This window comes from Rhipicephalus sanguineus, chromosome 2, assembly GCF_013339695.2.
Source record: "Rhipicephalus sanguineus isolate Rsan-2018 chromosome 2, BIME_Rsan_1.4, whole genome shotgun sequence".
In the NCBI taxonomy this organism is placed as follows: domain Eukaryota; kingdom Metazoa; phylum Arthropoda; class Arachnida; order Ixodida; family Ixodidae; genus Rhipicephalus; species Rhipicephalus sanguineus.
In genome coordinates, this window is record NC_051177.1 from 68,093,357 (window position 1) to 68,163,471 (window position 70,115).

The window sequence follows — 70,115 nt, forward strand, 5'->3', positions numbered from 1 at the left end:
GTTAAGGAATGGATCATAAATTACCCCAAGGTACTTAATAGACTCCACCTGTGGTATGTCCTCATAATAACTCAGTGAATGTGCACAGGGAATTGCAGTGAAAACAAGAAGGGCACATTTACTCGGATTAAGCAGAAAGTGATTGTAATCGAGCCAGTTCTCCAGGGATTAAGGTTCTTATTTTCTTTTCTTTATTCTTTATTTTTTTTTATTCTTATCTTTATTCTTATTTTTTTTTATGGAATACGAAATTGCCTTGCTACGTGAAGCTCGGGGCAGCGTTCGTGAATGTTTTTACGTTGTCAACTAATCTTTCTTGTCTGCACCTAGGTAAAGAGCACTGCTGCAGTTTACATGTTTTACAGCGAAAGCTGTTATGAATCATTTCACCGGCCGTTTTTTGGTGCCGTAGTTGTCCGCCGCCGCGCCGGTGTTCGTAACCAGTATCGCTCGAAATAAGACAAAAAAAACGAAATAAGAAAAAAAAATTTCGCAGGATGGAACGAGGTTCGTAACCTGGGCCCTCTGCGTGGGAGCCCCCGTATTCAACCTCTGAGCCATGCCGGTTTTTTTTTTTTCTTTATTATCTGAGCCATGCCGGTGCTTGCAACATTCCGGTGCTTGAAACCGCTTTGCAAAAATGTCCCTATACAGGCTTCATGTCAAAAAGGAACCATCATAAGCAAATGCATATAGCGTAGTAGAAGAGTAAAATAAGCACCAAGCGTCGCACAACGCGAATTCCTGTAACCAGGCGTCACCAAAATGCGAATTACGCAACGAGTAGGTTGCTGAATGCTTCCAACCCATTACAAAGGCTCTGCCATAATTCTTCCATCGTCATCAGCACAGCATCAATAAGTGCGCATAGATGCCTTACATACGTTTAGCAGGTACCAAGCGCTCTCCGTAGAATGACGAAAAATGGCATAGTGCCTGCTGGCCCTACTTCTCAAAAATACATGATTTATAGCGTAGTGGGTTCCTCGCAAGTGCACTTGTATTGGTTGCCAAGGAAGCCCATAAGGTGCATGATCCATTACTCGTGGTGTCAGTAAAGTTCTTCACCCCCCCCCCCCCGCCCCCGCTCTCTCCCACGTCAACGTATGTTATACAGCATCACGGAGAGGGAAACTAGTGACGGGGCGTCACCCAATGCAAATTACATAACTGGTGGGCCGTTTAAAGCTTTCAACCCATTACAAAGAGCTGAGCCATAATTCTTCATCTTCATTAGTCGTCGCGTCAACAAAGTTCACATAATGCCTTAAAGACGTGTAGCTGGTGCCTCGGCTTCTCCGCAGAATGAAATAATGGCTTAGAAGGGGCTTCCCAACGTCACAAAAATTGTGATTTATGGTGTAGTGGGTACCTTTCTAGTGTACTTGTATTGTAGCCCCAAGAGAGCTTACAACGGGCTCTAGAAACGCCGCTCTTCCAGCTTTTCGCTGTGACTGTGCTGCGGTAGGCCTGGCGTTTTTTTTTTTTTTTTTGGCGGTGGTGTGAACAACACAGCCTTAGTTTTTTTGGTAATAATTTGTATGAATTTAAGTCACTCCACTTTTGTAGTATGCTTAAGGATGTGTTTGCTACGTTTACGAGATGTACGATGTCAGGAGATTGAAAAAAGACCGGTGTCATCCGCGTAGACTACAAACTGAGCAAGTTTCGTTATATTTGTTATGTCATTAATGTAAAGATTGAATAAAACAGGTCCAAGTGCGCTACCTTGGGGAACACCTTGTCTCAAGGATCTTGCTGATGGGAGTTTTGATCCAATAGCTACGCACTGTTTTCTGTGTTGAAGATATGATTTTATAAGTTTGAGTGTAATGCCGCGAAAGCCGTAATGCTCCAACTTTGAGAATAGGGTTTCATAGTTAATAGAATCGAAAGCTTTCGAAAAGTCAATGAATATACCTAGAGTTAATATTTTGTTCTCAAAGTTGTTTAAGATTAATTCTTTTTGCGATAACAGCGCAAGCTCCGTTGACATTCCACTGCGGAATCCATACTGCGTATCTGATAAGATATTATGTTCATCACAAAATGACGTTATTCTTTTACATATGACCTTTTCGAGGCCTTTAGAAATTATCGGAAGTACAGAAACTGGCCTATAATTTGTTAGTTCGTTTGTGTTGCCGGACTTAAATAAAACGATCACTTTGGCATACTGCATTTTCTCGGGAAAGACGCCATTATATAAACAAATGTTAAAAATGTGAGTAAGCACATCTACCACAAGGTCAAGCACATATTTAATCGGTCGAATTTGAAGTCAATTTATATCACGCGCTGTACTATTCTTTAACGACATAAACGTCTTGTATACTTCATTTGCTGTTACAGGTTCAAAAAACGCAGTGTGTCTGTTAGGGTTACCCAGAAAAGAAGTAGCGTTTATATCATGCGTACTAGAATTTAGAGACGTAAAGTGCTTGTTAAATGTGTTAGCTAATTCTTCACCACCTACGACGTTATTACCAATTGTCAGCTCTAGCTCCTGCTGCCTGTGACAATCGGGCAGAAGAACCTTATTTACTTCGCGCCATACGACATCACTCCTGGTACCGGCTCTAATGAAGACCTTTTCAAAATGTCTATTTCTAGCATTTCTCAAAAACTTATTTAAAAAGTTTCGGTATTTTTTGAAAGACGAGAGGTCCGCGGGTTCCCGAGTCTTTACAAACTTCGCGTACAATAAGTTCTTTTCACGGATCATTTTGAGGCATTCCTCTGTTAGCCACGGTTTCCGAATTTTTTTCGATCTTTTAATTTTTTATATGGAAAACAATTTTCATAAACACTTACAAATAAGGCCAACAACGAATCTGTCGCGGATCATCCGCTCTCAGAATCCAACAAATTCACAGCGGTCGGCAAGCTCGTGCAGGGCGGTCACACAGTTGTCCGCACTTTCTCCGGGTTCTTGCTTCCGGCGATGGAAATTTGCGCTTTCGTAGACTATATTCTTCCTGGCCACAAAGTGGGCGCCAAACTTTTTTTTCACTGTCTCGTAGCATCGAGACTGCTCTTCGGTAAGGCCAAAAGTCTGAAAAATTTTCCTGGCCTGCCTGCCCATGGTGTACAAAAGCGTTCGCAGCTGGGCTTCCTCCGTTCACTCGTTGAGTCCCGACGCATAACGGTAATCATCGAATGAGATGATCGATTCTGGCCATTCGGAAGTCCGGTCGAAGTTGAACGGCGTCGGTGGTGGGATGCCAGCCGCTGGCGGGGCTGCCATCGTGCAGGCCGAACGCAGGGTGAGTGCCGCAATAGCAACTAGGAATGGAACGCCCATCCCACTTCTGACACCATGTCGTATCCGCTCTAAGCCGAGCAATACGATGCGCTTGAAAGACAGACGCCACTCCGATGTCACTACCTAAAAGAAGCCCCGTGTTTATTCAACAGCCGCTTTTTATCACTTTACACCAGTGACGTCATAAGGCTGCACACTAGTGCTTGGCCAGCGCCTTCTAGAGTGGCATTGGCTTGGCCCGAACAGAGATAACGATAGCACTACAACTCCCATCATGTACATTAACTATAAAGTGTTTGTCTAAAGACTTTAGGCAATCAACTAGAACAGAACCTTTAGGCGAGTTTCGAATTCTTGCATCCTGAGATTAAACATGGCTGATCCCTCCGCTACAGGAATCGGTATAACACGAAAGTGAAACCTGTCTTCGCATAGTAGTGCTTACTGCGTAGTGGCATATGAGAGCTTGTACATTGTCTATTGGTGTTTGGCAGCAATAGCCCCACCTGACGTGGATGCATCCACGTTGACGCCTAGTGGCCCATCTCGATCGCGACGGCTAACGCCCACGATCATCATTTAACAGTTGTGGAAGCTGAAGTTGTTAACATATGCCAGGAGACTGCGTATCGTGAATCCCGCGGAAAGATGACATCAACAAGCACACAATAAACACTGGTACTAAATATGCACTTCCTCAAAGCGTCGTGAACTAAGAGGAGAGACGGCACGGTGTGCGCTCCTCAGTAATAGGGTAACCTACGCCTCTTCTCATGCATACACTACCACACTGCGCTTCAGCAACATGGGAGGCAGAGGTTCGTAGCATCAGCCGCGAACGCACGCAGGCGTTCCACGACCCGCTGGCCTGTGTCTCGCTCCACCAAGGCAGAACAATCGCCCGTCGACATGGTTTCCCTTCTGCAGCGCTTATTGCAACAGTTTTATCAGTCGTTCCTGTCGCACTGGAGGCAGTCGGAGACGGAGAAACACCGTTGGTGCATGTGGAAGCTGCACTACTCCGACAACGAGCCGTCACACGCTAACACGAAGCGAAAGGCAGAGAACGTAACTGTGTATAGGGCTCCTCCCCGATGCTAGCGCGGCCAGTGTTTTTCGCTGGTATCGAGACGCTTTAATCATGGCCTCCGAGAGTGCGCACCGGCAGATTTATCGGAGGTCACGCTTTAAGTGCGTTATCGCCAAATCGTTCGTTCTTTATCGGCGCTAGTAAGTGTCATGCCGCAATACTTCTCTCCACCGCTCACAGACGACAGCACCGCCCCGCCCCGCCAAGAGAGAGCACCGAGAGAAAACGTGCGAGAGAAATAAGGCGCGTTTGTGGCGTGTCGCGCATTGGCCTAGGTGGCTTAGTCGGGAACGCGCTGGCAGCTTATCGTCGCAGATCGAGAGGTCATAGGCTCAACTCCTGACGGCGGAAACATTTCTTATAGTTTTCTTCTTTCTGATCCTTTAACGTCGATTATCAACATCATATCCTTGACGGAAATACGTCACTGAAGTCTTGGTTAACCCAGCCATAAAACACTTTAGTGTTAAAATAAATATTACCACAAAACGCTATCTCCAGAGCCCGTTGCTACTGTTTATTATTACTTCAATTATATGCTGTTATTACAATAATTCTCTTCACTGAATCAGTCCCCACCGCTGCTTTTACAACATTAAAAAAATGTGGATGATTCATAAAGTCGTCATTTTGATCGGAGGATCGCTGCATTCATTGACAATTAAGATGCAGAGATAACGATGACGGAAGAAGTCTCATCCCCTCACCCACCTGGCGCCTGTACTTACACGGTGTTGTATGGAAAAGCGGTCATGTGTGCGTACAGAATATGCGCACATCAAGATACCTTGCTTTTCCAAATATCTATATTCTCGGATCCGCGACAAGGCACGCTTCTCGATGACGCTCATGTATTGACGTGTACAATCAGATAATATTTTTAAAACTTGTTAACATTTGAGGCGATCGTGTATAGTTAAGAACGCACGCACCAACACAAGCGGAAAATAACATGGCAAATTTAGTTTGACAAGTGAAATTTTTTGTTAACGCGTGTATGCTCATTGTCATGACGTCGGAAATTTCTGCGGTTGGCGTTTCTTCAGTATCTAGGTCTCGAAGTCATGTAGATTTCCAGATGAAGTGTGTGCGCTACATATAGAATTTTCCCACTGAGTGCATTTCGCGTATTTGAAGGTGTGGTCGGCCCCACTGCCCACGTCTTGATACTATAATTCTCGTTGTGCACCCTTGCTCAAAGCTTTTGCTCCCATATATAGAAGTGATTTCTACTCACAGGTGCGAAATCAGCGTTGGACTAGTTTCTTACTGCAACCCTGATTACTTTTTGTGTGAAAAGCAATATACTATGCCCTGAACTAGTCAAGAAAACTTTGTTCGGAATGTTGCTACAGAAGTGACAATTAGTCCGCAGATATTCTGAAAACTGTAGGTTTGTGCAGACCAGTTTGCTAACTGTCTGTAGAATTGCGATTACGTTGTTGTGTTTGTGTAAGGGTTGAAGAGCACCAGACACTGTGCGAAGAAAAAATCATTAAGCGCCTAGAACAATTTGCGATATGTGTGAATAAAACGTGACGACGCGCTTATGGAAAGTTGGCAGACTAATAACAAAAAAGTCATATTGTAGCCAGTCTTGATCTGAAACATGTTATATGATCAGTAGTAAGTGCGTGACTAACCCAAGAAATACTGCATGTTACTTATATAGGGTGTTTCAAGAAATGTGTCCAACCTTCTCAAAAAATCAGGAGAATGCGATATTTGATTGCTGCCTTCAGAATTGGTTTTTCTGTAGTGGCAGAGATTTTAAGATGGTTAAAGAAATTATTACGGAATGTAATTAAAAAAGTTAAAATAAATAACTTTTTAATTAGTGGAGTTAGGTGGTCGTGTCAAATGGGAGAATTGAAGTTCTTCATGCCAGAAACCCAACCCAACTATGAGATTTCGAAAAAGTGGCATCTATTATTAATTACGAAGTAATGAAATTCAACCAAATTCAATGACGAAACCTAAACAGAAACATGGAAGAACGCAACTGCCATATTGCCACGCCCACTTGTATTCGGTTTTGACCAGCAAGGACGGTTATCAACGCTCGACGCTGGCCGCAAAACAGTGTTCGAGAAGCTTCGCGATTTTAGTTGATCGTTTTGTTAAGATTGCGCGCCGCACGCGAATGTTCCAGCTTTGTCGAGAGATAACGCCGCCACCAGCGATATTGCTGGAAAGTTCGATAGCGCCTGTATAAAAGCCGACGCGCTTGACCGCTTGTCAGTTGATCGACGGTCGACGCTCTGTTCGCCGCTATCAGTGTATTGCTGTAGTTTGACTTTCAGTTTCCCGGCCACAAGTTCGGCCAAAGAAAGAGTTTCATCTCTGACGTGCTGACTGCTGTCTTCGTCGACGTCACGACCACGTGACAATATTCTTCTGAGACGTCCAAAATGAGTGAATGACTTTTTCTGTAGCGCTAGGCATCTTAAGATGGTTAGAGACATGACTTGAGACAGTAATTAAGAAAGTTAAATAATTAACTTTTTCAATATTGGAGTTAGGTGACTGTCAAACTGGGGAATTGAAGTTCTTCGTGCCAGAAACCCATCCCAACAGTGAGATTTCAAAAAAGCGGCCTCTAGTAATAATTACGAAGTAATGAAATTCAACCGAATTCGATGGCTTTCGCTGTTGAAAGCCGTTGCATTTGTTGAATTTCATTACGCCACCACAATTACTAGAGGACGCTTTTTCGAAATCTCAAAGCTCGGGATGGGTTCCTCGCGTGAAGAACTTCAATTCTCCCATTTTACACAATCACCTAACTCCACTAATTAAAAAGTTAATTAATGTAACTTTCTTAATTACTGTCCTAAATGATGTCCTTAACTACCTTAAGATTCCTGCCGCTACAGAAAAAGCAATTCTGAAAGACAAACTTCTTGAAACACCCTGTATATTATTCTATTATATTACGTATTATGTGTGCGCCAGTCTAGTGGACATGTCTGACAAACTCGCGATATGAGCACAACCACTTAATGTACCCAAACACGTCAATCTACCCCGTAACGCTTGGCTCAAAGCAAAAGATCAGACTGATAGGCTGCTACTCGGCGACTGTTTCGCAGGAAAGCCATTCCCGCAATGAATGGGATCTGTCGGATTTTTGAATTGTTTTATTCTGTGCTGAACGACAACTCTTTCTATTCTTGATAAGGGCTTTGATCTGGGCATGTTGGTGCGACTGCATTTCTTAGCACATTGCCTGTGTGCGCGTGCTGATTCTGTATTCACATTTTGTGCTGATTAACCTTCCAAGACCTCATTAGTGTGTGTTGCTTGTGCACGTTTCTATTGACCCAAAGAAGATGTGAAAAGGCTCTGTGTTGTGCGTTTTTTCTTGAAATGAAGTAATAAAGTACGTATACAAACAAATAAAAGATGACATTTCTCTCGAGCTTGCTGTTCTTTTGCCAGATCGTAAGAATGTCTGACGCCGAATAAGTTGACACATACAGTAAAGGATAAAACAAGAACTTAACAGAAAATCGCGACAAGTGCACTGTTTCAGTTTCTTTGCTTTTTCTTGCTCTTGCACTGCTTTTTTCATCTTTAATGCTGAGCACATCCAAGAAGCAATTGATTGCACTTCTGAGTCAATTGTATTGTGATGTGAATTCATGATGTGTCTACAACTGGTAGGCGCCGTCATTACTGCTTGCAGTGGGCTAAGAAGTGAGCAATCCACTACGATTTAAGCCAGGCTCGGACGTCTTTATTGTGTCCACGCTGCGCCAGACAATGGTGCAGCACGTTAGACGTATTACAAGGCTAAACATCAACAGCTGGCCACACTTGGTCAACGTATAAGAAGCGAAAACTTAACGGAAAAGCAAGGATGTAATTCGCGGCTGAGCCCCGCACACGACACCTGAAACGCTAAAAGCGAATCCGCTCATACGCAAGCCAGGGCTCGATATTTTCCAATACGCAGGTTTCGGAACACCAAGACGGCCGTTATCCCCTCTTTGTGGAGGGATCACATCCAGTTATGCCTAAATGAACCGCGCGAAGCTTGTTTGCTAACCCTACAAGATCACCACTCAGGTATGCATAACGTGTCATGCAACCTCAAAGCAAAAGAATCACGATGGCCAGCATGCACCGAACTACCCGGAAAGACACATCAGCGAAGCCACCTCAGTTCCTACGTTGGTTAGGTTCCATCGAATGAGAATCCGCACTAGGCCCTTCCTAGAGCTGTCGCTGACTCTCCCAAAAACCAGATGAAGATCCAGATCTCGGACATGAAGGAACTAAGATCCCCATAGCCCACAATATTCCAACCGACACAAGTCTCCTAAATCGAGGGATTTCTTCTATGCGACCAAGGAAGTACACCAAAATACGAGGCTTGTTTGTTTCTTTTTTTCTTTATCAAGGTCCGATTGGCCACCGAATAAACAAACGCTATGAAAATCTGACGACGCAATCCGCGCATATTTTGAGCAACCTCTATAGTATTCCCGCCTAACACATCAGGTTGCAGCTCTCAGTTCAGAGCGCGCAACGGGCATGTAAGCATGCCTCGGGTAATAGAGTTTGTCACTGAATGTGAAGTGCGTGTTGTAATTCGATTATTGCATGCAAAGGAGCCCAGTGCAGCTGAAATGCATACACATGAGTAATGTGTATGCGACAATTTTCATGAGTGACAGCAGGGTGAGGCAGTGGAGTAGGAAATTTAAAGCAGGGCACACAGATGTTCACGATGCAGACGAACAGGGAAGGCAGCAAATGTGAACCGATCGTCTTGTTCAGCGATTGGATCAGGTGATTCGAGAAAATCGTCGGGTCGAAGTTTCTCTGCTAACTGATTAACTTGCTGAAATTTTGCGGTCAGTTGTCTGTGCATCTTGAGTAGTACAGAAAGCTGACCCCCGTACCGCCACCCCAATACCGCAAACTTAGTGCGGAATGGGTTCCCAAGATACTGACCGGGCATCAGAAAACATAATAGACGCCGCCTTAACGTTTCCTCCGCGCAACTATGATGAAGCAGATAATTCTTTGAACGGAATAGCCACAGGCAACGAGACATAGATCCGTTTCGAAACTAGAGAAGCGAAACCACAATCAGAAGAGTGAAATCATTCCGTTCCCCAATAGTATAGAAATTTGCGCGTGCCTTCTCCAGCAAGAAGTGTACGGCTACTGTGTTCTGAGACATAAATGGTGTTCTCTTATTGGAATTCACGGACGCTGGCACGAACGTCACGCAAGCTCGTGCAGCGTGTTTTCTGAACCTCTACTAAGGGTCATTAAGAACGAGCGAAGACGACTGCTGGCATCAGGTATTGTTCTTCTTCATGCGAATGCGCAGCCGCACTGTGCAGCTGCAACAACAAAGCTCCTGCAGTGTTTTGGGTGGGAAGTCTTTGATCACCCACCATACAGCGCTGGGTTAGCTTCCATCTGATTACCATCCCTTTGCTTGCATGAAAAGCTGGCTAGGAGGACATTAGCTTGACTCAGACAGCGGGCTGCAGACCGGAGTACATAACTGTTTGTACTCCGGTTGGTAACATAGGTAGGCGGCTGCCTTCAACCTGGAGGGTATAGGAAAGTTAATGACATGATACGGCAAAGGTCTCAGTCGAAACGACGACTATGTAGAGACGGAGATGGTATGTGTACCTAAATGCTTGTAATAAAGAATTTTAAACTTCCACTTTGGTTTTTATTTGGTGACCGATGGAACCTTGAAAAAAAATTGCCCTCGTAACAAGATATGCTGGACCCGATTTGGTTTCTAGCATTGTTCCTGTGACAGAAAATCCCGAATATTGTCACGTGGTTGCGACGGAAAATACGGCAGTCAGGCTGTTAAAGACGAAACTCTACAGGGCGAACTTGTGCCCAGCAAATGAAAAGTTAAAGTGTGATCAATATACGATGTATACACTGACAGACGCGAACAATGTCGTCAGCCGTCGGTAATCTGATCGGCGGCGAAATGCGTCAGCTTTTGTGCATGCGTGACAGTATACTCTAGGGTGATCACTGATGCTCGCGCACAATTTGAAAGCTACGCAAACATAAGCATCGGCCATGCAATGTAGAATAGCTGACGTCATTCGCGCAGCCTCATGGAAGTTGAAGTGTGGTCTGCGCGGGCCATAAAGCGCGTCACAACAAAGTGAAAAAGGCGGTCCTTCAGAAAAGAAATAAAGCAAGTACGCGTATCAATATAAAAAAATCGGTATTGAAAACAAACTCCTCTTTGAGAGCTTCATGGAATTAGAACTAGAGTTGGCCTCCCTCAGAGGTAACCACGGTGCAGAACCGAACAACAAAGCACTTCCCGACGCTGTGGGCACGCCTGCGCAGGTCATTACAACCCCACGTTCAATGGAGGGCATACTGCAACAAAGCAGTTAAGCAACTACAGAGCATGCGAAATTTTCCACCGCAGGTGTATGCTGAGTTTCAAAGTATAAAAATTTCTGTCGATGAATCCGTGGGGGGATCCCGGAGCCTGTGCAAAACAACGTGAGGTGGCGAAAGCCTATGAGCGGAGAACGTGGCTTTGACCTTCGAGTCACCTTCGGAACTTATACCTGTTGTTATTGGAATTTTTTTCTGAACATTGTCACTTAAGTAGGATGTTGACAAAGATTTTACGATCGTAATTTTGATAAGAATAGCGCACTTTGAATGAAACAGTGTGTCGCCGGTTCAGGCTTGGCCGCGCTCATCCAATATGCAAGGAAATGCCGCTGGTGGTGTGCCCCCTCGCACAATGTCCATCGGTGCCAGCCAGAGGATGTGTAGCGCTTATCAGAAAAATAGAAACCGCACTCTGAATCTCTCTGCCCGTATAAGGCCTCCTTAAGAAAGTTTCTCGAATTTATTGCATCGAGAATACTTTCATATCGATTTTCAGGCATCGGAAAGGGCGCTTCAGGTCCACATCAAAGGAAACTGTTCGCAACTTGGATCAAGGAGAAAAAGGAAAAACCCGACGCGCTAAATTGAGGTGTGTTATCATGGTCATGTTGACGCCGTATGTAAATCGTGTTTTCCAGCGAAAGCGTAGATGGGTGACCCACATCCTGTTGTTGTAAATAAGCCTAGTAATCTATAAATAATGTATGAGGCAACGCGAGCGAAAAAGCGATCGAATATAATTTACATATGCTGTTAATTTAATGCGGCAACCTTTTGTGGCGTTTTTCGTTTTCTGGTAATATGAATGTGAAATTCTACGTGCACTCCAAAACTATTTACTTGGTCGTGCTAAGTTTTGAGCATAAATGTATTAAACGCGAACCTACCGCGAAAAACTCGATAAAGATGTGTTGCGCCTGAGTCAGAAAACGCCAAGCAAGACATTGCAAATAACTGGGTTCAGCGGTGGCGCTTCATAAAGAAAAAATATCGCGAAATTAACTTAACAGGGCGCTAAAACATCAAACTGGATACAGCATAACTGCTCACAGTGGCTGAATCTAGTCAAAAAATCTGAGAAATTTTTTTGAGCACAAGAAGGCACAGAATTTTAATTGCCTTCAATTAAATGACGAAACTGACCCGCTGGTACTGAAATTTGGTTTGAGGAAATTCGCCTTCGGTTCTGCTGCAGAAGTGCTGCAGCGAGGAATATAAAGTGCACAAGAGGTTTTGATGGATTGAAAGCCGTTTTCTACATTAAGATGAATGCAAGGTGTATCTTCTGCAATCTGCTGTTGATGCAGGTTTCTTCTGTTTCACCAAGCGTTGGTCAAGTCCACTACAACGTGATAAGCACAATGGCTGCGCCGAGGGATAGGCGAATCCGACCAGTGCTGATGCTGTCCCAGTCGGACGTAGAACTTATCTATCCCAGAGCGAGCGAGTTTCCGACGGCTGTAAAATTTTTGGTGCTCACATGGCGTACAATTAAATGTGAGCTTGAAGCCTCCTACGAAGTACAAAATTGCGGTGTATCGGGAGAGCAGATGAAGTACTTCAGGGCAGTGCGCATATTGCTGTATCTACCGCTCTTATCAAGTCTACAGGCAGATCACTCATCGTGTATTATGAAGATATCAAAGCATTCAGACTCTCAGTTCATCATTTCTTCAGAGGCACGCAATAAAACGCTGCGAGATTTGTCGGAAGCTCTGTGCAACCTTGTCATAATAAGCTTCCGAAGCATCAACGTCCCTCAAGATTGCTATAGGAGCTGTCGAGAGCGCGAAGATGTAACAACCTGTACTTTTGCTGATCCCAAAGTAGCACCTGCCAAAAAATTTACAAACCACCACAAATACATTGCTGGGTACCTTCGACGTGGCTGCAGAGAAAATTTTAACAAGCCAGAACTCCTTGCATTGTTGGATGTGTATCGATCTCTGAACAACACCGTTCACGTGAGTCCAGTTGAACACCATGACACCATTGCCGAAAAATTTGTTGACATCCTTTTGTTTCCTTTAAACACAGCATTCTTAGAGCGCCGGAACTTCTTTCAGTACTCCCACTATTCACCCCTGCGTCCCTGCTTTTTCAGCAGAATACGCCACGAAAATCGCATGCTTTTCATACATTCTTGAAATTCACTTCTGCAATCTCTTCTCGCCCTTTTCCTCGCTGCTATTTTTGTCATACTCTGAAGAAGTCATCGAGGCTCAGCAAATGGCACAGGTCGCCATCCTTTCAGTTACATCAGCAGGGAGAAAAATCCTGATTGACACGGGGCACAAACCCCTCACGCTAGAAGTGCAAAACACGCATCTCACTGACAGCATGAGATCTTGCATCAAGGTGTCTCGTCTTCCACGAAATATCCACTCACAGTACAACGTGGGCAGGCGTGTCGCTCGAGCATCCTCACTTTTAGCTCACGCTCACGCCAACTCTTCGCTTACATGCTTTGTAGATGCCGCCCAGTACGGCGCTTCCGCTCACTTTGCTGTAGTATCCATAGATACTAAGGGTCGGATTCTATCCTCAGCGTCGGTTCGAACCTCTTCTTCTTACAAAGCAGAGCAGATGGCCATCGCACTCGGTCTCCTTGATCCGCAGCGAACTGATATTTACACTGACTCTAGATCCGCTGCTAGGGCATTCGCTGCTGGGTCCGTCTGCAAGGAAGCTCTTAGAATTCTCGCTCACAAGGAACTTACACACCACACAATTACTTGGTTCCCTGCTCATCTTGGCTCGAAGGTCGGGAGCCTTTCCAATGCCAACGAGCTAGCCCGCTCCAAGGCCCGAGGTCTCACCGCACCGGGACTCCGGGCGCGGCTCCGGGCGCGGCTCCGACGGAGGAATCAGCCCGCAGCCTCCATTTTAGGGTCATTTTGACTACTTTCAATGAGGTCACCAAACACTATCAAATGGGCCGTAGGTCTTTCTCACTCCCACACGAAAAGTTGTCTAGGCCATAGGCGATCTCTCTTCGAATGCTTCAGACGGGGACATACCCTAGCCTCTCCATTGTTAGTCATTACTCCGACATTTCAGCACTTTGTCCGGACTGTCAAGATCGCAGTAATTTTAGACATATGCTCTGGAGGTGCCCCTCTTTGCAGAGAAGGCATCAAGAATTCTCTGAAGAACAATTTCACTCTATGATAAAGAGCCCGGTCCTACTAAAACAACTCCAGGCTGTCTAGAAGGCCCACGACGCGCCGGTGAGGCTCGGCCTCCCTGACCCTACGTGGGAGCGGCCCGCGATCGTTCCCCTATAAAACGGGAGTGGATTCCTTCAGGACCTAAATAAAGTTTTTATCTATCTATCTATCTATCTATCTATCTATCTATCTATCTATCTATCTATCTATCTATCTATCTATCTATCTATCTATCTATCTATCTATCTATCTATCTATCTATCTATCTATCTATCTATCTATCTATCTATCTATCTATCTATCTGTGTGCTTGCCCGTAGCCGCACTTTATTCCACGAGCGCAAGGCCTTCAGGTTGTCTCATTTTACCTTGTCTATTCTGAGCCCTTTCTTTGTCGGTCTCACAGCATCCCCAAGAGTCAAGCAGCTGCTTACTGTATCCTTGCAGTGGTCTCCTGGTTACACTGCATGCTTTTCCTCGGAAATTACCTTCATACGAGCATCACGGCAATTCCTGTTGTTCCCAGTGCCTTGCCTGCAATGGGGACGCTTGAGGAACTGAGTCCTTACGCCACTGAGTGCGTACTGGCTCCTTCCATGAGTAAGATTTGGGAGCACATTTATTCTGAGACGCTCCTATCCGATTCTGTCCCTGCATTCCCATTCCTTATAAGATCTCTGTATTGAGAAGGCATCTGTGGTTATGGTGACGACATCACCCACTGTTACCAAAAAGCACAGGCAGGTACTCACTTTGCGCTGTCTTCATGCAGCGACGAAGACCTATCGGCCGCTTCACAATGGGGCCTAGTTCCCAGTAACGTTCCCTTGGCCCCACCACGTTGGTCTAGTGGTTATGGCGCTCGACTGCTGGCCCGAAGGTCGCAGGATCAAATCCCGGCCTCGGCGGCTGCATTTTCGTTGGAGGCGAAAATCTTTGAGGCCCGTGTACTTAGATATAAGTGTGCGTTAAAGAACCCCAGCTGGTCGAAATTTCCGGAGCCCTCCACTACGGCGTCTCTCATAATCATATCGTGGTTTTGGGACGTTAAACCCCAGATATTATTCATATTCTCTAGCTCCCAGCAAGTAACGCAACATCTCTGGATGTACTCGTGTGTTGAGCGCAGTACCAAATGACGATGGGGATAAGTATTCAATATCATACACGTATATGACCAGGATTAGGCATCATTGATGGCTAGATGTTTCAACTCCAAGCGTCAGTGGGATGTCAGCAAATATCCATTATTACCTTTGCGTGCCATGTTGTGCAAAATTAACAAATCATTCGTTTTAAGGTTTTCTGCGCTAGATGACATATCGAATCATGAAGCTTGAGGTAATGTCGTGTGTCTTAGTTTTTATTTTACTGTATTAGAAGAAACAATCACGAAACACGTCGCATAACAAAAAAAAGCCAGGAGTGGGCAGAAACCGCAGCACAGTCACAGCGACAGCTGGAAGAGCGACATTTCTAAAGCCCGGTATAAACTCTCTTGTGGCTACTAGTACAAGTACACTAGCAACGTACCCACTACGCCACAAATCATAATTTTTGTGAAGTTGGGAAGCACCCACCCCGACATTATTCGTCATTCTGCGGAGAAGCGAGGTACCATCTGTAAGGCATTATGTGCACTTCCATGATGCGACGGCTGATGACGATGATGAATTATGACAGCCTCTTGTAATGTGTTTGTAGCTTTAAAGGACCCACTAGTTACGTAATTCGCATTGTGTCACGCCCGGTCGTTATTTCACTCTCCCACCGCGCTTTATAACATACGCTAACGTGAAAAAGAGATAGAGAGAGGGAATTAACTTTATTGAGACCCTGAAAAAAATGGATTATGGGCCCTTGTTGGCCTCCTTGGCAACCAATAGAAGTGCACTTGCGAGGAACCCACCATGCTATAAATCATCATATTTTTTGGGAAGCAGCCACTATTCAATTTTTTGTCATTCTGCGCAGAACCCTGGTACCTCCTAAACACCTGTAAGGCATTATGTGCACTTTGTTGATGCTGTGGCTGATGACGATGAAGAATTATGGCGCAGCCTTTTGTAATGTGTTGGAAGCATTCAACACCCCACTCGTCGCGCAGTTCGCATTGTGTGACGCCTGGTTACATAATTAGCGTTTTGTGACGCTAGGTTGTTATTTTACTCTTCTACCACACTATACATTACATATGTTAATGTGGTTCCTTCCCGACATGAAGCCTGTATGGCGTCTTTTCCCGACATGAAGCCTGTATAGCCTGTACAGGGCCCAAGTTCGAACCTCGTTCCATCCCGGATATTTTTTTCTTATTTAATTCTTTTGTCCTCTTTCGCGCGATAGTGGCTACGGACACTGGCGGCGGTGGCAGTGGCGGCGGACAACTACGGCGCCAAAAACGGCCCTTGTGATCTGATAACAGCTTTCGCTGTAAAAAACGCCAGGACTGCGCGGAAAGCGCAGCACAGTCATAGCGAAAGCTGGAAGAGCGGCATTTGTAGAGCCCGTTATAAACTCTCTTGGGGCCAGGGTGTCGGAACGAAATGTTTTTCGTTTCGGTTTTAGTTTCGTTCCACTGCAACAAGTTCCGTTTCGTTTCTGTTCCGGAACTAAAAAAGATGTTCCGTAACGTTTTTTTTTTGTATGCAAAAATTTGAAGTTAAGTTAATCATAAAAAAAACATTGCATTTGTGTTGCAGTGACTTGCCCTCCTCTTAAGAAATTGGAACAAGGGTAAAACACGTTCTTCAGAGGAGCGGAAGTAACTGTACCACGAATTCCTACCAACTAGCACTAACCAGTATACCCTTCAAAGTCATAGTATTTATTTTCTGAAAAGTCAATTACGATTTTTTTAGTGGGCTCAGTGGTTTGTGTCAAGGGAGTGAGCACGACCTCAGAAGGAGCACGTCATTGAGTGTACTCTCTGATGTGCGAGACCGCTGTTCTGATAAAGAAATCGCCAGGCCTGCGCGGAACACGCAGCACAGTCACAGCGAAAGCTGGAAGAGCGGACTTTGTAGAGTCTCTTGGGGCAACTAATACAAGTACACATGCAAGGTACCCACTACGCCATAAATAATTGTAATTTTTCTGAAGTAGCGAAGTTCCCACTATGCCATTTTTTGTCATTCTTCGGAGAATCGTGGTACCCGCTACACTCTGTAAGGCATTATGTGCACTTTGTGCTGTGGCTGATGATGATGAATAATTATGGCTGAGCACTTTGCAGTGGCTGGGAAGCAGTGTTGCGGAATGGGCGACTACATTCCATTCCAATTCTATACCGGGGAATTAGAACTTCACGCAGTTCTATTCCTTTCAATTCCTCGGAATGAAAAAATTTAGCCGATTCCACTACGGCAGTGACCGGGCAGTTCATTTCCATTCCTGTAATTCCTTAACTTAGGAAAGGCCTGTCGATAGTTTTATCGAGTTGAGAATGAACGACCCATAAATCTGATGTCATTAGATGCACTAAGAACTGCAAAAGTACGCATAAACACGTTACCAAGGTCGAGGTATAGCAGCTTGGTGACATGTCTCGTGCAGTACAACCACCCTACTAATTCCCATAGGGGCAGTTCTCCCGCTACCTATTGCATGGTCAGCATGTTTGAACGAATGGTGATGTTTTAATATTGGTTACGCTTAAATGTGTTAATGCTAAAATGACGACATGGCGTATTTTTATGCTGACAAAAGTAGTATTCAAGAAGACTAAGCATGCAGTTTTGCTACGCCTCTGGAGCGGTCGTGATTATGGAGAAAAATAAGATTTGGTTAATGGGGAACAATACCCTCTAGATCTGCTGGTATTAGTTGGAACAGTGCACCGCTCTGGCACCTTGTACCTTTGCATCGAATACGGAACACTGGGCCCACTGCTCGTCAGCACTCACGCTTGTCACGCACACCTCGCAAGCATGGATGGGGTGAGAGAACTTTCTGTGTTCGCCAGTGCGCAGGTATGCAATGTCTTCCTTGTCGCAAAGGTTATTTACGTGTGTCAGGTACTGAACTGCTCGTGATATAAAGATCACGCTGTGCATAGAGCATTCGCCACTTTCTTGTGGGGGTATCAATGGAAACCAACGCGCAGGGGTAATTTGTTTCTCCCTTCAGTACCTGCTAGAATAATGCATTTGTTTGTACACTAACTTATATCTCGGTTTGTAGTAGGTGCGTTGCTTGTAATCAGCCAAGCCATTTTAAAAATACCGCTTTACTGTTAATTTCGAGGCTCTGACTTACCAATGTTTAATGTTTGAAAAACAGCACTTAGATGAAAACATTCTCTATTTTAGGAAAATGACGTAATTCCATTCCCATTCCACTGCGTACAAAAGGCACTTAATTCCATTCCCATTCCATTCCTCCAAGCGTTGTCCCCATTCCATTCCGGAGTCGCGAAAATGTGGAATGATTTCGGAGTTATTCCAATTCTGGAGTGGCAACTCCGCCACACTCTTTGCGCAATTAGCATTGTGTGATGACTGGTTGTTATTTTACTCTTCTGTCACGCTATATTGCATATGTTAACACGATTCCTTGCCCGACATGATGCCTGTATAGAGTATTTTTGCGAAGGAGTTACAAGCATCATCGTGGCACTGTGGTGGAAGATCCGACTGCAAAGCAGAGGCCGCGGGTTTAAATCCCATCCGATCCTAGAAATTTGTTTCTCATTTCATTTTTTCTTATTTCATGCGATAGCGATCACGGACACCGGCGGCGGCGGAAAACTATGGCGCCAAAATCAGCTGTTGTGGTCTCTTAACAGCTTTCGCTGTAACAAACTTCAGCGCCGACTATGCCCTCTCCACTTTGGCCTGCGTGACAGGCGCGCGAAAGTCTACTTGCGTTAATATAGACATCTCTGGTTGCCACTCTTTTCGTTTTTCGCACAATTTCAACATATCTTTCCTTTGCAATTCCTGCCTGAGGTACACGCTATAATACTGTACCCTGAGATATGCTTACATTGCATGAGATCAGTTGTTCCGGATTGCGAAGTTTTCTCGTGAACCGAAAAACGATTGAAAAAATTTCGGTTTCACTCCGGAAAGAAATAATAGATAAAGTTTCGGTTACGTTTTCGTTCCGCTCAAAAATATCGTTTTTTTTTTCGTTTTTCGTTTTCGGTTCTCGTTCTGTTCCGACACTCTGCTTGGGGCAAGTACACCAGCAGCGTACCCACTTCGCCACAAATAATAATTTTTGTGAAGTTGCGCACGGCGAGCGGCGAACGCGGTCGACAGGCGCGCGAGAGGAGGGGAGCGTAGGAGAGGAAAGAGAGGGGGAGGGTACGCGCATGCGCTGGCGCTCCTCGCAGCGTTGCGCAGGAGAGAATTAGGCACGCGAGAGGGGGAGTGGAGAGGGGGAAGAGGAAGGGAGTGGAGAGGAGGTGTGTGAAGATGGTTTGCGCATGCGCAGTAAGGATGGTCATCCCGCACACCACCACCACCACCACTGGATTGAACTCCGCCTTAAGATGCTTCGCATGTAAAAAAAAGGTTGTAGCCTGCTTGAGCATCACCTCAGGAGTAGAACGCGATAGCGTAATCGGGCACCGTTCGCATTGCCTTCTCAATCGGTAGAGCCTCGCTTCACATCTCGGTGGACACATCAACCATGCTGCAAGGAAATAAGCGTCTTGTGTTTAACATCGGCCGTCTAAAGCTATGCTACAATGCCTATTGCAAGTATAGTTGCGAAGTGCCCAATGAGCCATAGTTCTTCCTTTTGCGAATCAGCCAAGTACCCACTACACGTCCGTAAGGCAACACGCGAACTTACTACGCAGCTGCTCATTTTCTTGATGCTTTTGCTGTTGATGATGATTAAATGTGTCTGAGCGCTTTGTAATGGGTAGGCCCTAAACCTCTCACTCCTTGTGCAATGCACATGTCTTGACGCCTGGAGCGATTCTACGCTTCTGCCACGCAACATTACCTGCGTTGAGGAGACTCCTCGCTTTCTGCGATATTCCTATAGGGTTTTTTTTTCAGAGGCATTGCCAAGCAATGGCGTGGTTCTGTCGTAGAACAGCCTGGGTTCTATTCCTACTCGAACAAATTTTTTTTAATTAATTTCCATCTATCTCGAATTTATGCACACGGACAACGCTGCTTTTTCACACACAACCAACGGCGTCGACCCTGACACAAAAATTTCAGCGAAACGAGCTCTTTAACGCTGTCACGTTGAAACTGTAAACATTGTACAGTACCATGTAAGTACTATACTATCGGATAATAAAAAGTCAATGTTTCACCGCAAGGGGCGCAGCAATGAATACGATAGCAACAAATTCTAGTGTTATACGAAGGGAGGCTGGCAGCTAATTCTTTTGTATCCGATCTCGCGTAACTACAAAACGCTGGTGTAAGAGAATACGGCCGCTCCAGAGAGAGATTCACTTTCCGCATAGGCACTTCGAAAGCGCCGCAGGTAGAAGGTGTATACGAGCCGCCAGCTCATGGCTCCTGAGATAGCGCCCCCGCCAGCGATCACGACCTCCCGAACAGGCCTCCCGAACGGGGTAATTTTATCGCATGCGCCCTCCGAGCGACGGAAATATGCCGGCTCGTTTGATCTCTGCTTTGGCCGCGTTCGTCGCCCCTCTCGCTCGCTTATACCCGCGGTAGAACATACCATGCGCGGGGGGATCTTATCAAGTTGGGCTTTATACGGGAAATGACGGCAACGGCGACGGCAAAAACCGTCGAGACTGTGCATATAATTGCTATCGCAATAAAAGATAGCACTCAAAGTCAAAACGTGCGCGGACGTGGCTTCTTGCACTTTTGCCATCCTCCCCCCCCCCTCCGTCCATGTAGCTTTCAGAGCGCTCGTTGGGAGGAAAGGAAGAGAAAACACTTGAAACGTGCAACAAATCTCTGTAACTACGTCTGTACTTGACGGATCCGAAAAATGTCTGCGGCCACTGATCCGTGAGACAATAAACTGCTATAGCGAGGTGGGTGTAATAAACATAGTGCAAAAGTTGTCCATGACATTGGTTTACAGAGCACGTGTTATTTCGTCCAAAAAGCGGCTTATGGCATCGATGGGGTGAGGAATGTTGTTGCAGCTAGCCCTTGGCCGAGCAGTTTAAAAAAAAATTGAGAGGCGACAGAGCTTGTACATTGGCGAGAATTATTCCGTGGGTGGCCTGCGCGCGGAGACATGCGTGAATGTGGTATAATGTAAATCGTGTGGGGAAGCGCACTGAAAAATAACATGAAAAATGATCAGTTCAGGATGCGACGGTGATATACTTGGGTACCCAAAACCCGATTCTGCTTTTAATGGTGAAACGCAGATATCCCCTGTTTATGAATAATGAATTTACCCGTTTGTTCTCATCATCATCGTCAAGAACAATGAGCACGCGTCACGCATTGCACGCGAAGAAACGAAGAGGACGGCGCGTTCGCGTTTGCTGCCGAGCCGCGTTCGTCGCCGGGGCCCTGCCGTGCATCGCCGCTCCCGGGTCCGCAGCGGTCGTAAGACCCGCTGGACTGTCAGCGAAGGGCCGTGCGCGGACACCGGAGGCGAAGAAGGCGTGCAAACGGGAGAAGCCGTTCGGCCACGTCGTCTTCCCACGTCGCCGAGATGTCTGAGCCACGTCACGTTCAGTTCGATGAGCCGATGACGGTTGACGAGGAAGATAACGACCCCACCCCTCCAGCGAAGAAACGCAGGACTGACGATGGTCCCAGCCACGACGAGTCCGGAGAATCGAACGTGAGTGCACGCAAGACGCTTCGCTTGTTAGCGCGTGTAGACGGGGCTTAAGTGACGAGGCTTCATCTTTGAACCTCGTAGGAACGGTTATAGCGTGTTAAAACGCATAGCCACTGTTGATGACGACTACCGAAACCATGCGACGTTGTGGTGTCAGAGGACGGACTAGCGTGGGGCAACTAGACGGGGACAACGTGCAGCCACCATGCATGGCCGTACTTTGAAGTTGTCTCACTAATCTCATCGTGACCAGGCTCCGTGGGCAATTAATTACTCACGCACCTAGTTGTTACCGGCATCGTGTCAAGGAGTAATTGCTACTTGTGTCTAGGATCAGGTTATGCGGGTCTATGTACCGTGTGTCGCACGCATTTTTTTCAGAAGTCATACTTCTGTCATGGCAACAACTTGTTGGTTAGGGCGAGTCGGTCAATCTTGTCAATGACTTGAAGCAGCGCAAAAAAAAATAGTACAAAAAACGAGCACACTTAAAAGGACGAGCGCTTGTCTTCTTGTCTGTGTTCCTTCTTTGTTTTTGTTTTTTTTTTTCACGCTGGTTCAACTTATTCATACTTCTGGTATTCCGTGGTTCACAATAGATGCAGACAGAGAACTGATGCGACGGGAAGGGCCTGTCGTATAAGCATCCGCTGTGAACGTTCATTTACCTTGATTGATTTGTTGAAATACCCACCCACTAGGTATATGTCAAGACAATATTCTACTTCTCTCACAAGGCTCATGGTTTATTTGCTTACATGTTTGATTTATAATGCGCCCGGAACGGAGTCAGAGAGGAAGTAGTTGAAAAATTAAAACAGTGATGCATGTAGAAAATATACAAAGCAAGAAACATACATAGATATAGACGCCCATGCATATCGCAGTTTAACATCAGTGCATTGCACAGTTTCTAGTGAAGCGATATGAAAGGACATTCATTGTGAAACGAAGTAATTGGTAACCGATGCAGCGAATGATGTCGCATCTTCAATGTTAACGGTGTCTGAACGAGGGATATTCCATTCAACGGTTCCCGTTGAGCCGTTAATTCGAAAGTTATGCCGGAAGCAAAAATTAGGCACATACATATTGCAAACTTCAAATCATACTCGTACCTGTACGTAGACTGCTCAGTTAATATCTACAAGCAAAGATGTATGCCCATGCTTCAAAATTCGAGGTTCAATTTATTAATTATTGTTTTATGCCTGTTTGCTTACGTAGCACAATAACTTGTAAGCCTGGCTTCGACACTGTCCGTTCTTCTTACTGACTGTCAACATTTCTCCTCTGCACGTACGGACTGCAGGCCCCGGCTGAATCGTCTGGTCAGAACCCGCCTGACATCGATGAGAGCCTCTACTCGAGACAACTGTAAGTCCATCATGCATGAAATTTATTGGCGCGAGGGCTGGGTTGTCCAAAGAGCGTCCATCTGTAAACCGGCCTGTCACACAGTGTCACGCTGTACCACACGGTGCCCAGGGCGCTTCTCAAATCGAGCGCGCAACTTTTCGCGTCGCGTCTCTTTCTAATGTATTTATTGCGAACGCCATTTCTTCCCGAATTTCGTATCTACTTCTCGTCAATTTCGGCTACCACTGGCCTGCTTGTTCCTTTATTTTATCAATAAGATAAGTTCAGTGAACCGAGCACTATGTTACTGCGTAATTACAGAGGCGTAATGAAATACGTTGTCCTTTTGCAGCGCAGCAAAGATTAGTTTTACCGATCGCCAGTACCTCCTTTTGCAGAGTCTATTCAAAGATACCGGTGTATTTTTGCTATCTTCATCCTTCACGATCACATAGGGGGCAGAAGCCCCCCTTTTTATTGTCTTGTTGCTCTGCCAACTTCCTCCAGAATCGGAACTTTCACTACAGATTGTGCGATTCGGCGTTTACTGACAGCTTAAGCCGACGCAATTGACTTAGCATACAGGATGTCCTAGAAACAAAGTTTCTCGGATCCTGTAGCCTAGCGATTGAAATAATTCTTACTAATTCTTACAATGAAATCAAATGTCTGAGTAGTTCTGTTTGACCTACCATTTGAGCCTTTGTAACGTTTTGTGACCTTTTGATTTTTCTTTTTCTTACTACTTTGAGAGCCAGAGTTTACACCTCGAGCAATGGTGCAATCCTGAGTCGCTTGTCCATATTAGATTAGTTAAACGGGTCAGTTTAGTGAAAACTGATTTCGCTGGTATTTATGAATTACTTTCTGCAACCGTCGCTCACAACGCGGGTCCGCAGAGCACATTGCGGTACCGAACAGAGGGGAGAGCAGGCGGCATCGTATGACGGGGCGGCGGCTTTGGGTAGTCGCTAATAAAACGTGTGCAGCACCCCTGCAACAGCGCTGCCTAAGAGATAGCTCAAGTTATTATTGTTAAAGGGCTGTACCACACTGGCGCTTCCAAAAACACGTAAGGCCTATGGCGGGAAATTGTGACGTCGGCCATTCCGCGAGTTCAGGGGCGCAGTTAACAGTTGTGCGTGATCGCGGTACGCGCCAAACAGCGGGCATATAGGACGAGCCACTGCGACAGCGAATACATTAGGCTCTATGAAGTCTCCGGTGAGGATTCATCGCAATTACGTTTTAAACGTAGTCGACCTAGAACCAGCGAGTATTGGCGATATTTCACTTAAAAACCAGAATGTGAAATGTTAGTGTTGTATCTATGACGCAGAGAAACGATGCAATGGGTGCGTAAACATCACCTTCTTTCTTTAAGGGGACCGACAACTGGCCACAACGTGAGATTAGATCGTGGTAGAAATGAAAAGACCATGAGATGTAGTGACAGATTCGAGCATCTTTTTCGCGTTTTGAGTAGGATCCATATTTTAAAACGTGTTTAAAAGTAACAAACACCGCTATGTCGCGCAGCCTAGCGCAAGAATCTTGAAGCTGGAATATGCAGTCGATTACATTGCTGTACGTAGTCACGTTCTGGTGATGCTGTCATGCCCGCCATAACCAGTCCTCAAATTTAGAGCATGGATAATAATATTTATCCCCGCTTTATTCGGTGCTGCTTACAAGGTGAAAGGGGTTTCACGGTTGGAAGCGGCGCTGCCTTCGCGGCAGCCAGTGGAACATGTAGAGCCGCGCCTCATGCGCGCGGAGTGCACGCATGCGCAGTAAACCGCCGCGCTCGAACACGAACCTCTCTCGCGCTCACTGTTTGCAGCATGTGTTGTCACGAGTGTATAGGACTTCATATTCGCAGCAGACAGAAAAATTCTTATTACGAATGTTTCAAGGCGTTTTCCACGTTGCCATTCCGTGATTAGACATTCTGACCGGTATGCTTTCCGTTGCGCTGAAGTAAATAGGTACCATCAAAATTGGTTGTTGGTCCCTTTAAGATATTCGGTCGTGGCCCAATATCCTAAAGGACTGACTTACTTTTCACTTAGGCGTCTCTGTGAAAAAAAAAACACGTGGTACGTCTTTCACAGATACGTGCTAGGACGAGACGCCATGTTACGCATGGCGCAGTCAGACGTTCTGATTTGCGGAATGGGAGGACTGGGCGTGGAGATTGCCAAGAACATCATCCTGGGCGGCGTCAAGTCGGTCACCCTTCACGACGAGGCCGTGTGCACGAGGCTCGACCTGTCCTCGCAAGTGAGAACGCTTAATTTTTCTTATTCTTGCCGTAGTGGCATAGCCGTACGATTCCGAGCTGGATATTCTACCTAACTCTACCATTAGTAATCTTTCTTTGACGAATTAACTGTTAGAATCATTGAATCATTGTAATCTTTGCACTGTTTTCATTGGGATGCCTTGTACAATTTTCTAGTACTACCTAAGGGAGGAAAGCCTGGGCGAGAACAGAGCCGCAGCTTCCGAGGCATCACTGGGGCGACTGAACCAGTACGTGCGTGTGGAGGCCCATACGGAACCCCTGAGCAAAGAGTTCCTGAAGCAGTTCAGCGTAAGTGATATTGTTTTGAGCTAACTCGTGGGGGATACTCAATGTAGCTTTGATCAATTCTTAAGGACGCTACGGGGGAAAATTATTGCACTTTTGGGATTTCACTTAACCGGGGCCCTATACGACAGATGCGAGTAAACAACCTGCGAATTTATTCTCAACATCCGATCAACTGTGCTTGTGAACCTTTATATTGCACTTACGCGATCCGCCATGTATATGCTTTGGCGGCGAACGCAACGCTCGTTTTATCACCAAACTGTTGTGTCCTCACAGGTGGTGGTGTTGACGGAGACTCCGCTAGACGAGCAAGAAGATATCGCCGCCTTTGCCCGCGAGAACAACATCTCCCTGATTGTGGCCGACACCCGGGGCCTGGCTGGGTGCGTTGTCCGGACGAGAACAGTTTTCACGTATACTAAAGCGCAATATCTTCACAAACGCTCCTTAAAGAATTCAGTCAGAATCAAGTCAGCTTGTTTGTGTGTACGTGAGACCATTATTGAAATTAAGTTAAAGCCAATGTTGGTGTACAACAGTGGATAGCCGACATAAATCAATATTAGCCAACATTTACCACTTTTCGGTCAATACTATAACGGTCGTTAACCATCATTAACCAACACTTGCCAACATTAGTGCTCAATTAGCCACATTTAGTCAACCTTAGCCAATGCTAACTGGTGCTAGCAGAAGTGATATTCGATACCGTAGGCGAGAACAACCCACCCTCACCCTTAATGAATAGCGAGTGAAGGTGGGTGTTGGCCTAGGCTAAAACATGCTGCATGTAAAGCGATGTTTGTGTCACTGTTTTTTTGTCCTGTTGCGCTGCAGGCAGATATTCTGCGACTTCGGTGAAAACTTCCGAGTGCTCGACCCAAACGGAGAGGAGCCGCTGTCAGTTTTAATCGCCTCTATCTCCAAGGTGCGTTTTAAAGACTCCTTGTCTCGGTCACTTTTTGAAACGAACGCGTTGGACGGGGCTTCGCAAGGTTCCAAATATTTGAAACTCTACCACTGATTCAGATATCCTCCTTGCTTTAATTGTATCTCACATCTTAAGGTTACTGTACGGTAAATACTTGAAGAGTAATAAAATAATATCAGAACTTAATGCATATATGCATACATTTGTAAATATTGAGAATTAGAAGCAACCAAGTTCTTCCTGTCATGCTAGATCAGCTCTTTTGTATCAACAGCACACGCCTTTTGTATGCTAAGGTCATTTTACGACGTATTTCTTGGCTATCCTCAGAGGTCGTTTATTAGTGATAAGATTGAGTTTCTTTAAATACTAGTAAAAAATGCCAAATACAAGAACTGCCTGTTCCAGTGTTACTATTACGCCTTTAAATCATCCCTTATTTGCTCTTACTGTAGCTAACCGTTATCTTACTGTCTATTATAATTTTTATTAAGATACATTTTTGAAGCGCACAAAAAGAGCTCAGCAGCAGCCGCTGAATGTGATCGTTCTTCGATCATAAAATGAAAAGTTAAAATTTATTAACGCGAGCAGAACTTCGGTGTAGTCATTCGAATGCATGTTTCAGAAATGCGAACTGCAAGTGAGAGAAACAACTAAGAACAGCTTATAAGGGGAAAAGTGCTAGCGCATAAAAGTGAACGCCCTGCTTGGCCCTCGTTTCTCATGTTCGCGGAATGTCATAAAGTTCTCTTGAAACGTCATATTAGCATCTTTCTACTCTGCCTGCCCGTAAAGGACACGGAAGGCGTGGTGACCTGCTTGGACAAAATGAGGCATGGCTTCGAGGACGGTGACTACGTCACATTTTCCGAGGTCAAGGGCATGACCGAGATCAACAACTGCCCGCCGATGAAAGTCAAAGTGCTCGGTAAGTGGTGACAGCTATGACGTCACGTTACAGCAAACTGTATCTTTTGGCGGCACATGCCTCCGCTAATAAAGCATGATTCATACGACACATACCGAAGTCTGGCGACGAGCGTGGCGTGGTACGGTGCTGTAATCAATCACGTACGTCGTTACGCTAGAAGCTATAAGATGAGTGAGTGGCGGTACGCAGCTTGTTCCGGTTAATTTAGCTCACACCTGTCCGCCGATTTTGATCCTTCGTGTGAACCCTTCTTAAGCCTGTGCAAGCGTGTGCCTTAGCTAGCTGTACATTGCTAATCAATTTTCCACCTGTTTTACGCTCATCAAGGACCAGACACATTCTCCGTGGGCGACACAACGCAGTTTGGTGATTACACCCTTGGCGGCGTCGCAACTCAAGTAAAAATGCCAAAAGACGTGAAGTTTGTGAGTTCCTCATTCCTTTGTTACATAGAGCGTATATATAGAGTACAGCTTGAGTGACTTTGCTATGTGCTTCCATAATCTGTCCGTGTGGTGACTTCTTCACTAGAAGTGAGCGTTTGTCGTATGCTTGCCCGTCTCTTTTCAGAAATCATTCCAGGAGTCAGTGGCCGAGCCCGACTTCGTTATGTCAGACTTCGCCAAAATGAGTCGTCCTCCGCAACTTCATCTTGGTTTCATGGCCCTCCACGAATTCCAGCGTCTGCACTCGCGCCTGCCTCGCCCTTGGAACAAGGTACACGGTCAATGCCGAGGTTTGGCCTCGTTGGTGTTACATAGTGGCAACGCAAAGCGCTTGAATGAACACGACAACAGAGAATACAACTCGAGCGTTAGGCATAAGGTATGAGGCATCGCCATAGCTTCCCATTGAACAACATGAATACAGTGCAAGGTCGCCCAAGTGCTCTAGATGAAACCGAAACGTGTTGTAGAATTAGTTGCGAAGGTAATCGCATATAATACATATATAAAGCCTATGTGTAATGGACAGTTCGTTGTACTCGGAAATCTTACACCTAATGAGTGGCCCTTCAAAAACTTTTTATTATGACCACGCAGTAATCTCTTTCCGCAAGTTTTCCTTGACCAATCCAATGGTCGAAACGTCACCCTCACCTCATGTTTCGTTAAGTTTCCCCTTGGTTGCGTTCACTCGACTCACCCACTCACTGGACTCACTCACTCGCTCGCTCGCTCGCTCGCTCACTCACTCACTCACTCACTCACTCACTCACTCACTCACTCACTCACTCACTCACTCACTCACTCACTCACTCACTCACTCACTCACTCACTCACTCACTCCTTCGCAGTAATTATTGAAAGTCAGCGCTATGTCTATCGACTTCTGTGGACTTCTGCTCTGCGCTGCACCAGTTATTATAGTGTCACATTGGTGTCTATGAGGTCATCTCGCTTCTTCTTCGCTGTGAGGCCCATCCTCTCAGCGGATGTGTATATTGCAGGAAGATGCAGAAGAGGTTGTCCGATTGGCCAAAGAAAAGAACGCCAAGCTGGCCACACCACTGGACAATGTGGACGAAACGGTGATTACGACGCTCTCGTACGTGTCGTCCGGCTCGCTGTGTCCCATGCAGGCCGTGATAGGAAGCATCGCCGCACAAGAAGTCATGAAGGTGGGTTGGTGGCTACTCACCCTTCCGCAATAACGTCCAGGAGGATGCGCCACGGACACCCAACTTCCAACATTTATTAGTAGTGTGGTCAAATAAGAATCCGTGTTGCATGCCGTCTGATAGCCCAGACGAGTCATTTGCAACCTACACTTGGTGGAACCTTGACATTAGTTCCCGATGGATTTTTGTCTGTTTAAATGTGGTTTTAAAGTTGTAAGCTTGTCTTGCGGTTTTCGTGTGACATAACGTGACATATAAGTGCATATGGTACAATATAATTGATGCGGTAGCTTTTTATTGGCTCCACAGAAGTTATCCTAGATTTGTGCGGATGATGTATTACGAGCATTTTAGTCCCACTTCCAGGTTTACATGCACATAAATACAACCGCCGCTTAGCTCAACTGGTAGGGCATCGGGCGCGTTATCTGAATGTTCCAGGATCAGTCCCTTCCTGCGGCAAGTGCTCTTTTCGTCCACTTTATCTTCGCATTTATATCGTAATTACTGCAATATAGTTAAAACACTAAACATAACGTCCCCTCTACCTTCCTTGGCTTCATTGCCTGCTGGTTTTCATTAAGCTTGCGTCTGACAAAGAAAAAAAATCACAGCATATCCACGGGGTGAATGATGATGAGTGGGGCGAAGCTACGGAGGGAATCATCTGTAAACCGTGAAACTCTTCCGTGAAATGCGCCCAGTACATAATATAAAGAGTGTGAAACATCGTGTGTATATTAAACATCAAACTTTTATTGTACTGTTGGTTTACGTGGTCCCTTCATTATCACTTGTGATCGGTGAAACGCAAGGAAGAAGTCCGCTCCCGAGCGAAAGAGCGCCAAGAGCGACCGCATTCCCCGCTCGCCCTGTGCGAATTAAAGGCAAGGCTAGAGGGAAGACAGGACGCGCGTTCCACGACGCGAGGTCGGTAGCATGCCCAACGAAAGCCAACGGAACGCGATCGTGCAAGTGCTCCGGCTTCGCATCGCCTCATGGTTCCATTTAGCGTCCCAAAACCAAACATATTGCTCAAGGTGTGCCTTGCGTTTTTCGTAGAAATAATTTCTTTATCATGTACATTAAGACGAAAAGTTGAAAGCTCACTAGAGTGTATCGCCCGCAAAGTATGTCTTTTAGTGTGATTTAACTCTCGTACGGCAGGGTCCTCACGCCGTTGCCGGTCCACCTCGCCCGTTGACGATCGGGCGAGGTGGCTAAATACAACAACTACTACTACACTTTAAGAAAAACATCTGGCGTTCTTTCGTTCTGCTTTTACAAAACATCTGGCGTCTTTCGTTGGTTTATTTCATCAATCAACGGCGTTTTGAACAAAATTTTTATTGTTTAATCACGCACAGGAGAAATCTCACCAGGCACTACCTTGGAGGTAAACAATGGCTGCTAATGGCAGTGAGAGACAGAAGAAGTCGGCTTTTAGCTAACACTTACACTTCTACTTCTACTAACGTTTCCTACTGGAACATGCCAATGGCTGCTAATGGGGAATGAGAGACAGAAGAATTCGGCTTTTAGTTAACGCGCACGCTGCGAATTTTTTATTGTTCAACAACGCACAGGAGAAATCTCCCACCGGCACCACCTTGGAGGTCAAAGCGTAAGACTTGTTACTCACTACTACGATCACGACGACTACGAGGGACGAACGGGTGCCGCCTTAAGGAGCTTCGCCCCTAAAACGAGCCCTTAAAATCGCTTATTTCGCTCAAGTATTTTGGTAGGACCACGTAGCGGCGAAACCCTTATTCCCCAGACAAAGCCTTAGATTGATGTTAGGGAAGAAACGGCAGCATGGGCTAGTTTGTGATTTATAATCGACATATTTGCGCAGCGCTACGTAAACGTCCTCGTTTACGTAGCGCTGTGCAAATATTTCGGTTAGGGAGGAACTTGTTTCCTCCTCCTCTCTGTTACGATAAAGGAGATGTAACGCTACGACGGTTTACTGAGATTCTAAAACAAGAAGATAGCTGTAGTTACACATCTTATTGTTTACATTTCGAGTGCGAAAGCTGTCTTTTTCACAGAATTAGTCGAGTTTGCGCATGCGCCTGTAGGTAGGTATGAAAGCACGTAGAACACGCAAATGTGGCCCGATACGCCGGCCTTGACATCTTACGCATACACGCAATGCAAGGTTGCAGTACCGTACGTACCCGTCAGAAAATCTTGTGTCCGGCTTAACAGGGAGCGTTTGCTCCTTGGTCAAAGTGGAAATGAGTGGTCCTCAGCAAGTATACTTGTCAAGACCCACAACCTCATTCCACTCTCTGCAAAACTCGTCTCACGCCGTTCTTCTTTTTGTTCTTCTTTTACAGGCGTGCAGTGGGAAGTTCGGGCCCATCCAGCAATGGTTCTATTTCGACGCTTTCGAGTGCCTCCCACAGGACGCGGACGTGTCAGAAGCAAGCGCGAATGCGATGGTGAGTTTCCTAAAAAAGCAAGAAAACTATTATAAGCTACGAAACCTGGTTATTTGTCACATATGTAATGAACCCCTGCAGACTTTCGAAGCCTATGCAAATTTCTTTAAAGTCAGATTCTGATGCTTTCATTTAACTAATTTCACCGCTGCGCAGGAACACACCCGTTACGCTGGGCAGGCCAGGGTTTTCGGGACCGATGTGCAAGACCAGCTGATGTCCCAGAATTACTTTGTGGTAAGAGATTACATGCTACACTCTTGAACTGTTGCTGATCCTATCTTTTGTCATTGTTTCCGTGGACAAATTGTTCATGTAGTTGACCACGATGGACAAATCGATCAACCGGACAAATTGACTACCTGGACAAATTGTCCGGTTGCCAATAGCGGATTTTCGAGTGAAGCTTTTTTCGCGTCTTCCTCCTATTTTGCTGGTGCTACCTGTTGCTGTCTTGCCGATTGGATTATACAACTTTGTCCAAATATAACTAGACAAGCTGACGGGCTGCTGATGGGTAGTTAACTGGTAGTTGACAGGCGTGTGCCCACAAAAAAATCACAGCATATCCACGGAGTGAATGATGATGAGTGGGCGAAGCTGCGGAGGTTCATCGGTAAACCGTGAATCTTCCGTGAATTCTGCCCAGTACATCATCACCGACGTGAGATCGGGCGCGTTTATACTAAAGGTTCGATGAGAGTTATGACGACTTGCAGCTCACTCTAATTTTACATGTACGCTGTGAATTTTCATTGTTTAGAAAACCATTCCTTTAGCAAACATCTGGCGTCTTTCGTTAAGCAGCTAGCGTCTTTTCGTTTTGCTTTAGAAACACCTGGCGTCTTTCCGTTTTGCTTTTAGAAAACATCTGGCGTCTTTCGTTGGTTTATTTCATCAATCAACGGCGTTTTGAACAAAATTTTTATTGTTTAATCACGCACAGGAGAAATCTCACCAGGCACTACCTTGGAGGTAAACAATGGCTGCTAATGGGAATGAGACAGAAGAAGTCGGCTTTTAGCTAACACTTGCACTTCTACTTCTACTAACGTTTCCTACTGGAACATGCCAATGGCTGCTAATGGGGAATGAGAGACAGAAGAATTCGGCTTTTAGTTAACGCGCACGCTGCGAATTTTTTATTGTTCAACAACGCACAGGAGAAATCTCCCACCGGCACCACCTTGGAGGTCAAGATCTGGTACTAGCGTTAAGACTGGTTACGCACTACGACGGGGACGAACGGGTGCCGCTTTAAGGAGCTTCGCCCCTAAAAATGATTAGGTAGGGCAGGGTATGCGAGCATATCTCATCCTTCTCGAATGAGTAATGGGCCACTGGGCGGGCGTCAAAGCCGACAAGTTTAGAGCAGGAAGCCAGGAGTGGACAAGCCGGCAACAGAAAACTGAACAAGTCGGCTGCAGATAAAGGAAGCCGGCATCAAAAGCAGCTGAGTATGGAGAGAGGAGTTAAATTAAACTCGGTTACTGAAATAAGTAGGTGTGTGCGAATATTCGAGTTTCGAATTCGAATCAAATACTACCTAATCGAATAATTCGATTCGACTTTCGAATAGCTAGTATTCGAATTTTCGAATAATTCGACAACACAAATATCTAAAACGCGACAAGGCAAATGGTGCAACTTGGTGACGGTGGGATGGTTAAAACTAACGCTAACGTCGTTACAAGAGGCCTTTGGTTAAAGCTTTCACCGATTTGCTGGTTCGAAAATGAGCGCATGTTTACTTTAGAGGAGATTATGTTATTTCAGCATGTAACAAAAAGAAAGACAAGAAAACTGGCAAGCCCTTCTCAACTTCGCCTCCGGACTTCTTGCATAGTTCGGTCGCATGTGCCGCAAGAGCCGTAAAACATCCCGACTATGGCCCGCGAAACCCTTCATGATTGATTTCACATGCGAAAATTTGTTCACGCTGCGCATTCGCCACTGCTGCACTGACCGCTCGTTCAGAAACTCCGATCTATCAAACTCCCATCGTTTCGGTGCGCAATCAAAACGCTGCTGTGAACGGGCGCCCGAAGATTCTCGGGCCCAGAGCACCCATGGCGATGGAGCACAGTAACGTGACCATTGTCAGATGAGCCGTATTGCATGGCCATAGGAAAAAAAAGCTATCTACCGTACGACCCTCTCTTACCCATTAGTAGGTTAAAAGCGACGCTGCTGACTAGAATGGCGGCTCTTCTGTCAACATGGTTGCACGCCCATAAAAGCTGGAAAAAGAAAAAAAAAGACTCCCGAACAAGCGCGCAAGCTGTCACCACGCCGTAGCTTCCTTGATTTTTTTTTTCTCGTCGTAACTGGCGGTGCACGCTTCGATACTATTCGACATTCGATATTCGATTCGATATTCGATATTTTCGGCCACTATTCAGCACTATTCGATTCGAATTCAATTCGAGATAAAATTTCACTATTCGCACACCCCTAGAAATAAGATTTAAGGACGACAACATTGCTGACGCTCAACGTTAGTGAACACTCGCCGATATTTACCATCATTAAGGCGACACTAGCCATCGTTTAGGAGCATAGCCGATATTTTCAAGTTGTTCGCCAACACAGTAGCCCACATCGGATATCATTTAGCCATCATTTGGCAAGCACTAGCTAAAATCAGCCAGTGCCAACCAGTACACAGCTAGCATTTAGTCGTAACGAAATTCAGTTAGGAACTATTAACCTTGCTCCATTACATAGCGGGGAGAAGCAGTCAAGGAATACATAAATTCCCAAGATTAGTTGCAGTTTGTGTCCGTGGACAACTTAACCGCGCTTCTATGGTACAGCACTTGACTACTCTCAATCTTCGGTCCTTTTTTTTTTCTAAACACACAAAAAAAGATGTCTTCGAAAGTGATGGAGTATTCATAATAAACAACCAAAGCTTAACATATAACATATTTCCACATGCCCCTAGGATCCCCAAGTTATTCTGATAGTATCATTGTGAACAGTGAACTCTAACGCTGGATGTGTTCGTATGATAAAACTTCCGCCAATGCCGACCTTAGAACGACAGAAAATTCAGCTAGTTGGTAAAGATTCATAATAAAAAAGGTAAGGCGCGTAAACGCGCATACAAAAGGAGATAACAGGACTACACAAACACCGTGTTGTCTTCTCTTCTCTCGTATTCGTGCTAGCGCGTCTATAACTTCTATTATGATGAACCCGAGGTTAGACATATATTAGGGAAAATGTCTGGCCAATGGCGGATCGCATCTACGAAAGAAAGCTTCGTGAATTGGTCCCATGTCTTTTATTCCTTTTGAACACGTTTCGATTCTTCCTGGATGAGATGCGCTAATCCCACCAATGCCACTTTTATGCACCACGCGAAGGTTGGCGCTGGAGCCATCGGCTGCGAGCTTCTCAAGAACTTCGCCATGATGGGCCTTGGCGGGAACGACGGCCTTATCCACGTGACAGACATGGATGTCATCGAGCGGTCAAACCTCAACAGGCAGTTCCTGTTTCGACCCGAAGACGTTGGCGTGAGTCATATACAAAATTCATGCTGTTTTGCATGCTCTCTCTTTCCATGTAAGACCAACGCCTCCTTGAGGTGCTGGTAAGATTTCCAGGGAGGAAATTTAATGTACAGATGCGAGCGCGTGGGTCTGTGTTCGGCGAGATTCATTGCGGCAGCGTCCGTGAGGCACGGGCCACGCACTCGCGTGCTCGCTCTGACACTGGTCGACCCCGACTATTTTAACGCGACAGTATTTGAGAGCTCGTTTTGCAGAAATTCCGGTGTCGGCGGCGGCGTCTTTTGTTTTGAGCTAAAAATCGGCGTAATCCGTGAGCGAAAATGTAAGGTTGATGCAAAGAAAGAAATACTTAAAAAATCTTCGGTGCGAGTGGAACCGGCGTTTCGAACCTGCCACCCTTCTCGCTCTGTGACGCGATGCTTTTATCCGCTCAGCCACCGCGCATACATCCTCTAGCGTACTATTGGCGAGCTTTTTATATGCGCCATTTAGCGTTGGTGGTACGCACATCTCGGAGGTTCTTCGGCTGCTTGACTATCACGCGCGTGACGGCACAAAGGGCCCATGGGCGCGCTTTTAAACGGCATCGGCCCGCCGTGTGGCCTGGCAGTTGAACACCCCACGCAACATTTACCACGCATGGTCCAGTGGCTGCCGGCTCATTCAGGAAACACCGGAAACGAGGCTGCCGATAAATTGGCCCGAGGATTAATATACCGGGCTCAGGAAAGCCTCGATTCGGGCTTCTCGAAGGAGCGGGCGCACACTTTTGCCGAACTCACGCAAATGCCCCGTTTGAACCACCGGACATACCCTCCCCTAAATTCCCTCTTATCCACTCCCAACAAATCCTATGGAGACGTCTCCAGACCCGCACTCTTCCTTCCCCTCAGCTGTTGTCCCACTACTGTGGCACTTCCCCTGAAAGTTCCCTCTGTGGCGAACCTTACGCCACCCTTTCCCAAATTCTTTTCGGCTGCCCTGCTGATCCTCCCCCGCGGGGACAGCTTGCCATCTCCAGCTGGGAGGACTGGGAGGTCCTGCTCTCGTCTGGGGACCGGGCGTTTAATCTTGCTGCGGTGACTCGGGCTGTTGATGTCATCGCGGTGAGAGGCATGACCGTGTAGACGTGGCGTAGGACCACGCGGGGGTCCAGGCAACCGGGGGCTCCAAACACACTTGCTAATAAAGTCTGTCTGTCTGTCTGTCTGTCTGTCTGTCTGTCTGTCTGTCTGTCTGTCTGTCTGTCTGTCTGTCTGTCTGTCTGTCTGTCTGTCTGTCTGTCTGTCTGTCTGTCTGTCTGTCTGTCTGGGAAGGCGATACGAACACGTTCCGATTGCGCTATCGCCTTCTCTTGAAAGGGACACTGAAGCATCCTGCAAGTTTTTATTTCCTTATCTGGTTGTGCGTAAAAAAATTAAAGTATTTTTCTTTTTTCTTTGACGCTCTGCCTCTAGGGCCAGAGGACATCCCATCATTTTCACTGATGCGTACGCACTCGTAACCAGTTTCTATTGCTCTATAGAATAAGGCCAAGCTGACATCTCCCCTGCACGTCGTTCTTTAAAATGAACGCTATCTGGCGCGTTTCCCGTCAAAAACAAACCCATGCATTCGTCTATTTTAAACGTCACGCTCGCGCGAGCTTGGTATACATGCGCCCCTATTACAGCGCATGCCACACCTAGGATACAGGAACATTGAGCACGCTGCGACCCAAAGGAAAATGTCAGTTTCTCCGTAAGCGCGAAGCAATTCATGCGATAGCAACATGTTGGAATGTCACTCGAAGAATAGCAAATAGCTCGAAAGATTAAGTGCGCTACTCAAGCACAAATGACATACAAAAAGAACACACAGATGATGAGCGCAAACAGTAACAGCTCGACACTTGCAGCGCGCTGCTCAAACACAAAGGACGCTCCACAAGAACGCACAGGACGAGCGCGAATTAACAACTGTCACAGTTGTTGCTTGTTTTTGAGAAGCGCTCTGCAAGTGCCAACTACGCACAACCCAACGCTTTTAGCTTGTTTTAAATGCGAAGCATTTCTTAGCGAATTCTGCGAGTTTGAGCGTATCTATCTATCTATCTATCTATCTATCTATCTATCTATCTATCTATCTATCTATCTATCTATCTATCTATCTATCTATCTATCCGCCTACGACTTTGTGCTCTCCTGGCCGTTTCGTTAATCGGATGTATACCAAAATTGGTATGGAATAACATGACCGTATTACGAACATAAATGACAGGTTGTAACATGAAAATCATGACATGCATGTCATGAACAGCATGATTTACATTCCACGGCCTTGGGGCTCTTGCGGCCATTCTGTTAGTTTCATATATACCAAAACTGGTATGACGTGACAAGAGTTCATGGCGAACATAATGACAGGTCCTAACGAGCAAATCATAACACGCATGTCATGTGCGGCATGATTTACATGACATGGTCTCGGGGCGCTAGCGACCGTTTAAATGAATGGATATATACGAAAATTGGTATGACGAGACATTTCGACATGACAAACATAACTGACACGTGGTAACATGAAAATCATGACACGCGTGTCATGCACGTCATGATTTACATGCCACGCTCATGACGCACTCGCGGCCGTTTCGCTAGGTTGTATATACATCAAACTTGGTATTGCACGATGTGACTGTACGAAGAACATGAATAACAGGTGGTAACATGAAAACCATGACATGCATGTCATGTATGTACATGATTTACATGCCACGCTCATGGTGCATTTGCGGCCGTTTCGCTGGCTTGATATGCACCAAAATTGGTATTGCACGACGCGACTGTATGACGAGCGTAAATTAGACGTGGTCACATGAAAATCATGACATGCGTGTCATGGACGACATGATTTACATGGCACACTCATGGTGCGCTCGCGGCCGTTTCGCTAGATTGATATGCACCAAAATTGGTATTGCGCGATGTGACTGTATGAAGAACATGAATAACAGGTGATAACATGAAAACCATGACATGCATGTCATGTATGTCATGATTTACATGCCACGCTCAAGGTGCATTTACGGCCGTTTCGCTGGCTTGATATACACCAAAATTGGTATTGCGCGACGCGCCTGTGTGACAAACGTAAATGAGAGGTGGTAACATGAAAATCGTGACAGGCAAGTCATGTGCGACATGATTTACATGGCACGCTAATGATGCGCTCGCGGCCGTTTCGCTCGCTTGATATACACCGAAATTGGTATTGCTCAACGTGACTGTATGACAAACATATACGACAGGTAGTAACTTGAAAATTATGATATGCATATCATTTACGGCATGATTTACATGCCCCGCTCATTGTCCGATCGCGGCCGTTTCGCTAGCTTGATATACACCAAAATTGGCATTGCGTAACGCGAATGTATGACGAACATAAGAGACAGGTGGTAACATGAAAAACCATAATATGCATGTCATGTATGGCATGATTTACATGCTCTAATCGTGGTGCACTCTCGGCCATTTCGCTCCTTTGATATACACCAAAATTGGTATTGCGCGATGTGACTGTATGACGAACATAAATAACAGGTCCTAACATGCGAATTACGTTATGCATGTCATGTACGGTATGATTTACGTGACACTGTTATGGTGCGCTTCCGGCCGTTTAGATAACTGGATATATACCAAAATTGGTATGGCATGACAGAAGTGCGTGATGAACATAATTGACCGGTCATGCAGTGTATATACCAGAATATACGTTTCATTGGCATAGTATATACCACATTGTACATGCACGCGTGCATGGCAAACATGCGATATATGGTGAACTAGATGCCATGGCATGAATGATTTCATTTGGCTCAAAAATAAACAAAGATGTATGCAGCTCTTCGCTGGCTGCTTCGCATTACATCGATTCCCACAGTGCGTCGGATCTGCCGGATTTTTTCTTTTTTTTTCCTTTCTTTTGCTTTTATTTAAACTGAGGCGCGTGGAGTGACTCCTCTGTTTCTCCTGCCGCGTGGTGGCGTTCCACGTATTGTTATGCTGACGAGCCGGCTAACTACTGCGCTGCCGTAGCCATTTCGTTAACTTAATATATAACATTTGCACAGCATGACATTAGCGTGCGACGAACATGAATGACAGGTCACAACATTATTTGAAAATAGTGACATGCAGGTCACGTAAATCACGATCTAACCGCCTGCGTGCCTGTGCTCTCGTGACCTTGTGGTTGGCTTTTTGTAATCACAATTTGCATAGCACGACATGAGTGTATGGCGAACATGAAGGACATGTCATGACAAGAATATCATTACTTGAGTGGCCTATACGCCGCCTGCTGCGTGTAACATCTATTCGTTGCTTTAAACTTAGGCGCGTGGTGCCTGCAGTCTGCGTTCCTTGCCGCGAGATGGTGATGGACGCATTGTTTTCTCGGCTTTCCACATCGTGAATGGGTACAGAAATGGGCCACTTTTAGTGTATGTCTCAAAGGCAGTTTTCAGACACAAAGAAATACAGGGGCGCTGGAGACGACAACCATTAAAGCGCACCCTTCGTGCCATCTTGCGGGTGAACACGTTGAAACACCTCGAGCTCTGCGTACCGCCAGCGGTAAATGGTGTATATAATGGCTCGCCATTATTATGCTGTAGTGCGCATGGTGTGTAGCAGAGTTAACACTGCGCGCTGCGAAGCGAAGGGTCACACGTTCGAATCCCGGTCGCGCACTCCGGAATTTTTTCTCTTGTTTTATTTTTCTTTGTAGCCTTTATTACTTATACATATGCGTAACATGACGGCGACGGCAAAAACTGCTGAGAGTGTCTATATAATTTCTATCGCAATAAAAAATTAAAAATGCGAGTTCACTGTACAAAACACATCACCAGACAACACATGTACGAAATGGGAGAAATTTGTGGTCGCACGAAGAAATCTCGAGTAACACGCCTTTGTGAGTACGGGTCAAAGGGCCGCATGTGCAAAAATTGAACACTTTGTAAATTCCAAAGTTTGTTTGTCGAAAGCCTGTGGCCATTCGACTGACTATGCCATGGTATCTGGGGAATCCACATTATTGGGGCGTTTCTCCGAACCGCTTGCCGTGGAATCATCACCGGGCCGCTTGGGAGCCATCCGACTAACTCGACTGCTGCAACGAGAAGTGTGACGAAGGAGCGTTGCCACGCGCGCAGCCAGCTGTGACATCGAGCACAGGCGGTCTCGTTGCGCTTACTTCAAACCCATTCGTATCCATTGTTAGCATACCTAAATGAAATTTGTCCACACAAACTCGCCGACGCCGCCTGCACCGCTTGCGGGCAGGCCGCTACATTAGCTCGCATGCTTTGGGAGTGCGGGCCGACTTACATCAAGGCCGAGTGGGATGCACTTTTGCGCAGCCCAAACCTACAGGACCAAATCCTGGCCGTCCAGTGCGCTCGCGACAGGGCCGTTAGGCTATACCTGCCGGTCCCCTCGTAGGGGTATCCGATTGGCGCGGGGCAACCTCAGCGTCTGCACGGGGCTCTTAATAAAGTTGTGCTCTCTCTCTCATCACGTGATTCCTGAGAGAGTGTGAGGGGGCACGGACGGACGCCGCCACTGGACGCCGCCTCCGCGTTGCGCAACATTTGCGCAACGCGCATTGGAAGGAGCAACGCGCAACTGTTGCTATGCGCCGCTGTGCCATCACGTGATTGCTGAGAGAGCATGTGAAAGGGAGAGGCCACACTTGGCACTGTTTTAGGGTACGGAGGGTCGCGGTCGGACACCGCGAGTATGATACATTAAAGGCTTTCGCCTTAAAAAACTCTTATGACGGTATTGTTACTAAGAAGGAAAAAATTGTAGACAATACTTACGCTGGGCATACATGGACGAATATGGCCTGCCAACGGTAGAACTAGAGTGCACGTATTTAAATGCGGTTGTGTGGGTCAAAACCGCTACTAGAGTATGCGGAACCGCCGTAATGGAGGACTTCTGATTAATTTTAAGCGCCTGGGATTCTTTATGGTGTACCTAATTCTGTAAGAATTCCATGTTTTTTTGCGTTTCGCCGCTATCAAAACAAAATGCGGCCGCCGTGGCCCGGAATCGAATCCGCACCATCAGTGTTAGCAGCGCGACACCATACCCGCTAAAGAAGACGGGTATTTCAGAAAACACTTTGAAATGAGATGTTTTGTTAAAGCAGTCTCCGTGCCTCTGAGTGAACGCGATGCTACACTGCATAATTGAAGGTCGCGGGATCGAATGCCGGTCACGGCGGCCGCATTTTCGGTGGAGGCGAGGGCGTTTGTGGCCTGTGTGCTTAGATTTAGGTGCATATTAAAGAATCCCAGGTGGTCGAAATTTCCGGAGCCCTCCACTACGGCGTCCCTCATAATCATACCAATTATTTGGGACGTTAGACCATAATAATATTGTACTGCATAACTGTGTGTTTGTTGCGCATGCACTGTAAGCGTTTACTTATTTTATCGGGGCTTTGAGCCCTATAGTTGTTACGGCTATCTGTCTGCCTCACGTGTGTTTGACGTCGCACGCAGCAAATGAAGTCCACGACGGCCGCGAGGGCTGTCGAGCAAATGAACCCCGAGATCAACATCGCCGTCCACGAAGACAGAGTGGGTCCGGAGACGGAGAACGTCTATAACGACGACTTCTTCGAATCTCTGGACGGCGTCGCCAATGCGCTGGACAATGTGGATGCACGTGAGTGTGCGGCCATCTTGAAATCTAGTCTGGGAAACACCCGCAGCTCGGAAACACTATGCGGTAAAAATGTCTTGTGGGTGATTTTCTTTTTTTTTTTTGAAAAAAAGCTCATCGCCGTAAATGCCCTTCACCAAGGCATATGTGCGGTTTATAAAATTCGACATTATAACTCACAGTGCCGATTCATGCCTCATCATGTCCGTACATCAGGGCCCGTGCTCACAAAAACGTCTTACGTTCTTCGCCAAAGATTTGAGTCAACCCTCACGTTAGAGATATATTAGCGAAGGTACACTTGGCGAATGGGAGAGAAATTACTATGGGAACGCTTTCCGAATTTCGTCACAGCTAGGATGCTGTTACTTGGCCGCAGCCGGTAACAAGGCGCTAGGTCTGCCGCTTTTGAACTATTAGCACGTGCACACCTACGTAATTCAAGGCAAACAGCGCGGCTTCTAGAACGATTATGAATAGCACCAGAACATAAGAAACAAGGGCAGAAGGAGCGCTCCTTCTGTGGTGTTTTCTTCTTACGCTGTGGCGCTAATCATTCTTCACTTCACTGTGATGTACCAATAGGCCTAATTTGCTGCTGTAGTGAACTTTCTTCAAAGAGCACACAGTGACAAGTGCTTGTCCCTGTTAGTAGTAGTTATCTTTTTTTAGGCTCACGGTGCTTCCTGATCTGTTTCATCAGTGTTTCCTAGCTTCAAGTGCGACTAAAATTATGTATTCGCTAAAGGCGATGCTCATGTGATAATGCGATAACTGTAAGAGCCCGTGTCGCAGAAAATATGACGTCGTCGGCGATGTCCCTGAGCGAAAAATCCTGATGGATGCGAAGAATGAAAATAGTGGTTCGAGCCGGAATCGAACACCGTAGCCACTCTATACGCGGCAGTTCAGTATTCTTCCAGAGAGCCAGCTCTTAAAACTGCGCCGGAAAAAATACCCTATATGCAGTCGTCATGTCGGGCGAGGCGTCGGGTCAGCATGTGTAATATTTCGTGGCGGAAGCCTGGAATCGCACAGGGCGTCATACCATGTGAATTGCGTAACGAGTAAGTGGTTTGAATCCCATCCGTTACGAAGTGCTCAGCAATAGCTCATCGTCATCGTCGGCCACAGCACCAACAAGGTGTGCAACTACGTACGTGCGCGTTTTGCCTTACAGATGTGTACTGGGTACTCCGCAAGTTCATACAATGAATTATGGCGTAGTTGGTATTTCGCGCGTGTATTTGCAGTAGGCACTTTAAAAAAAAGTTACAACGCCTAACGTCACGCGCACAGACATTCGAATCTTCCCTCACGGCACGGTTGAGGCATTCACAGGGAAGCGAAGCATGACAACATGGCGAAGCGAATGAGGAGATTTGAACGCTGTTCAAAAACGTTGTTGCATTTCACTCTTATTAAAGGCGAAGTTTAAATGTGACGATGCCTACCCGTGACACATCGCGAATCATTTATCGTGCATAATAATTAGCGCCGCTGTCGCAGCTAGTGCGTTCGAGCTTGGCTGAATGAAATACATCGTGCAGGCCAGTACATGGACAAACGCTGCGTGTACTACCGGAAGCCGCTGCTCGAGTCTGGCACTATGGGAACCAAGGGCAACGTGCAGGTCGTGAAGCCCGACATGACCGAGTCCTACTCGTCGTCCCACGACCCTCCCGAAAAGTCGATACCGGTCTGCACCATCAAGCATTTCCCCAACAACATCGAGCACACCCTGCAGGTACGTATTCTTTATCTCACTTCTCCACGAGGAGGAGGGAGAATAAACTTCGTTGATCTAGAGCAGGGGTTTCTAACACGTGGCTCGCGAGCCTCTCGCTTGCGGCCCGCGACGCGCACATGACCGTCTTCGCCGCATATTTTTTCTTAATAGGTGTGTTCGTGAGCTACACAGGCATGACTAGTCTAAAGCATTGCTTTGAAGTACGCCACGTGGTCACCGTGTGTTGAATCATGACCATGAAACAAACTATATTTCAGAATCGGCGTCCAGATTTGAGTCAATTTGGAGATCGGTATCGACATGTTGTTGGAATCCTGACACCAAACCTCCTTCAGAAATGACCCGTATATGACATATCGGAAAGATTTTCTTTCAAATGGCAACGTTTGCTGACAATTTGTACGAACACCCCCCCCCCCTCCCCCCTGCTCCTACCATATGCGCTGCCGCGGCCCTTGTGGGACTGAATTGTGTGACTGCGGTCCGCTGGCTGAAGGGAGTTTGAGGCCCCTGATCTCGAGGGTAGGCCAAGTCATCCGATTCTCTCGGGCTATTTTCGCTCCGGCTCCCTCTGAGAGAATTCTAAAATGTCTAACAAAGGAAGTCGTCTCTGATTTGTTGATAGCGGTCGAATAACGGTCGCCCGTTTGTCATTCTCTCCTTCCTGTCTTGGTAGGTAAGAGTTTACCGCACCCACTTTGCATTCACGCAATTTCTTACGCCCCATGAGGTGCCTATATGCTGCCCTAACGCGGAAATGCATGAAACAATCAATGCAGACGGCGCCATTCTTCTCGAAACATAAAAATCTCAAGGCCCTCGTTGTCAATTGGTTCGATTCCCAGGCGGCGAACTTATTTGCAGATTGTTTCAAAAAAGCCGCCGCAGCGTTACGAAACGTGCTCAAGACTTGACGCAAGATTGAATTAAAATTAAGGTGGTCGGTGGAAAATTAAACCGCCATAAAAAATAACAAAAATATTTTTCCCTACAGCAAGGCGACCTTATTTTTATTAATACTCTGCGTATTGCCTGTAGTTCAAAAGGACGATAAAAGTTTTTCGTTCATACTTTCTTTGGAAGCTAACGCAAACAGGCGGGTATGGGAAAGCGCGGATAATTTAATTGGGCTCAAGTAGGCTTTGTATGGAAGCATGAAAATTTGCCATACTGGAAATTTGCACGAACATAATTGTCTGACTCTGGAGACGGCATCACACCGAATTGGATCAATCCTGGACACACTTCTCGGTGCATGATCGGCGAGCAAGGTGCTTAGCCACTGCGCTTTTAAACGCATCAGAGAACACGCACAGTTGAAAAACATTTCACTGACCTTTTGCATCTGTCTACGCTCATTCATTATCGTATCGGTTTCGTAAAGCCACACGCGACGTCACGTATAGATGCAGGTTTTAAGACTGTGCTGCCAACCCTTAAAACGATTATTGGTTCATGTGTAGAAGCATTATCACATTGTCGTGCTAATAAATGTCAAAGTCAGTGATGCGACATTGCTCCGATAAGGTACCTGACTGGGCTAGTTGGTCATACATATTTAAAATAAACAGCGTGCGTTTGCGCCGCAGGCCACTCTGGTTGAGGTTTTTGGTGTTTTCCTGTCACTGTATTTTTTTTCCGCTGTCTTTTTTTTTCTTGTTCTTTTTTATTGGCACCGCAAGTACTTATATGATGCTCTCATGTCAATGCGTGTTTTCTTTCCGTCGCGGTGCTTTTTCGCGCTGTTTATCCTAAGAATTGCTCCGAGCTCCACTGGATGTCGAATCGTACCACATCACATGTTCAGTCAGCAACGACGAAAACGTTTTGTGATCTGAAAACGTTGAACGAGACAAAACAACTACTTCTAATTCATGATTCCCTTTTCACTCTACGTTTTGTTACAAACTGACTAGATGTCTGCCTGGCATTGCACAGAAATGGCTGTGTTCGAACTTGGGAAATGTGATTCACGGCATTACACATTTCAGCCCGTTCGTTAAGAGAAGGACACTAATTAACAAAGCTTCTTTATGCACGTGTTTTTTGCCATTTGCAAACGGCAATTCGGTAACCATGTATTCAGCATCAGGATCGGTTGTAACATTTTCTATTGCGAACAGTGCAAGCGTAACTGGCCTTTGCAAACACTGGCCCCGTGTTTGGGCTTTCCTAAATAGCTGCGTTGCTAGTGTATCTTCCTTAAACTCAGTTTGAACGGTTATCTTGACGTCAGCATGTGCCGTAAGGCTCGCATTCTGATCCCTAATATTTCGCGCAATAGCGGATGTGATCATAAACTTCCTAACTTGTTATAGCATTTTCTTGCGTAGCCTGCCGCCACATTTCAGCAAAAAAAAATGAGACAATAGCAATGACTTGCATTCACATCAAAATATTTCGTATAGGCGAACGCTATAACGAATGATGCTTGACACAATATTAGCGAAGACGGGTGGTGACCTAAACATACGTTCGAAAAGTCTTTGTGTATATAGAGAGCAGTTAGGTACAAACAACATACCTCGTCCATCTGCAGCACTGTTCAAACGGTAATGTTGTTTTAAAAATACTGTATAAAAAGCAATATTCGTTTTTCTTTCCAGTGGGCACGAGATGAATTCGAGGGTCTGTTCAAGCAGGCGGCCGCAAATGCCGTCCAGTACTTAACGTGAGTATGAAGTGCAGGGCGAAAGCGAATGTACGCGACTTCAGGATCTGATGTCTACTGCAGACAATGTTTCCTTACGTCAGGAAAATGTATTTAAGTGAACGCGAAATCACAGGAAACACATGCCTCACCCGTCTCTTAGAAATCTACTCACAGATATCAACCCCTTCTTATGATGACTGGGCGATTGTCCCGTGTATAACCTTTTGTGTCGCGTCTTTTCTTTCATTCGATCATTTCGTCATCACGCCCCTTTTAACATTTACATTCTTCTTGCAGTATCGTCATATATCTGGCCGCTCCTATATCGAGAAGTAAACAATTCGCTTCAGTTTAAGAAACAAAAGAAAAATAAAAGACGAGTCTTTATTTCTTTACCTTTGACTCCAAATTGTTCGGCGATGCATGCATCTGACGATCACTTAACTGACGATCACTTAACATCTATACGTAATGTTTTTACCTGTCACCATCTATACGAATTGTTACTGACCTGTTCCCATCTCGAAATTGAGGATCGTCAACAGAGTGGTGCACGTGTGCACCAATGTTTTCAATGCTTGCCACATTGTAGAAGTTTTAAGCCATGGCTGCAAAATCAAAAAACGGGGCAGGTCAGACGTAGCTTTCGCGTTACTCACGGGACCTTACCTTAAACGGGAAATAGCACATTCTATTGGAGAGAAGGCTGCTCTTTTCCATGTTTTAGATAAAACAATGCCGTTGCTGACACATGTTCGATTCACGGCGTTGTTATCTAAATATACCTTTTTCCGAGTATGCTCTCACCGAGTTGTCGAATGGCTCGCTTCCACGAATCATGCCAGTTTTTTTTTTTTTTTTTTTGCTTCAGCTTCAACTGCAGGTCGAATAACTCTAGCTGCAGCAGCATAATATGGGCGCAAAAGAGATGGTAAATTTTTTTCTAATATTTCAATATCTACAGAAGATGTTGGAGCAGAAAAAAAATGCACATTGTGTTACACGGACTTCTCATCGAGTAGGACTCTCAGTGTACGACAAGACTACGAATATAGGCGAGATGTGATACTAACATTAAAAACGAGAGATATAAAAAGTTCACATTTCAAATATCAAACCATAAAGGTAAATAAATTCTGTTGAATCCCGCAAAGTGGAGGAATATTTAAGGGGGAAAAAGTTTCAAGGACATAGCGTTGTTTTTTTGTTTTTTTTTCGCAATCACACAGGATGAGAAGTTGGTATGTCACCGTTCGAATTTCGATAGTGGCAGCTTATCTATCTGAGTGTGAAGGCATCAGGTGTTGGCCCACCCATTTGTGACATTTGTTGCAAGCTACTTGAACCGTGTTGACTAAAAGTGGCCTGACCGATCAGCCTAGAACAAAACCCACCATGAACTAACGTTACAATATTCAAATGTAATGCTTGGTGACCCCAATTTTTTGTGGGCTTCTGTGCGAACAAACGTCTCTGAAAACTAGCAAGCAAGAGCGCAGATTCACAAGCGAGTCAGTGTGCGGTTTGCATTCAACGAAAACGCAGTGGAGAAGCGCGTGTTCTATTCATTGACGATGCGCCAGTATCGATAGCTTCATGATGTCGTTGCGTTCCACGCTCCTCTAACATTCGGGTGTCTGTGCATGGAGATCGATCGCATTTCCCGACAAAATATGGCTCTCTGTTTTGATCGTAAAGCCTTCCGCTAATTGCCAAACCCGCACGTATTATACAAGTCCGAATTCAGCTTCCAGCCCAAAAGAATGTCATGGCGGATATCATGGGGTCCACGTGACGTATGTTAGTTATCCAGCTATACGTAAGCTACAACACAGACACACCATGTTAAACTTCGTACGTGTGTAGTCTAACATTGTGCCTTCCTGGCCCTGTGTTTGCCGGAGAAGGGACAAGAGGGTGGCCACTCAATGGAGGCGCACCGTTTACCGCTGTTGTCTATGTGAAATGTGAAGGAAACATCCGTCGTGTTGTTTGTGGTGACGCTTTGGGTCCACACCTCGGCTCTGATTCCATTAGACTCATCGGAGATCTCTCATAACGTGACTGCCAACTGTCGCCAAAATGGTCGCGGCTACAGAAGCTGAAAGCACAGCATTTTTTCGAGACGTGAGCAGCGCTCGCGTAGCCCCCAGTTACCAACTTAAAGCTGTGTTTTAGCTGGACATGACGTCAGAGCTATTGCTTTGAGTTGCAGCTCTGCAAGCACTTTTCTCCAATAGCACAGTGACACAAAAAATACCTTAAACAGCCCTGGCATATAAAAATAGGGTTTGACCGCTAACTTCCGGTTTGTCACCTACTCTGCCACAAAAGGGCCACAAAAGTTCTTGGTGTTGCGGTTGAGCTTGCTCGTCTCTGTGGCTTCATTACGTTCATGCCTCAACTGTCCCGCTACGCGGCATATTCATTTTCGTTTCAGCTAAGCCTCTTGTATAGTTGGTGTCGTGATCACATCATGCAATAAGTGAACTGATGTTTTTTGTTTGTTTGTTTTATTCACTGACAATTGCAGTGATCCCGAGTTCTTGGACAACATGAGGCAAAGGCTACAACTCAACCAGCAGGTAAGAAACTGTTTTTCACTTTATTTTCGCTGCAGTCTGCAAATGTTTCGGAAGTGTACGGCATCAGCGCGCGCGAACGATACATCGCAAACAAAACCCTCATCTGGCGCAAGGCGAGTCATGTAGCGAGTTTTAGTATAGCGGAAAACAGGAAACTCGAGGATTTAGCGTTAGCGATGCGTGCTCCAAGCTGCGCGTGCGCAGAACGGAAACGTAGCCCGAGCTCTTACGTACTTACGCTATTCCCGGAATATATAGCGTTCAGCGCTCACGCATGCAAGGGATTCCGTACGTAGGGAAAGATGGCGACGCCTGTTGAAGCGAGAGCCGTCCACTTCGAACCTTTCTACTCGTCGGCCTGCGTTATTAAACTCATTTATTCGCAAATAACGCTCGTACTTGATTTAGATTTGCGTAATGATGCTTCGCCAGCCGTATACTGTTGATAAAAAAGCTCAGTTTTCGAGAACCACTCTCGGTTAGCGGTGCAGAAGCCTTAACAAGGTTCGTTTGTAATGTACGCTCATGTTTGCTGTAGCGACGCAGAAATAGCGGCGCTATCTTCATTCGCCTGTTTCCAAGACACGGCCAATACGGCCAGAAGTCAAGCTGAGCCCTCTCACGATCCGCATCCCTTGTGACATTTTCCGCGTCAGTGCACGAATCTACAGTCGACGATAACGGAGGCGCAGCAACGGTGACTTTGGATGAGCTCGACGTAGTGGCGCACTGTGGATTCTACAGTGCATTTAGTGTTTCTATGTCTAGATGGCGCCATATGTGATTGCGTTAACGTTAGCGGGAATGTCTTCCGCTGTACTAAAAGACCACCAAGTGGCGCGCAACGCGTTCCGTCTTAGCGCTATAGCGTTGAAACTCACGCTAACGCTAACGTAAGCGTTTCCCGCTATACTAAAACTCCCTAATAGGTTTATCGTTTTCATTTTCGCCGCAGGTGGTGATGCTGGAGGAAATTAAGAAAATTCTCGTAGACGAACGAGCAACCGTCTTCGACGACTGCGTTGCCTTCGCCCGACTGCGGTTCCAGGAACAGTACAACACCGAGATAAGACAGCTGCTCCGCAAATATCCCGAGGATCACGTAAGGGCTCTCATTTCGCGGGCAGTGCAAGCGAAGTTGACGGAGACGCGAGGCTACCATGTAGCTACCGAATGGATTCCGTGGACAAATGATAACTTAGCCTACGCTAATGCATATGACGTATTACGTCTTTTGTTATTGTTAACATACTGGTACCGGTCTTGGTAAGAGTGATTGCTTTGTAAGCAAAAAGGGAAAAAGAAACGTGGTTAGGAATGCCAATGTAATGTTTTTCGCATAAACTAAGCGTTATAATCTCGATATTTCATGTTCGGCGCTGCTTAACTATACACGAATATATGTAGCAATACTCTACTGCGCGTAAAGGCATAAGTTGACAAAGTTGGGCAAACTTTGCTGTGAGACTGACATTGTTGGTGACTTGGTCTCAATGTGTTTGTAAGAACATAGGACTTCGGAAACTGCAAAACATAGACGGGAACATTTCGAATTGTTCGCAATCACTGTCCACCATACTCTAAGAAAAAAAAAGTACTTTGACTCTTTTTGGTCAGTTCTGGCATGCCACATATGACTCTCTTCAAAGAGGTACGTTTACTCGCTTGTGGGTCACACGACTCTCCGAAGACAGTATTTCTTCCAAAGAGAGTTGATGTGACTCTTTAAAGAGTGTCATACGTGGCAAGCCAGAACTCTCAAGAAAGAGTCAAAGGTCCTTTAGAGTGTAGGAGTTCGCGCGTTTCCCTGTCGACCGATATTGACGCTTGTTATGAATTAACCAGCGGGCTTCAACTTTCGCAACTACTCTTCCTCACAGATCACGAGCTCCGGAGCTCCATTCTGGTCTGGCTTCAAACGGTGCCCTCACCCCGTCGAATTTGACCCCAACAACGTAAGAGCATAGAAGTCGCGCGACAGTTTCTGTGTTTCGGTGTGGGGGTATTTGAGTTTTCGCATGTGTACGGTGCGTCTGTGGTGATAGAGAAAACCGAGCTTGTTGGTGTCGGTTCATTATGTGGTTTGTGAAAAGCTCAAGGAAAGAAAGATCCATGCACGAAGAAGTAGGCAGAACCTCGACTAAATTTTATTTGGGAAAAGAATAAAGAGTCCGAACCGTAATTATTGACATGTGTGAACGTCTAGAAGTGGCTAATTTTTGGGCAAAAAAACAAAAAATTGCACTGCGTATGATACAAGCTCGCGGCACGTGCTGATCGAGAGTTGATATTCGTTCTCCCATAACCGGAATAACTGTTCACTGCGCTCCCCATCCCCCCACTTTTTTTTCTTGGGATGAGAAAGGCCTCGATGACCTCTCGCTGCTGGCTGCTATACTCTGCGCCAGCACCCTTCTGTTTCTTCCTCGTCCACACATACAAGCCACGCCATGAATGAGTCTGTATTTCTTGGATTCTTCTTGTGCTGCAGGGCACTCTTATTGCTCGTATTACAACATAACGCTCGTGGTCCTTGCACGACTAGCAACATTGCCTTCGCGTTGTGTCGCAGACCCTGCACATGGACTACATCGTGGCTGCAGCGAACCTGAGAGCTACGATGTTTGCCATCCCGCACAATACCGACCGTGAGGCGATCGCCGAAATGCTCAAGGAAGTTGAAGTTCCAGCATTCGATCCACAACCGAACCCAGACCCGAACAACGCCGCCAACAACGCCAACATTGCAGTGCCACAGAACGGTGCGTGTTTAAGTCGCTACGTCAGCGTTTGCTTTTCGCCTTCGAATGTTCGTAATTCACCAATATAGCGCATCCGCTGGAAGCCGAGATAGAATGAAGCCAGCGACAGCATAAAGGACAGGAGCAACGGTTTCAGATGAAATCCTGAAATATCATGGAGTCAAGCGAACTGAAAATGCCTTGCGTATACAGGCTGTCCTACGAAAGCGATGTCCGTAACCAGGTAACAAGGCGGCGCGGTGCATCGCAATGCTGTCGCTAGCATGAGGACCCGCAGACAAGCACGGCCGGGGCGCAGCGATTATAGGATTAATCAATCATCTGATAACGTGGTTTGCATAATGTCGATGATACAGTTGAAAAGCCGGTAATTGATAAAAGGTGCAGTCTCATATTAAAGGTTCCTTAGGGTGAGGTATGAATGCTAACGTATTACGGTGTATCTTAACTGCGTGAGCTGCTGTGACATCTTTCTCTTTCCAATACGAGAGCGCGTCTTGGCTATCCACCTCGCGGTTCATTAAGAGCGCTGGCCGGTGTCCTTGTTTTAGTGTGTTCACTCGCACACTACCGGCTTTGGCTTGTACCGGCTGCTGTTGGCTAAATGGTGGCTAATGCCGGTTAATGTTTGCTGAATATGTCTAAATAATTGCTAGTATTGCGTACTGGTCGTTTCCGATTGTGAAATAGTGTTACCGTATCCCGACTATTGTTGGCTAATCTAAACTATCCGCTGTCAAAATTCTGGATTCAGAAATCCGTTAGAATAGATACATAGACAATAACTTGAGTTTGATCCGCCTGAACCGTTTCTCTCTCTCACACGTGCAGACTTAGAGCGCTTAGACGACCTACTGGAGGAGCTGCCGGAACGAGATGAGCTCGAGGACGTGCACCTTGAGACGCTGGATTTTGAAAAGGACGATGACGCAAACTTCCACATGGACTTCATCGTGGCGGCATCCAACCTGCGCGCCGCCAACTACGACATCGAGCCGGCCGACCGGCTGAAGAGCAAGCTCATCGCGGGCAAGATCATCCCGGCGATTGCCACCACCACATCTCTGGTCGCGGGTCTTGCTTGTCTCGAGTTGTACAAGGTGACGTCACCGCGCACATTTCGATGCTTACTTGCGCTGAAACACGTTGACGCTATACGCTGACTTTGTTGTACCACGCTGGTCACCGAGTGTACTTAGCATGCGTAACGAATAAACTATAGGAAGGGCGACATGACGGCTTAGCGGTTTTGGAGGTGCGCCGCTAAGCTTCATGTTGCGGGCTCGATTCCCGGTGACAGGGAACGCATTTAGATAGTATATATAGGAGCTAAATGGGGAAACAATCGTGGGCTCGAATTTCGGTGCACATTAAAGAAACGCAGACAGTGAAAAGTAATCCAGAGTCCAACATTATGCGTCGTGCGTTATAATCATACCGCCGACTTGGCACGTAAAACCCCAGAACTTGCTTCCCAGTAAAGACAACGCTATGCGTCAATGAATGAAGTTATCAATCTGCTACCGTGAATTTTCTCTATGGCCTTACGTTTTGGCATATAGAAATCAATGTAACATGAGGGGACAGCGAAAACCTAGACTTTCCTAAAAGAAATTAAATTGTCGGAAGTTCAACGCTTGGCCGCCCGGGGTGGAACAGTTGTTACGGTGCTCGGCTGTTGACTCGAAGGTCGCAGGTTCGATCCCGGCCACAGTGGTTGCATTTTGATGGAAGCGATATGCTAGCGGCCTGTGGGCCGTGCGATGTCAGTGCACGTTCAAGCACACTAGATGGTTAAAATTTCCGGAGCCCTTCACTACGGCGTGCCTCGTAATCATATCGTGGTTTTGACTCGTGAAACTGCAGATATTATTAAGTTGAGCGCTTTGTTCTATTGTACGTCCTCGCTGTTTGTATTGTGCTGCATATACAGTGTCACGCTCTACCTAAAATAGCAACAGTGCACCCTGGCACTGTTGCCATTTTGAGAAGTTAGCTTGCAGCAATAATCGTTCGAAGAGGGAAACAGGAGGCACATTCATCATAACCTATGCATGGTTTTATCGGTGCTTGTTAGCGCGATCCACAGCAAGAAACGGAGGGGGAACGCCGAATTCTCACTGAACTTTATTGCACAAACACTCGTGAGCAGCAGTTGCTGTGCAGATATAAGAATTCAAAAAACAACATAGCTACTAAGCGAATTATTAGGCCTATTCACACTGATTATTCATTCAGGCACATGCACGTACAGGGAGCCCTGTTTTACACAACTGTATGAATTCGCCTCGTCTCTTGAGGTACATGTTGCTCGACAGTAGCGTAGCCAGAAATTTTGTTCGGGAGTGGTGCAACCATACTTTAAGGATGTTTGTGCGTGTGTTCGTACGTGTGCGTGCATATATACACATGTAAATTGGAAAATTTCGGGTGGGTGGGGGGGGACAGGGGGGTTGAACCCCCTACGCCCTCCCCCCTGGCTACGCCGGTCTGGCACGATATGCCACATTACTTCCTCCCTAACGCGAGATCTTAATAGCACTATTACAGCACTAAAACGTCTTGCTTTTTTTCTAAATTACGTTTTTAAACAGCTGGCGCAGAATCACGAGAAGCTGGAGCTCTACAAGAACGGTTTCGTCAACCTAGCGTTGCCTTTCTTCGGCTTTTCCGAGCCCATTCCTCCGGAAAAGAAAAAGGTGAGTTATGGTTTCTTCATGCGTCCTCAGTAAAACTCCAGCCTTAATAGCAAAGTAAAGATTTCTTTTTATTTCTGCGTTACCGCTGGTCGTTCAGTTTAATCAGCGTGAAGATACGAGCAATATCTATTATCCTTTCCAGATGTACTCGTTCGAGGTCAGTCTTTATCCTGCAAACGAATCGTCGTTGTAGGAGTGTGGGACAGGACTATGAAAATAGTTTTTAATGTTATAAGCGGCCGTGTGAACAGAGTTCAAGGAAAAATGAAGCTAAATATTTCAGTGGAGATGACAGCCTATTAGTGGGAGACCGCAATAACGCATGAAAGGCTTCGCATATTCTGGTCAAAAGGCTTCATATACGCCACGCCCTCTTATGAAGTTTCGGCAAGCCGGAGTAGACAGTCCGAAGTCGAAAATTAAAGAAAGTACGAGTGTCAGACACCAGTAGAAAGTGAGGCTGTACAAAATACAGGATGTTATCTCTTGCAATGTATTCGTGTGTTCAAATTTGCAAAATCTAAGCCAAGCTTCGTTGCACCGGCTGGTTATCACGCCTGATTATGACCAACACGTTTATAGGCACGTTACAAGTGACCACATTGTTATATTAGACGCGTTATATTAGATGCTTGCGCAATGTAAAAGTCGAGCGAATCAGTCGCAAACAACTCAGCCTAACGTAATTTTTCTTCCCTCGATTCCTCTGCAACAGTTTCGCGACCAGGAGTACACCTTGTGGACAAGCATTGACATCGAAGGCGAGATGACCCTGGAGGAATTCGTCCAGCACTTCAAAGTATGTGCTCAAAGATCGATCAGTTCAGCATGTTTTTCAGAATGTTTTTTTTTTCTTTTTCTTCTTCGACCATAATGCAACTGTTTCCACTGTCGAAGGCAACGTTAGCCCTGCAAACAAGCACAACTTCATCCATGTTACGTCTATTGACACATCTATGTATGCCATATATATATATATCTGTTACGACAATGGAATTGGAACACTGGCGCAAATGTTGCGTCACCGTACGAACTCTACCATTGCGATAGTTCGGTAATCTCCATCGTTGCCCTATAGCATTTCTATTTTCAACAAAGCAGCTACGACAATCTGGTTAGCCTACTGCTCAAGCAATCAGTTGATTCTTTGTCAGTGCTACCCATGTAAATAGCTGTTCCTTCTTATTTTGTCGCATTTCGATGGAGGTGGAAATGCCAGATGCCCTCGTTAAAAACACCAGGTCGTCAAAATTTCCGGAGCCCTCCACTACGCCGTCCCTCACAGTCATATCGTGGTTTTGGGACGTAAAACCCCAACAAATGTATTATTTTAGATGCGAAGCAGCCTTTGTTCGGGGCTGTGTCCGGCGATGGTGGTGGTGTCCGCGCTCCACTGCGCATGCGCCTGCTCTCTCTCCCACTCTCCTCCTTTACGCAGGTGTTCGGTCGCCTTCTCTCCTCTCCTCCCCCGCGCTGCAGCCGCGGCCCAGCCACTCCTCCCACATGATGCAGCCGCGCCGCAGCCAAATACAGCCTGTAACCCACTCTCTCCTCTCCCTCCCCCATTTAACGTGTATATAAGCGCGTGCGCTCAGTCGGCTTCCGTCATTCTCGCTTTACTCCCGTTCAGATGAGTTGTAACGTCACCGTCGGCGCCACTCGTTCACTCGGCGCTAACGGAAATCAACGCACAAACTCAACGTAATGATAACACAAACACACAATACAAACCTCGTACACTAACGGAAACGCCGAGTGAACGTAACAGAAACTTGGCGTGCGCCCCCAGTGCTGCTTCGCATCCCGTCATGATTCTCTCGAGTGGGAGACGGTGGATTTTTTTTTTTTTTTTATGATAAACCAATTTTACGGGACTCCGTCAGCTGGAGTTCACGGAAGGGAAAGAACTCTCATCAATCCAATCGTAGCACTGAGCTCCAAGGATTTTCATGTGGATTTCTCAGACACAAAGCTCTATAAATAAAGTAATCTACGTTCTAGTCCGGGATTTGAACCCGGAGCCACCGCGTTTTAGGGGCGAAGCACCTTAGGGTCTAGGCTTGTCCGTTGTGTGGTGTCCGTGCTCACGGCACAGCACCGTGTAAAATCTTTCAAAAAAGGTCTAACAATAGACTAATATCAGTTATAATTGTGACAGAACAATATAAAACATCTAGAAGCACAAACCCATTACACCTGTCAGCGATTTCAACGTAGACATTATGTACTTTAGGGCCCAGCTTTGTCGTACACTCCTACAACTCCTACAAGCACAAACCCTTTATACTAGCCGGCGACTACAACGTAGACATTATGGTCCTTAGGACCTAGCTTCGCCCACTCGTAATTGTCCACTTCGTGGTGATATGTTCAATCTTTTATACTTACACGCCTTCGTGATCAATTTATGGGTTACTGATGGGACGCAGAGATACCAAGGGTGGGTGTTCCAGGCCTTCTAACCCTTTTTCCTTACTTATCATTTAGCTTTATTATGTGCCTTTTGCAGACGAACAGTAACACTATACATGGCGTTCACATTCAATTTCTTTTTTCCTCCAGAAAGAGTTCGAAGTTGACATCGTCATACTGTCTGAGGGTGCACGCATGTTGTACGCCAACTTCATGCCTCCGCCGGCGAAGCGCCTTAAGATGACGTAAGTACTGTCTTTAAGCATTCGCAGGCGTTCCGACAGCTGAACGTACAAAGTAGTTAAACAGTGTGTATACCATATGCATGCTCTTAGATGCCCGTTGCACACTGTTTGCAAGTGGCTCACGAATGCACTTCATCTCGTGCTATATGTGTAAAGCATGCTTTCCTCCCACGCCTAACGCCAAAAGAAAGTGCAAACTGTTGATGAAAGCCGTCACTGTTCGTACTGGTCAGGTGTGGTCAAGACTCGACGTAGTGTACCACTGTTGGAATTCTTGTTACAGCTAATAAGTACTGAAGGTACTTAGTGGCTCGTCAGTCTTGATACGTATTGAAACTGACGAATGAACCTCGGAAGTACTGCCATCAAAGCCTGTATGACAGCTCAGACCATTTGAAAACATCGAAAGAGTGCACAGGTTGCGTCAACATTTTTTTGCGTCCTCGTGTGTCCCTGCCGATATTTTTTTTCTGTTCTAGAGAAGCAATATAGCAACGGCTGGTTAAAGGTGCTAAGCATAAAATTTATTCATGCCCCCATAAGGATCATATGCAATAAGCGGTCGCGCAATTGTTCACAGTTCAATAAATGTACTTTGTCGTAGATCTAAAAGCATAGTCTGCATAATCTTACGCATGCTCTACTGGCACTGCATAGACATCTTAGCAAAAAGCAAAATAGGTTGAAAAGCACAATGGGTTGAGTAACTGTGGCGGAAACCTTCTCGTTGTAACGAAGTCGCTCTAAACGACCAAGCGATAGTAATCGGCGCGCGCCGTAGAGATAAGCAGAAATGCAAACGCGTGCGTGATTACGCTGGTTGGTTCATACTTGCGGGTAAAAAATCGCATACAGAAAACGAGAGAAGAGACGACAAACCACAGCCCTGTGCCTTGGCTAGTGCTTAGCCCCGTCACGGTGGTCTAGTGGTTATGGCACTCGACTGTTGACCCGAAGATCGCGGGATCGAATCCCGGCCGCGGCGGCTGCATTTTCGATGGAGGCGCAAATGATTAAGCCTTAGATTTAGGTGCATGTTGACGAACTTTAGGTGGTCGAAATTTCCGGAGCCTTCCACTATAATCATATCGCGGTTTTAGGACGTTAAACCCCAGATATTATTATTGGCTAGTGCTTATCTTATATTATCTTGTTATTGCGCTGTTTTCCCAGCAAGCCAGAACTCTTGTGTCGCCGGTGCAGCGAAGAGGCCTGTAAGCTATCGCTGATTGCAGCGCAAAAGTCAGATATTGCCAATCAGTTCTGCTGAATCCCGCAAGGTGGCGGAAGGGTTAAGAAAGGAAAAATAGACAACCACACGTTTATAGCACGAAGCCACAAGGAAATTCATACGGATTTCCCAGAAAGAAAGCCTCTTAATCGCCGAAAAATTCTCACTCGGGCCAAAGATTTTTTATCATTTATTTAGTTGCATCTATCTCAAGTATTCGCTCTCGAACAACGGCGATTTTTCGCTCACAACCAACGACGCCGACACCGACACCGACACCGACACTGGAATTTCTTCGAAATGAGCTCTTTAACGCTATCGCGTTATTAAGTGTACGGACTGTATAGAAGAGCTTACAGATTGCAGAGACCACCCTCGTTCACGTTCTTCTATTTCTGCCGTTCAAAGACAGGTGTACGCTATGATGGCTATTATGATGAGAATCACGGGCGAACATGTGCAACACGCGTTACAATATTATCATGTCTACCAAGCCAATTCAGAATGGCATTTTTCCTCCCACCGGTGCGCTTTCACGTTTGACACCTTCACTCGTTCGATGCATTTGGGACTTCGTGCCATTTCTTATTCGCAGCATGAGCGAAGTGGTGGAGGACGTGTCCAAACAGAAGATCGATCCGGGCAAGCGCTTCCTAATGTTACAGCTGATGTGCACCGACTTGGACGGCAACCAAATCGAGGTGCCCCAAGTACGCTACCATCTGCCGACTCGAGAGGAACCCGGCTCTCCACAGTGAACGGTATACGCTGACTTAAAATCCTGGAAGCGGATTCATCAAGTATTTTTCGTCCAGGCGAGCTAGATCACAATGTGCAGTATTTGTTTTGAAACTTATGAATCATTTGTATAGATATTTAGTACTAGTCTGTGCACATTACAGAGATCGTTGAACATGAAAGCGAGCATATGAAACTTGGCCCTCTAATGGAGGAAGACAATTTCGCCCGTCATGACGGTGCTTCTGTACGGCGCAAAAATTTCACAGGCTTGCTAAAAGTGGCCAAGAGGAACAACGAAGAAAACAATAAATTAATGCTGCACACGCAGGCTTGAGAACGAACAGTGCGAGCAAGGCGGTTGGTAACGGCGGCTAACACTCTAGATTTCATCCATGATGGGAAGTGGACTCGGGCAAGGAGCTTAATATAGCCGATAACATGACTGCAAATCTACACGGGTGGACAGAAAGGAGATAGCAGGACAAATAAACAAGAAAAATAGGACTCTGAAAGATGCGAGTCCAACTCTGTGAGCAGCTGAAATGTGGGAACACTTCGAGAGCCGTTGTCCTATACGGAAGGGCGATAGAGCATGACAGGTCGCCAGTAGACCCTGTTCTTGAGATGCGACTCCGAATATTTGACCAGTCCTACGAATGCTCCCAGAAAGCTTTCTACAACAGTTCGCCAACGGCTTTGTGCACTACATTTATTTATTTATTTATTTATTTATTTATTTATTTATTTATTTATTTATTTATTTATTTATTTATTTATTTATTTATTTATTTATTTATTCTTTGAAGGCCAAAGGCATTACAATAGAAATTCCTGGTTTTATAGGATTATCTCATTTTTCTCAGCAACTAATGTGTCGCATGAAGCTCTTCGGTATACGTGAAAATTTCTGATTAAACAGTTTTAGATAATGATTCAGGAACACAACGTCTTGTATAGAAGCGAATGACGGGAACTTAAATCGAAACGAAATATCCGAAATCTATAATTGAAATCGACTTGAGTAAAACTGACGTCCGATTTCTTAAGTCTATGTGAAATGTAGAGTAGAGCGAAGTTTTAGAATTCAAAAGCGGCAGTATTAGTCCTACCGCTACAGCTGCCTTTTACGCCTTTAACCGGATTTCACAATTGTGACATTTTTTTTTTCCAGACCCAACAGCAACTGCCGGCACCATCCCAGCCGCGACACTTCGCAGCCCGTGCAGATGCCAAAATGCAAGAGACGGGCCACTCTCTTCCCATTCACAACGCCTCGAATTCGAAGTTTACTTGGGCCCCGCACTTTTATTTAAGTTTAAATTTCCACAAATTACAGCAATGAAATCCAAACCAATGGTTGGCTTTGCGAAAGTTTGCCTACGTAAATACGCGCGTATACCACTAATACTTAAGAGCTTTTAAGACGGGAGCCTTTAATGTCTCATACTCGCGGCGTCCGTCCGTGCCCTGGCACGGTGCCAGCTGTGGCCTCTCCCCCCTCAGACTTTCTCAGCAATCATGTGATGGCACAGTGGCGCATAGCAACAGTTGCACGTTGCTCCTCCCAGCGCGCGTTGCGCAACTGTTGCGCAACGCGGCGACGGCGTGCGTCGGCGGCGTCCGTTCATCAACGCGCAACAGTTGCGCGTTGCTCCTTCCAACGCGCGTTGCGCAACTGTTGCGCAACGGCGTGCGCGGCAACGCTCCTTTGTCAGACGTCTCGTTGCGGCAGTGGAGTTCGTCGGATTGCTCCCAAGCGGTCCGGTGATGATTCCACGGCAAGCGGTTCGGAGAAGCGCCCCCAAGAATGTGGATACCCCCGATACCATGGCATAGTCAGTCGAATGGCCACAGGCTTTCGCCGATCACACTTCGGAATTTACAAGTGTGCTTCAATTTTTTAACTCTGACGAAGCGTGAGCTTGATATATTTAACGCTATGATACAACGTGATTAAACGCCGCCCGACGGGAATAGTCATCCAGCACATACAAGTATGCCACCCTTTCTAATACTCGCAACTTATACCTAAAGAAGGCTCCACTTTGCATGCACCGACCGTACACGGCCGCTGAGAGCTACATTTCGTAGTGCTTGATGTTCATGATAATCTAGAAAAAAATTCATCGGCCATTCCACTCTGGGAAGAAAGTTCACCGATATGGTGGTTGGTAGCGCTTTTACTCGCTATTTAGTAATGACGTGGTATGTAATTACTCATTTTATGTGACTATGCGATTAACATATATATCGTTTGTTCAAATAAAGATACAGAATTCGCTCTGTGTTTTCGCCTCTCACTTTGTCACGCAAGTGACGATGGCCTTGTGGTTCCTGTGCTACACAGCCAACGGCTCCGGAACGATGCAGGTTAGGTTCATGGCCAGTGTCATAGCCAGCGCGTCAGCCTCATGCCCATCTATAACGCGTGACGCGGTTCGACACCGTGGTGCACCACGTGTCTTTTCTCGCTGCTGGCTTTGGCGTACCAAGCTTCGACGCGAGCGGCGGTATGCGCTTGCTTTTTTTGTTTTTGGCTCTCACACTGACTTTATAACCGTAGTCAGCTTTGCTGTAAGGTATACAAGAATATAATTTTTGTGGTAGTCACAAATTCCAGGGCACGTCGATCGTAAAACGTACTAATAAAGCTACTGGACATTAAGGGCATTAGGAGGATGGCTGATGTGTCTGAAATTTGATGTGCGTGCGTGTCAGCCATCAAGTGCTCACACGCGTTTAGTGTCACGACAGAAGTCTGGATTCTGTCGAGCTGATGTTTAGTAGTTGGGGCACGTTGAGTGTTATACGAGGCTGTCACGGTTTCATAGCACTAAACAGACCACCTTGTTGATACATAGCACTAAACAGACCACCTTGTTGATACGTCCTGGAAATTGGGAGGCTAGGTTATAGATGTGTACATCATGCTAAGCGCGTCGGGGTAAGTTGTTGCTTTTCCGGTGAATGCATATTCCAGCTGTTCGGAGCTTTATGAATGTTTAAAACTGCGCACGTTTTAACTATAAGCACAGTTTGTCGAATTTGATGAAAATATGGATAACGTATTTGCTTATACACATGCCAATTTCAAATATCCTGCGTAAAGCGTAGCGCTGGTTAAAACTATCACCAAATGGTCAAATTATTGGCGATTTTCTAACTTTCAAGCTGGTGATACTTGCGGGCAACAGTTTGTGTGGTGTAATTACAGCCAAACGAAATCTTTTACAACCTTTTGGAACAAAAGTGCACATAATGCCTTACATGTGTTTAGCGGGTACCACGGTTTTCCGCAGAATGACGAAAAATTGCATAGTGGCTGCTTCCCTACTTCACAAAAATTATGATGATTTATAGGGTAGTGGGTTCCTCGCAAGTGCACTTCTATTGGTTGCCAAGGAAGCCCATAAGGCTCCCATGATCCAGTTGCTCATGGTCTCAATAAAGTTAATTCCCTCTCTCTCTCTCTCTCTCTCTCTCTCTCTCTCTCTCTCTCTCTCTCTCTCTCTCTCTCTCTCTCTCTCTCTCTCTCTCTCTCTCTCTCACGTTCACGTATGTTATAAAGCGTGGTAAGAGAGTTCAATAACGACCGGGCGTCACACAATGCGAATTACGTAACTAGTGGGTCGTTTAAGACTTCCAACACATTACAAAGGGCTCAGCCATAATTCTTCATCGTCATCAACGGTGACATCAACAAACTGCACCTAATGCGTTACAGATCGTACCTTGCTTCTCCGCAGAATGACGAATAATAGTCGTGGTGGGTGCTTCCCAATTTCACAAAAATTATGATTTGTGGCGTACTGGGTACGTTGCTAATGTACTTTATTAGTAGCCACAGGATAGTTTATAGCGGGCTCTAGATAGAGAGAGAGAGCTCTTTATTGAAATGCAGAGAATTTAGCCAGCGTGTGTAAATTCGCTGGCTTGCTACTCTGCCTGGGGAAGGGGATTGGGGACTGAAAGACACAAAGAGAGAGAGATATAGAAATAAATATGCCGCTCTTCCAGCTTTCGCTGTGACTGTGCTGCGCTTTCGGTGTAGGCCTGACGTAAACAGGCTACTTAAATCAATAGAATTACTCTTAATCGAATATTTCAATCTTTATTCTAGGCATATCATTAGTGAAGGCGGCCGACCAGCAGCTAAGATGATTCAAGAAGCTTTCTAAATGCGAACCGCAAGTCGCTGGAAACTAGGCTGCGATTTTGAAGTGTAGTACAGTCACCCTGCGTTGTATTGTCTGAACACACTGCCAACCTGTCTCTCTCAAAAGAATATGTACGGTGGTCTCAATCCCCCAACAATAAATAATTGTTGGGGTATCATGAAGGCTTGCTAGTTCGTTAACCAGCAAGCTTTACGTAATTTACTGGCAGCGATAACCGTTTATCTTAATTCCTCGCGAGCGTTGATCTTGTATCTATGCGCGCGGCGTTTTGGGACGTTAAGCCCCAGATATTATTATTATGCGCGCTGCTGCATCTGCTTCTTCAATGTCAGTTAAGCCCGTCGATTTAGCATGCGCGGTCGCGCGCTTCGGTCATGTCCTATTTTGCTCTATTTTGTGCGTGTTTCTTTATTCCTAGAGACTATGGACGCAGCTTGGAAGAAGCTGTACTTCGCGGCATGTGCAACTTATGGGCCCGAATGCAAGTGTATTTCTGTGGAGCGGCTGTTACGCTAACTGATAGTTAGGCCTTGTCCTGTAAGATTCCCTGCGGAGAAATGCACGCCTCGTCTTGCGTGCGGAGTGCTCTCGCAACTTCCTTTCTTCTATACTGGATAGATGGACGCCGGCACCTTGATGTGCGATTACTTTTCTTTGGATTTACGGATTTTATAAAAACCACAAGGTTCTGTCATTTTTAAGGTAAGTGTATTTTGGTTGCGTTGCGCTCTGTTTTCGAGAACCATAAAAAATCAGCAAAAGATAATGTGTTGCGTTGCATCACTAATTATATGTGCGACATGTTTCAGCAGTGCGTGAATGCGTATTTCATGCAGAATAAATGTTTACGTTGTTAAAACATATATCTAAGCTATGGTTTTCGTCTGTTTGAACGCACATGAACAGAACTATTTTTATTACTTGAACTGATTTCAGTAAACTGACCAAATATGATCTTTATTGGCCGCTTGATGGAGCTAGTTTGAAGATATAGAGTAGCTTAAGTTGTGTATGCCACGTAAAAAACTCGATGTTACACATGTGTCACGTGCTTTCTCGTGTCACTGCAACAAATTTGTTGATAAGAGAATCTTCGTAATGACAATGTACTAGTTCGTCGTTTTTCGCACTGTACTATATGCACTTGACGAGAGCCAGGGCGTGCTTTTTATTAGTTTCGAATTTCTGAGGGCATGATAGTCAAAGGCGCGTTTTAAGGGAAGGAGTTCGGCATTTTTTCTCAGCGCCTGCAGTCACACGTTGCCTTTACTGTCTCGACGCGCGCGTTGGAACTTGTGGCTTATATTTTCCCTTCTCTGTTAACCTCCTCCTTCATCTGTAATACCGGCACCTGTTAGCAGCATGATCGAAAAGTTCTCTAGCACGTCACTTGCGCCTGGTTAATTATAACGTGCTCGCTCTCTGTCGCCGTACAGTGTTAGCGAGTTTTCGCCTTTTCACGCCGTCCCCTATAAGGTATTAATGCATATAACAAAATTATCTTTTTTTCCTATTTTTTGTAGGTGGTACTTGCCCTAGACGTTTAGAAACAAGCACTACGCCAACTAAATTACGACTTTTCTACTAATGGGGTTACTTGCTTTTTTCGTATGCATACAAATAGATGTCCAAACTATTTTAGTTTTTCTCTTTTCCTTGGAGACTTTAAAGCAAAACAACAGATCACACAATTTATTAAAGTAGTTGTGAACTTCTGTGAGTGTGTGTGTATGTTGGCATCATCAAAAATTGGGGGACGCTTAAGCTTCGCCTTTAAGAGCTGAACGCGATAGCGATATTGTGTTCCTACTGCGCAGTTCGAACACTACGAGGGTTTAACAGAACGCGCCCACTAAGGCGTGTGCCTTATGTAATGGGTAGCATGCTTTAAACCAGGAGCAATTATGCGCGAGAAACTTCTTCGAAGTTGCGATGCACCCACTACGTGGTCTTAAGGGAATACGCGCACTAATGTGTGCGCCTTTTGTAATGGGTGGCTGTCTTTAATCCACGAAGTCGTTATGATATTGGCATGGTGTGACGCCCTATGGCAATGTACACTTGTACCACGCAATACTACTGCGATATTACATCTCGTACTGTGACACCTGTATACAGGACGCGTATTTTTGGGAAGCATGAAAGTTACTTTCAGTGCAGCGCCAAGCACAGGCGTGGCTGTGTGGTAGAACACCTGCTTGCCACGCAGACGGCCTGGGTTCGATTCTCATTCAGACCCAACATTTTTATTATTTATTTTATTTGCAGCTTCTTCGATTTTTCGGTCACGGACATGATGATGATTTTTCGCTCACAACCAACGGCCCCGACGCCGACAGCGCAATTTCTGCGATACGAGCTCTTTAACGCTATCGCGTTAATAAATCGCACCGCGGGGCGCCCGAGCCGTTTCGGCCAATCTTCGCGCCATATGTAGACGCTATGCCCGTGCTCTCTTAAGTATGTACCTGATTTTAAGCTGTGCAATATTTCTTGTGTTAAAGGTTAGAACATGCCCTTTACTACCATTATTTGTGTAACTCGAGCATACACTTAGGCATTTGTCACTTAAATAAGCACCTGATTTTAACATTTGCCATTGTTAGTTTGTGCAGTGTTTGAACACAAGTTTCCACTGCTACTATTTTATAAGTTTGTTCATAGGGAACTGATACCTGCATCACAATTGCTTCCTTTGCTCTGTATCTTGTTACTCAGTCTTTAAATACTATTTATCAAATTGGAATACATTATGGGAGCACCGTTTGTGCAACTGATTTCTTGTTGATTGTCACTTTTGCGCATTGAGTGCGTGTGAAAAAACAGCTGTGCAAGAACATTTCAGATAAAACTTTGTAGCCGGTGAGCTTAAATATAAATTCATGCTCTCTTGCTACTCGAGTCACCTCACTTTTATACAGCTGTCTGCATATGAGCTTATTACAATATATATAAATTCAGGCAGCTCTGATCTCCACGCATCCTCCTCCTGCTGTGAACACTGGTCCCACAAGGCTTGCGTGTTTTTCATGGCCGTTCTTGTACTTTCACTTGTGAGATAATAAATATATTGTCGCTTTACTTGTGCTTCCCGCATCATTACGTGCCGGCAGCCGCTCGTTCTCCTCACCCGTGTATGTACCAGAGAGAGAGAGAGTATATTCGGGGGAGGAGAAAGAGAAAACTAGGAGCATGGGAAAGGGAAACAAGGTTAGTAAGTAGAGGGTGCATAAAGAAAAGAAAATGGGCATTACAATCCGGATTGTAGAAGGTTTCTATTCCTACTTTTCAAGGCTTGCGACGGTCGTTGAGTATCTCTTATAGAAGAACGGATTTCTGGGACCTTTTAAAAGCAGGATTATAGAACCTCTTCAAATGTTACACTGGCCGGACATTAGCGGAGAAATATGACCGATACAGTCGGATACGGATTGGCTAATCCGCTCCGTAGCAGTTTTATATCGCTTTTTGTGCTAGCTAGGAGAGGGCTATGATATTGTCGCGAGAGGAAACGACACACAGGGAACTCGAAGCGACCAGCTGTTTACTTTCGGCCACAACAGCCACCGACTTCTTCGCTCTCTTCTTCTGCCACCACTAGCGCGTGGCATTACCCTCTCCCCAGAAAAAAAAAGACATGAAAACAGACAAAAAAGAGACAATAACAGTGAAAGCGTTGCCAAAAAAAAAACGTGTCTGTTGCACAGCACAAGGGCGAGATAAAAGAAATGGGAAATAACTGCACAATGGTCCTGAAGGCAGGCTCCGCACCACAAAGTGCGTGACTTGCAGTCAACGGGAATGGTACGGCTTCATCCTGGAGACATGAACAACATCCGAGGAGCGTAGCCTACGGGAATGGTGCGATGTGTCTGCTGGGACAACTTCGTAGTTGACTTCACCGAGGCGATGAAGAATTCGGTAGGGTCCAAAGTATCGGCATAACAATTTCTCGGAGCGCCCTCGTTGACGTATGGGGATCCAAACCCAGACTAGGTCGCCAGGCTTATACGTTACAGTTCTATGATGGGCGTTGTACCGGTGAGCGTCTTGATTTTGCCGCGACAAAATGCGTAAGCGTGCTAGCTTCCGGGCTTCTTCGGCGCGCTGAACAAATACGTCTGTATCCGGGGTAATCGCGTCCGGCGGAGTTGGTTGTAGCATGATGTCAAGCATCGTAGTGACGTCGCGGCCGTAAACCAGACTAAAAGGAGCAAAGCCGGTGGTTTCCTGAAGCGCAGTGTTGTAGGCAAATGTGACGTATGGGAGGATTTCGTCCCAGTTCTTGTGATCCTTGGCGACATACATCGAAAGCATATCTGCAATTGTTTTGTTAAGGCGTTCGGTTAACCCGTTGGCCTGCGGGTGGTACGCGGTTGCTGTTCGGTGTGTCGTACCACTCAGCCGCAGGATATCTCGGAGCAATTGTGCCGTAAATGCCGTACCACGATCTGTGATGATAACAGCGGGGGCACCGTGGCGGAGAACGATGTTTTTGACAAAAAAATTAGCCACATCGGAAGCAGTTGCTCGCTGAACGGCTTGGGTTTCGCAGTATCTAGTCAAGTAGTCGGTGGCGACGACAATCCAGCGGTTATCAGCTGAAGATTTCGGAAACGGGCCGAGTAGATCCATCCCGACCTGTGCAAAAGGTGCGTGAGGGGGTCGTACAGGTTGAAGCAGACCAGCTGGTTTCATCGGTGGATTTTTGCGGCGTTGGCAAGCTGTGCAAGTCTTGACGTACTGCCTGACGGTTTTTGTAAGTTTCCGCCAGTAGTATTTCTGCTTGATCCTCGCCAGAGTACGCGCGAAGCCAAGATGCCTGGACGATGGTTCGTCGTGGCATGCTCGCAAAATGTCGTCGTGGAGAACAGCAGGAACGACTAGGAGGTAAACAGTTTTCGTAGGATGAAAGTTGCGCTTGTAGAGGACGTCGTTGCGTAGACAGAAAGATGACAAGTCACGCGCAAACTGACGTGGGGGTTGTGGGCGTCGTCGCTCAAGGTATTCGATGAGTGGTTGCAGTTCTAAGTCGTCGCGTTGCTGCTGAGCCACGTTCAGGGATGTCAGAATAGAAAGGCAACTGAAATCTTCGTCATTGTCTTCCGCAGCGGTCTCGATGGGTGCGCGGGAAAGACAGTCGGCGTCGGTGTGTTTCTGGCCAGACTTGTAAACTATTGTTATATCGAATTCCTGTAACCGAAGGCTCCATCTTACGAGACGGCCCGAAGGATCTTTCAGATTCGCCAGCCAGCAGAGAGAGTGGTGGTCACTGACGATTCGGAAGGGGCGTCCGTACAGGTATGGCCTGAATTTCGTAATAGCCCATACGACCGCCAGACATTCTTTTTCAGTCGTTGAGTAGTTTTTCTCAGCAGATGACAACGTGCGGCTAGCGTAGGCAATAACGCGTTCCACGCCATCTTGATATTGCACGAGAATGGCTCCGAGACCAAGGTTGCTAGCATCAGTGCGTACTTCTGTGTCTGCTTCGGTGTCAAAGTGACCAAGGATCGGCGGCGTTTGGAGGCGTTGTTGAAGGTCGCGGAAAGCGTCTGATTGTTCGGGACCCCAAACGAACGCGACGTCGTCCTTGACGAGTTGCTGCAGAGGTTCGGCGATTTTCGAAAAATTTGGCACAAAACGGCGGTAATACGCACAAAGACCCAGAAAGCGGCGTACATCATGCTTTGTCTTCGGGATCGGGAACAAAGCAACTGCTACGGCCTTTTCAGGGTCGGGTCGAACACCGTTACTGCTGACAATGTGGCCAAGGAATTTAAGCTCCTCGTATCCAAAGTGACACTTTTCCGGCTTCAGAGACAGGCCGGCGGTGCGAATGGCCAGGAGAACCGCCTCAAGCCGCTCAATGTGCTGTTCAAACGTCGTATAAAAAACGACTACGTCGTCTAAATACACTAAACACGAGTGCCACTTGAGGTCACACAAAACTGTGTCCATCATTCGTTGGAATGTGGCTGGAGCGGAGCACAGTCCAAAAGGGAAGACTTTAAAATTCGTAGAGACCATCAGGTGTTATAAACGCCGTTTTTTCTCGGTCCCTTTCGTCTACTTGAATCTGCCAATAGCCACTACGAAGATCCATCGACGAGAAGTAACGGGCGTGACGCAGGCGATCCAAGGAGTCATCGATGCGAGGAAGAGGTTATGCCTGCGTTACGCAGGCATAACGTTACGTCCATGGTTATGCGTTACGTCCATGGTTACGTCCATGGTTATGCCTGCGTTACATCCATGGTTATGCCTGTGTTACGCAAAGCCACATGAGACGACGACGACAGCATACGATGACAGCATACGACAGCCCGAGCGCATAAACTGCTCCGCACTTAAAACGAAAAAAAAAATGTACACGTGCACACACACGCACGACGTTCCAATCAGAGCCGTTCTAATAGACCGGTTAAATGCACAAAGCGCAGTAGCGCTTGCAAAGCCTTCTGCTGTAACCTTAAGTCCTGTCGATGGCGGATGATTCTTTTTTCCGAAAGAGTTCAGTCGTCCAGTTTATCGAGCGCGTTGCAATGCGACTGTCTCTGTGAAGAGTGATGTGGCAGCGCCTCCTGTATTTTTCAAAAAAAAAAAAAAGTAGAGTAGGCGTTAGCTTTGGGCAATCGCTCAGAATATGTTGAATCGTTTCACCACGGCTGCAGTGGTCACAGGCTGCGGTGTTGGCCATTCATATGCGAAACGCGTACACATAGGTAAATGCGACGTCTAACGTAAACAGAAGGGCACCGTCACATCGGCGAAGTCCTGGAGAAATTCGAAGGCTGAGAGTTGGATGTAGGGAACATAGTCGTGCGTGCTTGGAGTGCCGCTAGTTCATTGCGACATGGTGCATTAGCGAGCAAGCACGCGGAGCTTCCATGCAGCGTCAGTCCTAGAGAGCGCTATTAATGCAAACTTCATTTACAATTCACGGACACTGCCGCCGTGCTGTTCCGGGTTCGACTCGTTTAATGAACGTGAATGTGAATTACCTCAACGGCGTTTTGTATGCC

General features: G+C 46.1%; 1 protein-coding gene across 1 annotated transcript; it reads left to right on the forward strand.

Moving 5' to 3' along the window:
• The first annotated feature begins 21,562 nt into the window (after positions 1 to 21,562).
• Positions 21,563 to 60,316, forward strand: LOC119381644 (ubiquitin-like modifier-activating enzyme 1). Its single transcript, XM_049412852.1, has 26 exons — positions 21,563 to 21,694; positions 23,007 to 23,071; positions 25,168 to 25,336; positions 25,515 to 25,649; positions 25,926 to 26,032; positions 26,487 to 26,577; positions 27,379 to 27,511; positions 27,842 to 27,939; positions 28,085 to 28,231; positions 28,965 to 29,135; positions 31,481 to 31,585; positions 31,742 to 31,822; positions 34,957 to 35,109; positions 41,672 to 41,837; positions 43,385 to 43,581; positions 46,191 to 46,255; positions 48,771 to 48,822; positions 49,778 to 49,924; positions 50,703 to 50,777; positions 51,395 to 51,584; positions 52,416 to 52,684; positions 54,179 to 54,283; positions 54,999 to 55,082; positions 56,846 to 56,940; positions 58,767 to 58,932; positions 60,084 to 60,316. The coding sequence occupies exons 1-25, from the start codon at positions 21,563 to 21,565 to the stop codon at positions 58,927 to 58,929; spliced, it is 3,195 nt and encodes a 1,064-aa protein (XP_049268809.1). The 3' UTR covers positions 58,930 to 58,932; positions 60,084 to 60,316.
• The last annotated feature ends 9,799 nt before the right edge of the window (positions 60,317 to 70,115 follow it).

Coding starts and splice junctions, on each gene's coding strand:
- LOC119381644 (XM_049412852.1), top strand. CDS start 21,563: ATGTCTGAGCCACGTCACGTTCAGTTCGATGAGCCGATGACGGTTGAC. Junction 29,136..31,480: donor CCGCACAAGAAGTCATGAAG/GTGGGTTGGTGG, acceptor CTTCTTTTACAG/GCGTGCAGTGGGAAGTTCGG. Junction 55,083..56,845: donor AATTCGTCCAGCACTTCAAA/GTATGTGCTCAA, acceptor TTTTTCCTCCAG/AAAGAGTTCGAAGTTGACAT.